This window comes from Rattus rattus, chromosome 4, assembly GCF_011064425.1.
Source record: "Rattus rattus isolate New Zealand chromosome 4, Rrattus_CSIRO_v1, whole genome shotgun sequence".
NCBI lineage: Eukaryota > Metazoa > Chordata > Mammalia > Rodentia > Muridae > Rattus > Rattus rattus.
The window spans coordinates 30,683,370-30,739,978 of NC_046157.1; the positions used below are offsets into that span (position 1 = coordinate 30,683,370).

General features: G+C 43.3%; 1 protein-coding gene across 2 annotated transcripts; it reads right to left on the reverse strand.

Annotated features, from left to right (window-relative positions):
• Nucleotides 1-4,040: 4,040 nt before the first annotated feature.
• Nucleotides 4,041-56,321, reverse strand: Plcxd2 (phosphatidylinositol specific phospholipase C X domain containing 2). 2 transcript variants are annotated; one of them, XM_032900258.1, is made up of 5 exons: nucleotides 55,591-56,321; nucleotides 24,798-25,258; nucleotides 16,788-17,029; nucleotides 10,073-10,272; nucleotides 4,041-4,388 (listed from the first exon to the last, which is right to left on the reverse strand). In XM_032900258.1, exons 1-4 carry the CDS (start codon nucleotides 55,751-55,753, stop codon nucleotides 10,116-10,118), a joined length of 1,023 nt encoding a protein of 340 aa, XP_032756149.1. In that variant the 5' UTR covers nucleotides 55,754-56,321; the 3' UTR covers nucleotides 4,041-4,388; nucleotides 10,073-10,115. The 2 variants fall into 2 exon arrangements, with proteins under 2 accessions (XP_032756149.1, XP_032756148.1); XM_032900257.1 differs by lacking the exon at nucleotides 4,041-4,388 and having other exon boundaries at nucleotides 4,452-10,272.
• Between the last annotated feature and the right edge of the window lie 288 nt (nucleotides 56,322-56,609).

Consider the following 56,609-nt stretch of genomic DNA (forward strand, 5'->3'; position numbering starts at 1 on the left):
GATTTGAGACCTGTAAGATAAAGAATGTGTGTTGTTTTGTGTTATCAAGTTAGGTGCAATTTGTTGTGGCAAGAGGTCGGTGATAACGCATGCCTTGCTTTATAATAGTGGCTGTTTTTAAACCCGTCCACAAGGGAATGCTTTTATTCATCTAGTCTCTATTTTTTTTTTTTGAAATGGTAACCCCTTCCCTGGTTATTCCCCACACCCATGCTGCCAGGGGAGACAGCTGGAAATGGTAGGAAATAGCACCAGGAAGAGACTCAGAGCTTGGACTTTGTTCTTTCATCCTTTCTCTACCTACTGCCTGAGAACTCTGAAAATTTGAAACTTAAATCTGTACCGGAGAGATGACTCAGCAGTTAAGAGAATGGGACTGCCCCTTTCAGAGGACCTGGGTTCGGTTCCCAGCACACAAATGGCCACTAACAACCATCTATAGCTAACATTCCAGCGGATTCACTTCCTTCTTGTGGCATCTGCTGGCACTATGCATGCATGTTGTGTGCAGACATATACAGGCAGAACACCCATACACATAAAATAATAATTTTAAAAGTCCTTAAATCTAAGTCATGTAACAACTTGGAAACATTAAAGCTATCTACATTAAGTTTCCATTTTATAGCTCTACTCCATACTGCTCATGTTACATGACTTCTGGATCCTTCTAGTTATGAGGTGAGGAGCTCTGATTTACCCACTTCCCTCTGAGAGGGAGTGTCCAGACCTCCACCCGTGAGCCTGCTACCTGGTCTCTACAGTTCATCTAACTATTCCATAAGATTCTTCAGACTTAACTTAGTCTTTCTACCTGATTTTTTTTTTCTCACTTTACCTCCCAAAAGAGTGCCTATACTGAACAAATTAGCATGAGTCTTAATTCTGTTTAGCAGGGAGGACCAAACTTTTCTAGTAGTAATCTAAATTAGCCATACTTGTTTGCTTAGCAGAATTTAAGTGATAATTCATTTCATACCTACTGAAATGCAATGGTCTATAGCTTTTTAGAGTCATAGATCATTTCTTCATTTATTTTATTGTTTAAATGGTATATATATATATGTGTGTGTGTGTGCACGCGCGCGTCTGTGTGTGGGTATATACATGTGAGTGTTGGCGCCCATGGAAGCCAGAAGTCAAGTTCCCAGGAGATGGAGTTATAGGTGTCTGAGAGTCACCCAATATGGATGCTGGAAAGCAAATTTGGACCCTCTAGAAGAGCAGTTATAAGCCTTTAACCACTGAGCTGTCTCTAGCCACAAGAATATAGATTGTCTTTTGAGGATCTAACGAAAGCTATAGCCTCTCTGCCATAAAGAAGTATGCATTTGCTAAGATTTGGGGCATTATGTTTTCCTTTTGCAGCATTTTAGCTCTCCGGAACTAATCTCTGATGTGTGTAAGTTCACAAGGCTGGCAAGTTAGCAGATGTCAGTCTAATGGTGTCTTCCTTTTATGCTTTACAGAGGGATAAAATGAGGTCTCCTGGGCCTAGATTGAGTGAACACCCAATTAGGTGAAAGTCTTCAAGCAAGAAAGTCTTCAGCTGAGTTCTCAGGTTAAACAAAGAACAGCTTTCAGTGGCCTCCTTATGCAATAAGAATTAACTGTTCAGGACCTTTGTACAAGATAATTCCTACTCTGTAGATGCTTGGTCCCTCAGACTAAAGGCTACCCAACCACCGAAACCATCTCTATCACATGATGCTCATGGACAGAGGCCAACAGTTCTATTCTCCTCCAAGCTGGATGCTACCCTCAAACACGGGCCAGCTGTGAAAACATCCTGATCTGACATGTGTCCAGGTTGTCCTGGGTGAGGTTTGAGGCACACAGCCACTGTCCCTAGTTTGCAACATCCCACTCTCTGTGAGACTGAAAGGTTTCAATTCTTCAAAATCATAATATACTTTTAGTCACAAGGAACAGATGTATGGGGGGAACAAAAATATGCAGCTAGTTAGAAGAATTCCTTTTGGAAAAAAATGTCACACATACACAAAAACATCCTGGACTTTCAGGCACCTTCACCTCAGGGAATCACAGAAAGGCAATCATTTCCAACATGAAGAAGTGAGTTTTGTTCTCTGCATCGGTATTTATCCAGTGTGGCCATGGGTGGGGTTGACACAAGGGCCTTTCCCCTCTCTGGAATGAATTGTTTTAAATGTGGAAGATGGATGCCTACAAAAAATGTGAAGTTCTGAAAAAAAGAGCTGTTTTTCTGTCTCACATAGTAGCCCCCATATGTTCTTAGTGAGCAAAGCATGTGTAAGAAAAAGTGCAGCAGAGCTCAGTTCTGGGGTAAAATGTGTGGGTGGCAGCATCAGCTGTGTCCCCCACCCAAGGCAGTCTAGAAAGGGTCAGAAATGTCGGTTATTCCTGTAGTTTCTTCCCAACATGTTCTTTAAAAAGCAATCTTGGAAGGAAAGTTTTTATCGCTATTGAAATACCACTTGCTACAAACATCCGGTGACCACAAAATAAGTACAACATGAGCAAACCAACATTAAATGTCAGCTGGATACCATAGCTTCCTTCTTTGTAGATGATCAAAACCTGTCCTCACTCAGCTGAGCCTTCGCTCTTTACTGATTGGAGTTGGCAGCATTCGTTTTACTTAAGGAAATGATAACCTGTAACCATGAATGAGGATCATGAACATCAATGAAATGCACATTGTCAGATACGTCACCAGCGGTATGAGTCCCACTGTCTGAACAGTGTTTGGTACAGGGATTTCACAACCTTTTATACACCAAAAACCATTTTTACTGATTCCTTCTGAGATATACCCTAAGAAATAAAGAGGGCTGGAGAGATGGCTAAGCAGTTAAGAGCACTGACTGCTCTTCCAGAGGTCCTGAGTTCAAATCCCAGCAACCACATGGTGGCTCACAACCATCTGTAATGAGATCTGATGCCCTCTTCATGTGTCTGATGACAGCTACAGTGTACTTATATATAATAAATAAATAAATCTTAAAAAAAAAGAAAGAATCACCATTTCCAGTGGTTGAATGTAGAAATATAGATGACGGTTACCTCTTAGGACATTGTCTCCATTGTCTTCCTTACATGCTACTGATTTCTTTGCCACTGACCTCCCCCACAATTGGGGTATGGAAGAATGAGAGTCATGGAAGTCTAGGCACCCAGCGTCACCCAGACCTTTTGCTGTAAGGCCCTATGTGTGGACCACACTGTCCAAGTTCTCTTTTCTGCTTCTCAGTGATTACTCCCTGTCAAATCATTCAATCAACATTCGGGTGTTATCAGGTAACTGTGATAAAGGCTTGGCGCTAGTTAGAGTGGAGGTGCAAAGCCACACCTCTAGCAGGAGTAGCTGTTACTGCGTGTTGACTGAGCACCACAATCTGTACTTTTCACAGATGCAGACTTTGCCTGTGGTCACACAGAAGGGAGATGATGGATTCATATGTAAATTCTGGCCCATATACATGCTACGCTTATAACCTGGTGGTAGTGTGGAAAATTAATCTGTGGTTAGGAATTATGGAGTCCATACATAACGCAAGAGCTTCATTGTGAGAGAAGCAATGCCTCCACAAAAGGCTTGCTGAGAAGTTGAAGGAGAAAAATATCTTTGCAATATGGGATACAGAGGACACCCACTTTGCTTGTCTTCGGACCTGGTCATAGAATACCACATTCGTGAGGTTACAGTGATGGAATCTGGTATTTCATAGAGTCATACATTATATATGGATACACGTTTTTTAAAGAAGGGATTTCCTGACTGTGATGCACATGGAAGGTGGTCAGAGACAGGTGTGGCAGATTCATAAAAGCAACACCTAGATACAGACAGAAAATTCCCACCGTGGCATCATTCTTAAATCACAGAGGTAGCTTTAACAGACATAATATAATTCCTAATCATTTTTCTAGCACATGGCTTCATGAGATGCATTGTTACTCAAAAGTAATTTGATCTCTGCTAAATTGATTTTTATAACAACTCAATAGTTTGGAAATGTATGAGGGAGAAAATGGGGAGTGCATTTGAGGAAATAAAATAGACCAAATATGACATTAAAAATAATTACAAGAAGATAATATTGTAATCTCCGATGCATCAGACAGGTCAGGTTAGTCTTCTTTATTCATTGTATGCGTGGTCAGGTGACCTCTGAGATTTTTGCATCCAGTAATTGTTCAAACTAGGGTGAGGCAGACAGGGTGATCAAGTGGGACTACGGATGTCACTAAGGTCGGGGCTAACTTTAGCAGGAAGAATTAAAGTACTAAGGATGCAGCTTGGAGAAGCATGGTAGACACGGCAGTGAACGTATTCCACACACTGCCCAACCCGGGGAATGCAGATAGGCTAGCGGAGTCTTCTTGATACCAAATCTTCAGCTCTTAAAAACAAAGTTAGACGTAGGTCAGTGAGCAAATGTTCATTCAAACCAAGGAAACATGGCTATTAAAGATTCATATTTATTACTAGGTTTAAACCTTGTTAACTGGCTCAAATCAAATACAAGGAAACACATCATCCGGTCAGACTTATTAACACTTTTTTTTTTCACAGTTAAAATGAGGTACTGTGGCTTCACAATAATTTAGGATTAACCAAGTGATTTAATCCGGATTTCAAGAGAGAAGAGATGCCATTTAATAATTACTTGATAGAGGGAAAGAAGGCAAGTGAAGTCTATATGACATTGACAATCAGGCCACAAGATACATCGCAGAGTGTCAAGAAGCATATATGCACAATTTGATCCTTAACCTTAAAACTGGTAAAATTGATTATTATTTCTTAAGTTTAGCAAACCACATGCACTGCAGTGTAAGTCAATGGATAGAAGACAAAATATAATCTCCATTACAGCATGTATCAGATACACAAATTATCCAAGACTTGTTTTTTACTGTGACGATTTTTATAATTTTAAGTTACAGATCAGGGAGGCTAAGTATTACAGTGGGTATGTACATAATACAAATACTGCATTTAATACTTATTCATACTGGGGTAATAATAGCAGCAAGGTATTATTATTTCTAGGACATGATCTAAAAGTTATCATCTTGATACTATAGATCTCTAATTGACATATTATTGGTGCTACCAACCGATTACGGGTCTTGCAACTATACAGAGCTGCCAAAGGCCTCTATGACTTTTCAAAGTGCTATGCTTCTTGGTGGGCAAGCCTGTGCTATGTGAATTAAATATTGGTCCCAATTTCAGGGCTCTAATTAAGCATAGTTCTAATGATTGGGCGGGAGCAGGAAGCAGGACAATGTGTTTGAGAAGGCTAAAGAAAAACCACCATGATGGCCAGAGCGTGCTCTCCGTCAGCATCTTGTGACGCAGTCATGGGCGGATGATGGAGATGCTAGATATAAGAGGGGGAAGTAGCATTCTATGTAGGGAATGGGCAAGGGTGACAGAAAAATGCATGGAGATTGTCGATGCAGTTGCCTCAACAGATGTGCTTCTGAATCCTCTCCCCCCCAGAAGAGAAGAGGGAATTGTCTTAATCAAACCACTTTTCTTTAAAGTGGATTTTTATGAGTTTTAAGGACAAGTGTGCTGGATTTGATGCTAAAGCACAGTATCTAAAGCAGGAGATCCTTATCTTAGGATATTTTTACACTGCCTAAGACACCGTGTCATTGTAGGGTTGCTTCAGAGTTAGGCTAGCTCAGACATATGGCCACCAGCATCAGTGTGTGTAGCAGGGAGCTGGGCAATCCAAACGTCGTGGTCGTAGGAGCTCTCTTGGGGCAGTAACAAGCTGATTAGAACCATCTGGAATTGAGGGGGAAGTTTGTATTGACACCACTTGTTATTCAATCATCTCCCTGTGTCCCAAGGTGACACTACTGAGTAATGAAACCATAGTGTCACCTACGAGGAAGCAGCTGCAGAAGAGGGGTAAGATGTGGTGGACAGTTAAGGAAATCTAGAGGGACACCTATGCTTTTCTATGCTGCACCAAATGAGTGTCCTGTTGGCTTGGATGTTTGATTCTCTCAATGTCAACTGTTCACTCTAGAGAAAGCCCACCCAGGGGCCCACATACATTTTGGCGGATTTCAATGAGCCCCACACATTACATAGACCCGGGAAGGTATAACCCATAGTCAAACTCTTTCAGCCTGTTTCACGCTCTTGCATGACTCTAACCATGTTCTCTGCGCATGTGCATAGAAGGAAGTATGATGCTAAGGGTGCCTCCCCGGAGTACAAGGCATTTAGGCCGAGCTCTAGAACCTCACATATTTTATGAACCAAACATCTGAGACTTGTGTCACTATTAGAGATGGAAGAACCAGTGACAGTTTAGCGCAGGACCAATTGCTCAGCTAAGGGAGGAGATCTCGTGACCCATTCATTAGCCTGTTCTGTTTCCCAGAACGTAACAGACAGTTGAGGACATCATCATAAAACCTCTGTAATGATGTCAGCTTGTAGTCCTTCTGCTTCTCAGAGAAAATGGTAGTTTCCTTTCAGCCTGGATTTCTTGTTGGTCTCCACCTTTCACTTTGTGCTTGTGACTGAGCTGTATCATGTCTCTTTGGAAATGCTTCCTACTGGTGAGAACTAGCCCTAACCCTTGACCCCTGACCCCTGACCCCTGACCCCTGACTCTAACCCTAACTCTAACCACTGAAGAAAACACGCAAATATCTAGACACATCAGAAAGCTTCATTTAATCTCAGAAACCTTCGTTCCATTGCCTTCCTGGACAGAAGCATACATTTCCAGATGTGAACATGAGGCTATGAAAAATCTGGGGTTCTTAAGGTCTGTCAGTATCTCTGCATAGATTGTGTGCTTTTCCTTTGCGTGTATATAAAATATTGGATTTGAACTCTAAACTCTAGGTTAACAGTTCTAAAAAATTCAGGATCTGGACCCAGCACTAGAGAAAATAACGACTATCAAATCTTATGCAGCAAATATATGCATTTTTTTGCACGACCTCTAAGATCTGCCATGATCTCAGACCAAATCCTCAAACACTCACCAATCTCTTCCATTACATCCACTCTCTGCTCTCTGTTCACTTCTAAGAAAACTGTCTCCATCCATAGCATACCTGGAACTTCTGATAAACTCAACGTTCAACCCTGAGACACTGTTCTAACCCACAGAGACCTAGGGCATCCAGGTCTGGGCCATCAAGGAAATATGGCTATGTTGGAATGGTGCAGAGAATTCATGAAGAACCCATTAAATTTCCAAACAGAAATGGCCCCAACTAAGTTTAGAGAACGTGTGTTATATTTGGATCGGAACGCTTACTTTTAAGTATGACAGAATGAGTGACAGGCCCATGTTCTACTTTTTTTCTCTGTCCAACTCACTTGAGTTTCTGCTTGGTCTTCAAGGAACAGAATACATGCAGCCTTTCCAACGTTGGAAGCCTTTTCTTGGGGCAGAGATGTGAGTAATTCCTGGGAAGAATTGTGAATAACCCTCCCCCTACCTCTCAGACTTTCAGAATATCAGCAAGTCTGGGACCCCAGAACAGCATGGACAAGTCGGTACAAGCACTTGTACACTCCCTACAGGAGAAGGGGTTCATACACGTGGCCTTGGAAGTGTTCTGTGCTTCTGTGTTCTGTTTGATGGTGCAGCATGCAAACGTTGAGGTGCACTTAAAGGTCAGAAGTGAACTACAACTTTGTATTTGAGAACAAGGGCGAAAAGGAAGTAAACAGCTCACTGAACAGTCTGCAGCCTTAAAGTGAAACTGATATCCAACTGGTGCAGATACCTGCTGACACCCAGGCTCCATAGCACCGAGCACCTGGACAAAGCTGAGGCCCAAATAAAACAGAGCAGAATGACTCTCCTCTTGCCTCCTCGTCTCTTTGCCAAGTAACAAAGGGTTAACAGAAGGGAGGGGTCTAGTCCGTTGTAACCAATTGATAGTTAACCCCCCCCCCAAATAATGCAACAATAAAAGCAAAAATAAAAACCTGGGGGTAGGCTAAGGTTTTGGGACCTCCTCTGTAGAGCTCAGCATCATAACTGAAGGGAAATTATGATGATGGGAGTATGCACTCCTCTACAATGAGGAAGCCCTGTGCAGAGAAGGCTTTGCCAAATTTGACAAGATCATTCCAGAAGCCACCTCTGGGCCAGATTCAAATTCAAGAACAGAAGTTAAATCGGGTTTTCTCAGAGGCATTTGTGCTGTGGCCTGTATGAACTATAGAAGTGAAAAGTCAAGGCCTAAGTTACTTTAGGGAAAAAAAGGTCAGATGATCAGCAATTAGGGGCAGGCATGTTTTCAATAGCTCACCCAAGATAGCCCCATGGCAGTCAGCATGCACAAATGACTAGGCAATCAAAGGGAGAGATGAGAGACGTACGAGAAGAAGGTCCAGAAATCTCTGTAAATGTACATCCCCGCCCAGGACGGCCTGTTTATATTCCTCCTTAGGAATGTGAAAACCGACACCTCCTTAGGGATTCTCAAATAGGGCTGAAGGTTAGCAAAGCGCACTCACAGATGCGCTCAGCTATTATTCCTAGTTCTCGTCTTGCCAGTGCTCTAACAGAAGTGCCTGTGTGGTTTTTCATGACCCTGTCACTTCTGTTCCTGTGCATGCCTTTGGCAGTAGCTTCCTAGAACTGGATCTCAGCCACACTTACACACTGTCCTCAGCGAGATCGGGGTGGGATAGGGGATCTACAGCAAAGTCACGAGGTCACAGCCCCTGAGATGCACCATGCAGCGCATGGGTGGACGACCACAGCAGCATCCTGGGTAGGAAAAGTCCAGTAAACATCTGTGAGTGTTCTCCAGGCAAGGAACACTACAGATCCTTACTCCATGAATAAATAAATCAATAAATACACAAACGAAGCAAATGAAAAAACAAAAGAGGGCTCTTATCAATAAAAAGCACCTCTTATCAATTAAAAAAAATTCCCCTTGTGTTTTCAAGCCCTCATGCAAAGGTAGTTGGCGAACAATCCACAGAAAGCAGACCAAATGGAAAAACAAGCGGAAATGGTCTAGCATTGCTTTTTTTCCCCTTACTTGACGACGTACGAGTCCCGCTAAATGTCCCCGAGGTAGTCTTGTTTGCAAGGAGTTACAGACTGGCTCCGAGCCCACTTGGAACTTTGTCCTTTAATTCCATTGCACGTTCCCACATATTCTGTGTCAGCCTCCACGGTGTCATGGGCAAGCCTTGTGTCCTCCGGCAGTCCCAGACAACCATAAGACATGATTCTGCTATCTGGCTTGAAGACCTTGCTCCAAAGAGGACTTTGCCGAAACGATGCAGGTACTTGCCTGATAGTCGTTTGGGGAGAAGGCTACAGAATTAAAGACTTCTGGCATGCATGCGACAAACATGCATGAGTAGTTCATGTCGGGCCCTCACACAAAAGACTTCCCACTACTGTTCCTTTCACTTTAAAGATAGGGCCCAAAACACATTAAAATGAGGAAATACATTTCTGATGCCAAGGGTAGTGTGCACTAGTTATATGAAGAACAAAGGTGCCCACTTTCAGCCCAAGCAAGATATGCAGAGCTGGCCTGTGGCTGAGCACTGTGATAAGAAACGTTTTTCCTCCTGTGGAAAAGCAGTGATGCTGTACAGTTTATGAGAGACCTGGTTCTTGGCTCCCTAGGAGCTCCTTAGAGCTCTAGGTTGATAACAGAGACCTCTCAGGGTGGTCCACACTTGCATGTACCATTCTTCTGACCAGGAATGCCTTTCTGATTTAGTCTTCACAGAGGCTCAAGTGGCCCCAGAAGTCAACCGGAGGCTGGACCAATTAAGATGCTGCATAGCCCGTGGGACCTGAAAAGGATGCTTCCATCTTCCTTTTGCCACCCCAAGCCACTGGGGAGATCCCGATGTTAACCATAGGAAATGTGCATTCTTCTCTTAGACTTAAGTGTGTAAAAGTCTCATTTGGGGGAAATGCAAACCCTTAGATTTGTTTTCTAATCCAAATAGCTATGTGAGGAAAAGGAGAGGGCCTCTTTTTCTTCCTCACTTCCCCGTGACTGCCTAGGAGGGAGCCATCTTTACTAGAACCCTCTAGAATCCTACCTTGGATCAAGAACCTCAACGTCAAATTACACAAAGCACAGATTCAACACTTAGTCAGAGCTCGATCCTCTAGAAGGTCGTTCAACTCAATCACAGTCGTGGCAAAGTCTATCAGGTCCACGAAGTCAGAGGTGATGATGTTGACGCCCATGGCTCCAGGCTTTTGAGTCTTCACCCAGTCAAGGATGGCAGGGAGATTCCTACATGGAGAAAGTGTTGGGTGAAAAGAGGACAAACAGGTAGTCGGGGTTAGAATGGCAACTCCAGAAAAAGGAAATTCTGTTACGATAAAATGTGTGTCAGAAACATATAAGCCCTTGGGGCTACTCGAACGTACGTCTTAGGTCTCCATGGAGAGGGATCAGCCTTCCACCAGAACTAACCTTTCCAGGGTTTCTCCTATGCAAATGACTATTCCCTACCAGCATCAAACAGACAGCCACATCAACAGGGCCTCTTATTGTCCAATGGCCCTCTTATTGTTAGGTTCTTAGGGTTCCTCATGAAAAATTCCAAACATATGGCAAGTGGAAAGAAGTTTTACAGTAAGTGGATCCACCCCGATCTCTTGCCACTGATATGTTACTTACTGTTTGGCTTGCCACGTATCTATTCGTCCATCACTCTCTTTCTCCATGAATGCAACGTAGCCTATCCGTTTTCCTATTGATAGATTCACCAACTGTTTTTAATTTGCAGTCATTATGAATAAACTATTATAGGCATTCTTCTATGAGTCTTTTTATGGGAATTATCTTGTATTTAACTTGGATAAAAATCAAGGGACAAACTGCTCTATGAGAGGGTTTATTTATATTTAGTTTTATAAGAAATTGCCAGAGCTTTCCTCAAGGGGGGCACTCGACTTTACAGTCCCAGCAACAGAACAGAAAAGCTCTGGACAGCTAACATTCTCCCTACAAATTGGTCCCACTAGTGTTTTGAAGTCTAGCCATTCTAAATCAAGTGTGGTGACTGATGCCTGTGATCCTAGCCCATGGAAGGTTGAAGCAGGAGGATTGCTGGGAATGCAGACTGGACTTGTGTGCCTTTTTCTTGCAAGTCTCCATCTACTCATCACTTTACTAATTTTCCACTTAACTTTTAATCATTTTTATCCTTTTGTATTTTTGTATTTGTTCTTTGAGAGTTTCACACAATATGCTTTGATAGTATTCACTCTTTCTTCTTTTAAATGTTAAATTTTAGAAATCATTTTTTTTTTTTTACATCCTGGATACTAGCCTTCTGACCGATATATTTGGCAAACATTTCTTCCACCCTACAGCTTGCCTTGTTTTTCTCAATAAGATATTTTGTGGAGCCTGGATTCCTTAATTTTGATGGATTGCAATTTGTTATCTTTTTTCTTTAGAAAGATTTACTTATGTGGATGTGTCCTTGTGAGGGTATGCACATGTGTGTGCGGAGGTGTTCACAGAGAAGACGGAGTTGGATCCCTGGAAGCTGAAGTTACAGGCTGAGAGCTGAACTTGTGTTTTTGGTTTATGCACCTCTTCAGTGAGTGCTCTTAACTCCCAGCCATCCTTCCAATCCCTCATCATTTTTTTTCTTTTAATTTCTGTGATTTGCTTAAGAAACACACTCACTTACAATTCACAAAGATTTCCTTCCCCATTTCCTCCTGAAAGCTTCAGGCAATTCACCTTTATTTTACTTTTTAAAAAACTACCAGCAGTTAATTTTGACAAAAGGCATAGAGTAAGGGTCAGGATTCACTTTCCACAGGGCTAGTTATCCTAGTACTGTTCGTGGCTCCTAAATAGAGTGATATTTAATCAGCTGTCCCTTGAGTACAGTTGCTGGGGCTATTTTATAAACAGAAGACTTCCGGTGTGACAGAGGCTCAGAGCTCGTGATGTAAATAACACTTTCAAGCTAATGTGGCCTAAGTGTGAGGAACCACAGAGGAAGAGAAGAGCAGGTAAAGCAACCGGCTGTCTTGCATCACGGTAAACAGCTCACTGAATACCCAGCAAAGGGAGGTAGAAACTGCCTTACAGTTGATTGCATGACTGGGAATCCTTTGGGTGGGATTCGCTCTAGCTAACATCCAAGGCCCCCCTCTTCTCTTACTCATGCTATCTCTGTCTATCTCCCCATCTTCCCATTTCTATCCTCCGTTGAAGCTACCCTTGCTCTACCATGAGGTAGCCTCATTTCTTGGTCTTCCAGAATGATGGTAAGACCTCAGCTCTTCTCTCAGTTAGCAGAGACTACACAGTCATAGGCTGAAACAGTATCATTGACCAATTCACTTTCTTTTTTTAATTAGCTGGTTGTGACTGATGAAAGTTCTTCTATTTTTAGCTGGGACTCTCTCTCTCGAAGATCTGAATTTACTAAAATTCCTTGTCCCTCGGCTGCTCTTCCCTGTGAAACAGGATGAGTCAGGAAGATAGTACATGGAAAGTGTTCAGAGCCATGGTTGCTTATAGCCATGTCATGTATTTGGCCAAGAAAAGGGATCATAAACAAAAGAGTAAAAAGGTAGAGAGAGAAACATTTGGGGGAGTAGGGATAGGAAATTCCTTATATAGCCACATAACAAGATGTTGGGAATAGGGTCTGAAAAGCATAGAACTCTCAGAGACAAAAGACCAAAATTTCACTGCAGTCCACAGGAAGGATGCAGTGGTAGCAAACCTGGTACACTTAGGGATCCCTGGTCAGAGCCTATGTTTGGAGAGCCTGCGCCATCTGCTGGTCAGTCTGGGGAAATGATACTTGACACCTGGAGGCAACCCCAACCCTTTGCAGACTATAAATCCATACTTTCCAATTCACATGGTGAAGAAAAACTCGTCTCAGAGACCTCAAGAACTTGTGCAGGGACATCCCATTGTCCAGGGGACTGTGTTAGCTCAGGTGCGCTGTCATAACAACACATACACTGCTGACTTCAAAGAACTGGAGTTATTTCCCTCTGTTCTAGAGGCTGGAAACTCAAGGTTAAGATACTACTGGGCAGGATTCTTTCTGAACCCTTATTCTTGACTTGCAGGTGATTTCCTCCTCCCTGCGCCCCTCCCCCAGCACCCCATGTGTCATTTTCTCTGTGTGGGCACACATATTCCTGTAGTCTCTTGCTTTTTGTTTGCTTTGGGAGATCGTATTACATATTCAAAGATGACCTTGAATGTCCCCTGGCCTATCTGAGTGCTGGGATTACAGGTTTACGGTGCTGCCATACTTAGCTTCTATTGTCTTTGGGTTTAAATGTTGTTTCGACATCAGTGTGTGTAGATTAGAACCCACTGTAATGGCCTTTCAACTTAATTCCCTCTTCAACATGCAATTTCTCCAAATTTACTCACCTTCAGATTAAGGTTTTATTTTATTTGAAGCAGGGGCTGAAGCAGGTCTGGGTGGCCTTGAACTCACAAAGATCTGTCTGCCTCTGCCTCTGGAGTGCTAGGTCTAAAGTATGCACCACCACACCTAGTTAGGTTATTATTTTAATAGAAGGATTTGAAGAGAGAGAACATAATTCAGTGACATTAATAGGGACAGCTTCAACTCCAGGCCTCCTGACTGCGTCCTGACTCACTGTGGTACTATGGATCAGGTGTCTTCCAGTCTGAGGAAAACTACAACAGAAATTCAGTCTGAATTGTCTATTTGTGTTTGTGGCTTTCTTCCAGGATGATGAAACAAAGTGAAAAACATTCTCATGTTCAAAGCTCATCCGAAAATTGGGCATTACCTTCCCAACAAGAAAACTACCTGGTCACCATCAGGAAGACACACTAGGTCTTCAGCTACATAGCATCTCTGTACAACCATTCAGGGTTCAGCCAGTCCAGACAGCTTTCAGGGTGCTGAGGGGGAGAGCCCGAGATGACTCAGTGATGAAATGAGAGTCATGTTATTTGCTGGTACTTTGGAACAAAGTCCTAACCAGAGCCATGGTCCTCTTCCACTGATGTGTAGGCACAGGAATGTAGGAGTGCACCCCTAACACTCCCATGACCTGAAGGGCTAGGATGCCAAGAGAGTTACTCATCCAAGGGGCACATTCTCACTGCCAGCTGGGAGACCTTGCCTTTGTGCTCATGGTGTCTTCATTACCACTAAACAGAGAGGCTGGGATTCAGCAGCAGCAAGACTGAGGAAGCACGATAGGAGAAGAATAGTAATGTTGTGGGTTACCAACTGTAACCAGTGTGAACTGACCAGATCCAGGCACTACTAACTCAATCACGGCTCTGGGAACACTGACAAACTAAACTCAGACATCGTCTCTGCTCACATCAGTGCCCAGGACTCCACAGACAGAAGCCCGGCAGTTCTGACAGGCTCTCAGCTCTCACAGGAGCTCTGTGTAACCGTAGCTGTAATCTGCTGTGCTGGATCACTTGGCTTCCCTGAGTATTGTCTTACATGAGGGATGGTGCGTCCCTTCTCCACTTCAAGACACTGGCCTGGATTTAAGAATCAAATAAAATCATTTGCAAAGAAGTCACGTTTTATTCAGAATAAAAGACCTATCCTTCGTGTGAAATAGTCTCTCTTAGCTGCCCAGAGAGATTTGCAGTAGATTGGTTTTCCCTCAGGTCTATAGAAATGTTCATGTTAGATTTTGCTGAAGGACTGTGTTTCTGGAGCAACGGCTACAGGATTCCTCGGTGTCTCTCCACCTGCCTCTTCCCTGGTACTCATTCTGTTTTGCTTGACCTACAGAAAACTTGACTTTATTGAATGAGTAAATAATGTTAAGCTACAAGTTTATTAAAAGAAAGAGGAAAATGGAATAGGAACTTGAATATGTATAATTATAGGTTCTTTTAAGAGGTATCACACTGGATTAAGGTTTTTGTTTGTTTTGATTTTTCGTCTGGTTGCCAGACATGGTCGCTCACACTTATAATCCCAACACTCCTGGAGACTGAGTCAGGAGGATTGCAGTCAGTCAGGGTTTCACTCTACCATACCCTTGTCCCCAGAGTGTTACCAACTAGCCTTGCCATAGCTTCTCCTGGCTTTGAGGTCATAATTCCCCTGCCTCAGCCTTCCAAATGCTTGGATTGCAGGTGTGCAGCACCATGGCCAGCCCATGGGTTGCTTTGTTTCCAGCCGAATACGGTTAATTCTGTTGAGACTTAGAAGGGCTACGTGGAAAGGAGCCCGGGGTTCTGCCCATGGTTGACATTATCAGGAGTTCTCAGTATGAAGGAAGAGTACAGTTGATTGCCTTTTAAACTCCTGACCAGGCACATGGCTATTATCTGAAATGCTCTCAAACTCAGAACCAAATGACTGTGACTGGGCATGTGACTGTCTGGGCATGTGACTGTCTGGGCATGTGACTGGGCATATGATGTGACTGAACACAGCTTTCACTATCCAAATTCCAGTTAGCACCCAGTACTCAAGAATTAAACAGATTCTTGTAAATACCATTTTTAGAAAACATTATCATTTTTAGAAATACATTAGTTTCTTCAACTTGTATTTCAAAGGATAGCCTACTGAAAACTATATTTATAATATCCCTCTATATATCATATACATATATGCATTATACACATACATTATACACATATGTACAAATACATATATACACATACATACAAATACACATATACAATCTACATATATACCCAAATGTTCATATACATGTATGTAATATGCTTTCTTGACAGCCTTTATCCATCATTCACTGGTGCCCAGGACAAAGACTATCATCTCATACAAAATGACTAGGTTGTCCTTGTTTATCTGTATATCAGGCCTAATTCTATCTCAAGGAAGTCTTTGGAGCCGTGGCATGGTACTCAAGAAGAACAACTCATGGAGGACCATCTCACAGTCCCTACCATGGAGCATAGCAGCCTGCATTTAATGCTTCTTAAACAGTGAGTATCCCAGGCCAGCTGTGTGGGCAGTAAGAGGATCACCAAACCAAACAAACAAGCAAAAAACCACTCAGTGACATCGGCTCAGAGTGCTTGTCATAGTATCAAAATATAGTGAGTATTTATGGAATAATGTAAACATTTTAGCAAAGTGTTGAAAGATTCTTAGAGCACTATTCATATACTATGCCTAGAGTCCACAGCTTTTTTTATGGGTTTATGTTTTATGGGTTTTTTTCATCCTCAAAGCTTTACTATTGTTATGAGAAGAAAATCAAGATAAATGTTGTGTGCACGTGTATTGATATGTATGTAGATATGTGTGTAGGTACATGTGTATGTGCTTGTACGGCTCTCATTCTTACTGGCCTGGAACTTGCCCATTAAGTTAGGTTTGCCAGTGTTGGATTCTGGGATCGTGTGGGCTCACTGTGCTCAGGATTGTTTTTGCAGGGGTTCTGGAAATCAGATCTTCATGCTTGCAAGACAAGAATTGTGCTAGCTGAACTATCTCCACAGTTTAAGGTGTATGGGGGGAGGGGGAGGGGAGGGAGGGGGAAGGGGAGAGGGGAGGGAAGGGGAGTCTGTGTGTGTGTGCAAACTTCTTCTGGAGCATGAGGCTAAATATGTAAACCTATAATTCCAGTATCAGGGAAGCAAAGATGGGAAGATTGTGAGTTCGAGGCCAGCCTGAACTGTCTCAAGATACCAACTAATCAACCAATCGACCCAACCGCCCAACCAATCTACCAAACCAAACCAATCAACCAACCAGCTACCACCACCAATGAATCAGTAACATAGACCCTACCTGTGGGGTAGGCGTCAGCTCTTACCTGTGAACTAGTGTGTTCTTAAGGCCCCCCACCAGGCCTCGGGCGATAGTCTTCACTCTTGGGGTGAGGATGGCCTGGGAGACATGGAAGGCTCCACGTGGGGCTCGCTCACTCAAGGTGGTCTCCAAGAAGAGAATCAGCTTTTGCACACTCGTGGTGTTTGCCCAGGGTGCCGGGATCTTCTTCCCTGGCCACAGGAATGGGTATTGCTTGTAGAAGGGACAGTGGTAGAAAATGAGAACCTGAAATGTTCAAAGCAGAAAAAGGACAGAAACATTTAAAAGCTGAGTATGGGGAGAGAAAAGTGGACAAACATTCTCAGAAGTAGCAGAATTGTTCACATAAACTGAGTGGGGGAAAAGCCACGTCTCTGTGCAAGGTTATACAGGGCAAAACGACAGATTCGAACTTTGTGTTGTAAAAACATAAGAGTGTTGGAGTCTACAATCAAATTCTCTTGGGCTAGCCTTGCTCCTCTCAGTAACCATTCGTTGTTCACATTGGTGCCTTTTGGCTTCAGGTTAAAGCCTTTGGCATATACTCACAGCAGATCACCAGCTTCCAAGAACACACGTGTCCACAGTCCGCATCCTAAACCTGTGATTATGATTTCTCTTGTTATTCCCTGCCGCCTGGTGGTCCCTACCAATATGGATAAATGCCTTGTCTTATGGCTTACTTAGTTCCTTGGCTAATCGAATCTCATGTGACCCTTTCCACAGTGGATAGGTTGTTCTAGACAACCTGAGTCTGTGCTCCAAGCCCTTTCCTATTTGGCTCAATAGCAAACCATTTCTTAGTCTCTGTGAGGTGAGAGCTGTGTTTTGCATAGATAATGTTTTTATTACAGGCATGTATTTGTACACGGCAGAGAGATGTAGTGGTCCACGAATTGTTGCAGAACATGCGTAGTATTCAGAATACACCTCAGTTCTCACCTTCAAGCAAATGGGATGTAGGTCATCAGTCTTGGTGGCATGCCCCACCCACCACGTCACCATATATATTGGCCTTATATATTACTTTTTACAAGTAAAGAAACAAGAACTTGCTTACTCAAAAATGTTTACACATGAATGCACAGAGCACCTTCTGACAGATGTGTTTTTAACAGACGCGCAAAGTGAACAAGATCATAAAGGAAAATAATAAGACATAAAGGACATATACTTATTCATATAACATATTCATAAGAAACTAATGTAGAAGCCTTATGAAAAATGCATAGAATTCCTTTGATAGGGTCTAATGAGCTCCATTAGCTGTGATTAGTGAGGTATTTTAAGACAATCTGCAGGGAATGGGACAAGGCTCTCTCCCTGAGGAAAACTGAGAGGCAGGGCCAACCCCGCAGAAACAAGGTTCTACTGCCAGCATATACGACAGGCAGGCGGTTATTCAAGGTGAGTAAAAGTGAAGATGTAGTTTCTTGTGATTTTTTTTTAACCAACCAGACACTGCCTTATTACATTCCATGCACACACCATCCCTGGGAAGTCTCTGCATATCAGGCTGAAACCAGTCTGGCCCAGAAATCATGTTTCCAGTGCTCATGGCATTGACACTTGGCATAAGCATAGCTCTTGGAGTTTACATAAACAGTGAGAACTCATTTGTGAGTGAATAGATTTTCAGTTGGATGCACTGGCTCTGATGAAATTACCATCCCAGGAGAGGAAAGCAATGTGCCACCAGGTTCAGGGAAGACCTTGTAGAGGCCATGGGCCTCCAGTGGGGGCCACTGGAGATGGCAGTCATTTCGAAAATAATTAGCAAGCTATATCCACAGCATTAATTAGTAGTTTCTGGGAGGCAGCTGGGGGACAGAGGATTGCTATTCTGATTGCCCCAATTCCAAACTCTGCTGTGTGGTTTTCTAGAAATGTTGTATTTTCCCCTTAGGGGCACAGGTGAGCTCTTCCCAGAGGAATCCTCATGTTTACCCTGTGAACTGTAATCCTCTGAGCAATCTCTCAGGCACTCAGGAGGAAGGGATTCTATATGTTCATCTCATTTCCAGTGTGTTCAGGCGCCAGACGTTTTGAATGCCCAGAGGCCATGGGGCTGTCAGTGCGGTAATGTCTACCCTCCTGGTTCTTAATGCTTCTGAGTAATGCTGAGCACTGATGACCATAGTAAACACATGTATGTGCTAATGAGGTTAATCACAGGCTCACCGTAAGCAGATTGCTGGGGAGACCCAAACTGGTTAGGTTGGAAGGGTGAAGCCTGAAGGAGAGGTGCCCTGGGCAGCAGGGATGGGGGGTGGACAGGAAGCCCTGCAGCCCTGGGACAGACCTAGCAGGTGGTGCCCAAGACACCTGCCCCCAGGCTATGCATCCGCACACTAGAGGACAGTACTCAATTGTACTGTGCCTCAGAAAATGTGTCCTTAGTACAAACTGCACAAGAGGGGTTTTCTGTCCTTTCCTCTTAGTCCTTGTGGATAGTCTGATCTGGAAGTTGCTGGGGGATCTCTGCTTATAAAACACAGGTATAGAGACTCTCTCTCATCGAGCCTGTTCACAGCATCTTCCTCCCTATCTCCTTGTGCCACTTTTTCTCTGAAATACCTCCTGTCCAGCTCAGCAGTTCATGTTCAGTTTTGTCTTGACACTAAGGCGGAAAAATCTCATTTGTTTTAAGAACAGTCCCTCAGGTGATCTCTTCTTACTGTGAAGGTTCCTTTACTGGGGCTCCTGGGGTGCCAGCTCATGGGGTGCTCTACTTCCTCAATCCATTAGAAAATCCCTTTCTTCATACCATGTAGGTCACCAGGCTTGATCTTATCTTACAGTTGCAGTCTATCTTAGGTAGATAGATTATTCCTATTAATTATTCTTCTTCTTCTTCCTTCTTCTTCTTCCTTCTTCTTCTTCCTTCCTTCTTCCTTCCTTCTTCTCCTCCCTCCTTTCCTCCTCCTCCTCCTCCTCCTCCTCCTCCTCCTCCTCCTCTTCTTCTTCTTCCTCCTTCCTCCTCCTCCTCCTCCTCCTCCTTCTCCTCCTCCTCCTTCTTCTTCTTCTTCTTCTTCTTGTCTGCAGGAGTATGCATACCATGGCATTCAAGTGGACATAAGAAGAGAACTTTCAGGAGTTGGCTCTCTCCTTCTACTATGGGTTCAGTTCAAGGGGTTGAATGGAGATGACCTCAAACTCAGAGATCCAACTGCTCCTTCCTCCTGAGTTCTGAGATTAAAGATGTGTATGTGAGGGTCCTGCCCCTCTAACTGGGCTGTCTTGGTGGCCTCAGTGGAAGAGAATGGACCTAGTCCTGTAGTAACTTGAGATGTCAGGTTGGGTTGGTAACCAAGGGGAACCTCACCCTTTTCAGAGATGAAGGGGAGTGAGGGATAGAGGAAGGGTTGCGTGAGGGAGGGACTGGGAGGTAAGGGGAGCTGTGATAGGGAAGTAAAGGGAATGAATGGATGAATGAATGAATGAATAAATAAATAAGGGGGTGGGAGTACCACCATGGCCTGGCAACTTACAGATTTCCTACTTTTTCATTTTGATTTCAAATACTTCCAAACTGTAGACTAAATCCTTCAATTTACTGTACCCTTAAAACCTTATGTACCAGGGCATGCATCTCTAATCTGTGAGCTGTGATATAATTACACGTTGAGTAAATGAAATGTGACTGGTGGTACAGTACTTCCTGATATTAAATTCCAGTAATAAAACACTGGGGGGTAGGGGATGGACAGGTTGGGGAGGTTGCAAGGCAGCTCATTACATAATGAATATTTAAAGCCTGATCACAGTGTGACACTGCCCAGCATGGGGCCAATGACTGGTGGCTCTCCTTGAGTGCTCCTGTTTCAGCCATTAAAGAGACATTAAGCTGGGGATACTTTCCCTTTTTCTAATAGATCAGCCCAGTTCTTTCCTCTATAACCATGGATTTAGCAGTGGATAACGCTGCTAAATTAGCCTGTGCATGTGCAAGTGTGTGTGTGTGTGTGAGTGTGCGTGAGTGTGTGTGTCCTGTATAGTATGTGTACTTGTTAGTGTGGGTTTGTTCACATGTGCAGGCAGGTGCACATGCATGCCTATGCACGTGTGTGGAGGTTACCTAGAGGTTGAACTGTTGGCTCTCTTCCCTTGATAGCTTCCCACTCTTTTTAAGTAGAGGTCAGAGGATAACATCTGGGTTCAGGTCTCTATTTCCACCTATGGGTCCTGAGGCTCGAATTCAGGGTTGGCAACAAGTTCCTTTACTTGCTGAATCTTCTTCTGTTTCCTGAACCATTATTTTTTGAGACAGAATCTCTTGGTGAATCTAAAGTTCTATTTAGCCAGACTGGCTGGCCAGTGACCTCCAGGATCTGCCTGTTTTTATGTGCAATCTGTCAACCACCCAGAATATCATCTGTGTGCCAAATTATAAAATGTTACCCAATCTCATATTTAACTTTATCTTACTACTTCATTCAAATGCCATCTCCCTTTCTCAATGGGAACAATCCGAGGCCCTTTGAGACTAGGTTCTTAAGGAAAAGAAAGTGTTTTTATTTCACAACACAAGAAAGCAGTTGTGAGAGTCATCAAGGCCTAGGGGAATACTAGAGAGAAACCAGCTAGTGAGGGAACTCTGACCCACACTCTCATTCATAGTGCATCCTGGGCAAGTTGCTGTAGTGTCTCCATTCCTCAATTTTCCCATCTGTAAAATGGGGATAATATCGGATGTCTATTTTCTAGTGTTGAGAAGACCAAAACAGTTCATCTAGTTCTTAGTGAAACTGAGTTGGCATTTCAAGAGTTCCAGGCAAGCCTGGACTACAACATAGCATGATCCCATAACAAATAAATAAGTAGATTGGATTAAATTAGATCTGTGAGTCTGAACAGTATTAAACCTAAATGTGAGAGAAGAGATGTGATACATACTTGAAAAAAATATCACCTACACTTGGTGCTCAACAAATGTTTTTAAACAAATAACTGAGAGCTCATTTTCTCCTTGAGTTAGTTTGTTTTTACGATTTTTCTTACTTATTTGATTGTGTGTGTGAGATTAAGTACCTATGAGTTTAAGTACATGTGAGCCTTGAATGCACACTGAGTCCAGATGAGAACAGCAGCATCCTCTAGTGCTCTTCACCTATTCCCTTGAAGCAGAGTCTCTCCCTGAACCCAAGGCTTACATTTTCTTAAGCTGTACGTGCCAGAGACCCACCTGTCTACACCCTTCATGAAGCTGGAGTTATAGTCACTTGTGGGGACATTTGGCTTGTTTTATTGTTGCTGGGACCAGAACACTTGCCCTTATGATTGTAAAGCAAGTGCTTTTAACTGCCACGACATCTCTCTGGTCCCCGAAAATACTATTTTAATATGTTTTTCTTAAGGCCAGGCATGTGGAACAGTGGTAGTGCTGTTTGCCTGGCATGTATAAGGACCTGAGGTCTTTATTCAATACTTTTTAAAAGACATTTTTCTCAGTGTACTTAATGGGATGGCAACAATGCTAAATGAATGTATCTTTTTTGCTTTTCTTGGATAAAGTTTAAGGCAGAGGCTGTCCTTTCCCAAAGCTCTTGCTTACTGCTACCACACCATAGCATCAGAATAGAATGATCTGAGGCCTATCTTTCCTGAGCGTGTTTCTCAGGGGTATAGGTTTGGAGGCTTATCTTTATTGGGGGAGGGGCATGGATAGAGGGTAGTAAGCAGAGTTTAGATAAGACAGGATAGAGTTTTACTGACCAATTGGCTGATTTCACAACTTTGCCTTGGGAAGATATTAGCCAAGCCGTTAAAAGTCAATTTAGATGTCACATAGACTGCAGGCAAATTAAATATTTGGTAGTGTGGAAGTTTGGATGAGAATGTTCCCTATAGCTCATATATTTGACTATTTGGTCCCCCAGTTGGTGGAAATGTTTGAAAAGGATTAGGAAGTGTAGTCTTGTTAGAGAAGGTGTATCACGGAGGGTAGGATTTGAGGTTTCAAAAGGTGTGTGTGATCCACAGTGTTTTCTCTCTGCCTCGCTGTTGTGGATCAGGATGTGAGCCGTCTGCTAACTCTTGCTACTCTGGCTTTGCTCAGTCATCATGGTCTCTCTGAAACCCTAAGCCAAATCAAACACTTTCTTTTATAAGTTGCCTTGGTCATGGTGTTTTTTCACAGCAATAGAAATGTAGCAAAGACAGAAGTTGGCACCAGAATTGAGGTTGCTGTGGTGGGCCTGACAGTGCTGGTTTTTGGAGGAAAGAGGAAGAATTTGGGATTTCAGACTAGGGAAAATGTAGAACACTATAAACAGGGCTTGATGGGCAATCCTAGTAGATGTTGAGATCAATGTAGACTATAGAGGTTCAGCTCATGAGGTTTTTGGGGGGGATAATATTAACAATAAGGCTAGAGACCATATTTTGGCAAGGAATGTGGCTGCTTTTTGCCCTTGTTCTATGCATTTTCCTAAGGCTAAATCACAGAGTTTCAGACTAATTTCTTTGGCAGAAGAGATTTCAAGACAGCTTCATATTGACTCTATCCTGTGGTAATCACATAGATCTACAATTAAAACGAGCAACTGGAGCAAAAAGAAATAGAAAATATACATTTTAAAGAGGAAAAGGGGCACCAAATTTAATGTTGGTGCCAAGACTTGTTCTGAAAGACAGGAGATTAAGGAGAGGCCTGTTCTTAAATAGAATAAAGGGAAGGGTGCCCTCAGGGCAGGACCTCACCCAGATAAGCTTTCAATGTCTAAAAAGAAATTTTCTGCTTGAAAAAAGCAACAACAGATCAAAGCTTCTACAAATATGATTTTAGGGTGCCAAGTTGGTAGTCAAACTCTGCAATGTCACTCATGTTGTTTGGACTTCATAATTCATGAAGGAGCCAATGGACTCTGCCTTCATAGTGAAGGAGAGCCACTGAAGCCAGGTATGAGGCAAGGGAATCCATTGCACAAAGCTGTGAAAGTAAACCCTAGATTGTATTGGAAGAGTCAGAGGCGCCAGAGTCCTGGAATTTCTGACAAAGTGAGCTGCATATAAGGAATGGAACCAGCCCAAGAAAGAGAAGAAAGCTACCAACAGCAAAGTTATAAGGACAGGACCATGTAAGGCCTTTGACGCTGGGCGTGAAGGTGGAGGGTCTGGAGTTTGCTCTGCTGGGGTTTAGTCTAGCTTTGGTCTGGTATTTCCTCACCAGGTCCTCTTTCTTCCCTGTGAAAATGGTAATGTATACTGTGCCATTGCATGCTGAAGGTATACAATTTGCTTCTTTGCTTTTGCTTTCGTAGGGGTTACAGCTAAGAGACTGCCCTGAGTCTCAGGTGACACTTCAGACTTTTAAATAGGTTTGAGACTGTGGAAAACTGTGGGACCTTCTGAATTTGGATCAAATGCATTTTGCCTTATGATGTGTCTATAAGTCTATGAAGGCCAGGGGGTTGAATGTGGCCCATGGAGGCTTATATATTGGAATTCTAGGTCTCAAGATGCTAAAAATGTTTGATGAATTAGGAGGTGTGGCCTTGTTACTGGTGTTCACTAAAAGTGGATTTTGAGGTTTCAAAAGACTTGTAACATTCTCAGTGCTCTCTCTCTCTGTCTTTCTGTCTCTGTCTCTCTGTCTCTGTCTCTCTCTGTCTCTCTCTGTCTCTCTCTGTCTCTGTCTCTCTCTCTCTGTCTCTGTCTCTGTCTCTCTCTCTCTCTCTCTCTCTCTCTCTCTCATGAATGTGCATCAAAATGGAAGCCCTCAGCTATTCCCTTGTTTTGACTCTAATCCTTTGAAAACCATTAGCCAAATTAAATGCTTCCTTTCATCAGTTGCCTTAGTCATGATGTTTTATCACGGCAATAGAAAAGTAACTAAGACATAGAACATAATCCCATTTCCACCGAGTTAATCTCAGAGTCTAGGTACTCTTCTGCACATGCTCAGTACAATCTGCTCGACCAGCTTATATGCCTTGGGTCATCTCACAGCTGCCAACCTAGGAAAGCAGAGTTGAGTTCTTGCTCTCAGCGGTGCACCGCCCCTTCCTCTTACCTGGTACTTCTTCTCCCACAGACTCCGCAGTGTCATGCTTTCCACACTGCAGGCTGGGCACAGCTTGTTCCCAAAGGCCTCCTGGATCCGCAGAACCAGGCATTTGTGGTGGGCCTCATCCATGGCGTAGAAGTGGTTGAAATCCAGGAAGATGATCTCTTGAGGATGCTGAGTGAGGAATGCATCAATCTCCATCAACCCATCCCACACCTTGATGCCAAAGAGCCCATGGATGAAGTAGATCTCCTGGTCAGTGTCTCCGGGCTTAGAAGACACACGTAGGTCAAAGTAGCGGATCCCAGCCTCTAGCTGCTCCCGGAAGGTCAGGTTCTGAGTTACAGACCATTTCTTCATTAATTTCTTTACCAAGGAGATCCGGGCAAGGCGTTTGACAGCTTGGGTTTGGTCGGGCCCCACTGGGGACTTTTCGTCTACCCAGTAGCTGAATGAATCATGGGAGCCTGGATAAAGCAATAAAGGGAGAGGACCAGAGATGAGACAATCCAACTGATATGATAACGACGATGAGAAACCAGAGCCCAAATGCATTATAAGTAAGTACTTGCAAAAACTTTCTAGCCTGCTGGGAATGAAATAAACACAAATAAAAGTAATGTGGTCTTATTAGCAGCTCTTTAAGCCTAGGGTAATACTATAATTCTCACATATTGCTAGTGTAAGGTAAATTACTAACTTTTTGGAAAGCTATTTAGAAATATGCTTAGAAATCAGAGCTTTAAAATATTCATAGTGCAATGATCTAGTAATTTCATTTCAGGGAAGCTATTCTGGAGGAAATAAACTCAAACCTTGGGAAAGAACCAAGATGGCTGCCAGAGGCTCTCACAGTGGATGCAAACAGGAGGAGGCTTAAGCCCCTCTCACAGGACATTTATCTGTTTTACTCATTCCAGTAAAATGTGAAAGGGTATAACGACACCTGTGCTGACCTCAGAAATGCTAGGCAGGCATATCAGTAAAGAGTAAATGACATATCTGATTGGTTCGTAGGAAAAGTCTAGGAAGACTAGGCCTAGAAGGAACCCAGTAAAGACTGCATAAATCAACCCACAGCCATCATTATGTCAAATGGGGAACAGTTGTTACCCAATGGAACGTCTTTAGTCTTAGCAAAGACACTATAAACAGGAAGAACATGAAACGGACTAGACAAGACAACCTTATCTGCAGATGATGTAATTTTGTTCATAAGATACCCTGAAGGTTCCACACAAAAAACTTCTTAGACTAACGGTGTTTTAGTTAGGAATTCTATTGCTGCAATGAAATACCATGACCCAAAAGCAAGTTGAAGAAGAAAGGGTTTATTTAACTTATACTTTCACATTGCTGTTTATCACCAAGGGAACTCACACAGGGCAGGAACCTAGAGGCAGGAGCTGATGCAGAGGCCATGGAGGGGTGCTGCTTACTGGTTTGCTCCCCCTGGCTTGCTCAGTCTCCTTTCTTGTAGAACTCAGGACCACCACACTAGCCAGGGATGGCACCACCCACAATGGTCTGGGTCCTCCCCTTTCGATCATCAATTATGAAAATGCCTTACAGCCAGATCTTATGGACGCATTTTCTCAATGAGGGCTCTTTCCTTTCAGATAACTCTAGTTTATATGCCAAGTTGAAATAAGACTAGCCAGCACACACAGTGATTTTTTTTTCCAGCAGTGTGGCAGGATACAATGTTAACAGGTGATATTAATACTAATAACGAACACTCTGGGAAAGGAACTGGGAGACAATACTATTTACAGTAGCCTTAAAGCAAGCAAACAAACACTCTTGAAATAAACCCGAAGAAGGAAGTAAAGGATCTGAAAATGAAAATTTTCCAACACCGAGAAATTGAGGAAAGTACTGGCATATAGAATGACCCGTATATTCGCAGATTGTCAGAATAATGAAAGGACGAACAGTTCTCAAAAGGTGAATGCAAATGGCCCGTAACCATAAAATATGTATAAGCTCACATCAGAAAAATGCAAATTAAAAATACATCGCAATTCCTTCTCATTCTAGTCTGAGTGACAGCCATTAAGACAACAACAACAAATGCTGGTAATGTAGACATAATGGCACCTTTATGCGCCAGTGACAGGAATGTATGGTACAGTCTCTATGCAAATCAGCAAGAAGCTTCTTAAAAAAACAAAATGCAAAACCAGTACAACATTCTGGGTATTTACCAAAAGTCCCTAAGTCAACATGTCACAGAAACACTTATACATGTCCATCGCAGCACTCTGCACAACAACCGTCATGGAGCCAGTCTAGGTACCCAACAGTGGACCGATGGTTAAAGAACATGTGGTATATACACACAATGGAACTCTTTCAGACATAAAGAAGAATGAATTTATGTCAGCTGCAGGGAAACAAGTCCAACTAGAGAAAGTCACATTAAGGGAATTGAACCAGCCTCTAAAACACCAACAGCATATTCTCTCTCATTTGTGGTTCCTAGATTTTGATTCAACACATAAAATCACATATGCTCACAAGACATTGAAACAGAAGCAAAATTGAGTCAGGGGACAGGAAAGACTAATGCAGGGGAGGGATAAAGGGGGGAATAAGGAGGCCTGGTATGTGCTCAATGTACAGTACGCACTCATATGAAAATGGCTGTATGTCAGAGTACCACATGCAATGAGCACACAATGTACCCTTCTCAGATATACAGTGCATTGTTGTTTCCTGCAGTCATCTCAAAAATTTTGCTGGATCTAGTAAAATAGGCTTTTCCTTCCTATTTGTTCAAAATATAATGTAAAGGAATATATCTATAACTAATAAATGTATATGTTTGACTATACAGTGATATATAAAAGGAAGGTTATTGAATCTCATGCTAACTTGTGAATAACTGGAAACATAATTTTGATCTTCTACAATCTGGGTTTGCTTAAACACTGAGTTTATCTTAATTTTTCTTAATTTCAAAATAAAATGACCTGTAACAATTGTACTCACCTGCCCTGTGTCTAACCAGAAGGCGCCAGGACTAGGCATAGAAACAGAGCAAAGCATCCACAATGACACAGCAAACTCACTTTTCTACTTTCTGTTATCCATAAAAAATAGCAACACAGATAAAAAAGTAAATATATACACTACTTTACTATTAGACAAATCTGAGGCAGGAGGAATGACTTCTTGATCAGATAAACACTTTGGTGGGCTTGACCCACATTAGCAATGACATCCTGTGTGAACTCATGTCTCCCTGTGCTGGAGCTGTCATTCCCACCCTGTGTCTTACAGCAGAAAGGGGCAAGTGCTCTCCTAGACACTGAGATGATTGGTGTGTGTGTGTGTGTGTGTGTGTGTGTGTGTGTGTGTGTGTGATGTCTATTTGTACACAGAGGCCAGAACCTTGATACAGGTTCTCACTAAACCCAAAGCCTAGCAAGGCCCAGCAGTTCTCTTGCCTCTGGCCCCAGACCCTATATGTATATGTATACATATACATAAAGGTATACATATAATATACACACATATGTACATACAAAATATATCTAACAAAATTATATGAAATAGTTTGTCATATCATTTCCTTCTCAGAATAAATCATCCTATATTGACTTTGCTGTCCCGTCATCTCAGAAAAGTGAACAAAAGACTTGTAACTGCATCACTAGGTGACAGAGAACATCTAATGCAGTGTTACCTTGGCCACAGAACTACACCATGTATAGTACAAGATGCTCACAGCAGTATGGCTTCTGTGTTTCTTCAAAGCCTATGCACAACCAACACCTTCCTTCTTAGAGCTGATTCTGGCCTGAGATTTGGTACAGCCATGAGAAAAATAACCAGGGCACGGGGTGTAGCACAGAACCTGAGGAAAAACACTGTCAGTTCTGACAAGTCATCATTGGTTGGTTGGTTGAGATGTCATAACAAGAAGGAATAATGAAGAATGCTAGCAACAAGTCAATATCAGGCACTGCCTGCAGATTCCTCCTCTCCTGGTATCCTGGAGTAGCTCCTGATGCCTACAGAGCAGTTGGACTTAAAATTCATCCTGATGGATTGGAATCTCCAATCTACTGAGTTTGTTGTTCAGTTTGTTGGTTTTTGTTTCCAGGAGTTTAAATATGGTATTCCATGTTTCTAATTTATATTATTGGGTTTTGTCTGAGTTTTGATTTATCAATGTCTTATCTCTTACTTCATGAATTATAAGGCAAATTCTGATTTGAAAACTCAAAAAAAAAAAGGACTTGTAACGAATGATGCTTTATTCTTATGCAGCTTCTAATGCTCGGAAGAGATTCAGTTAAATATTAAGAAACTGTATGCTTATTCATCTTTAGGTGAACTGAATTTCACAAGTGAGAAAATTACCAGCATATTTCAGGTAAAAGAAAAGCTATTACTAATAGAAATGTGGGCCGAGTCCCCCTGGACCTTCTGCCTTGGATCCTGTCGCTAATGAGGCTCACTGGGTTCTGCCTAATGTTCTGCTTCTTTTGGCTACCCAGAAGCAGGGAATTTTTATACCTCCTTATTGAGAGATTTATTACGAATACCTTACATATAATGGTGAACAGCCAGTTCTCTCTTCCTTCTAAATTGCATTAATGAGCCAGCTGTTGGGGACACCGTATAAAACAGAGTGCAAGGCACACACTCAACTTAATTCCTGCCTGGGCACCAGGGAATAGCTGTTAGCCAAGCATGGCAGAGACACAAATCTCTGGAGTGTGTTTGCTGGTATCGAGCCCAGTTTCAGATCCACTGGGGAAATGTGCTAACAACCTCAGATGCTCTGCTCAGTCTGAGAACTGTGCAGAAATGTGACATCCATGGGACCCCAGGGGTCATTTCTGATTGCCCAGGACACACACCATTCCCAGCCCACTGCACCAAAGAAAGGCGAGCCCACCTCACAGGAACAAGCGCGCACTGAGTTCTTGCGGACTAGTCTCACCATTAGCCTTCCTTTCAATCTCCTAGCTATGTCACCCTTCCCAAAACCCTCTGTGTCAATGTTGCCTGCAGGATAGGATATTGATGGAGGCTGTTGAATGCATCACAGGGTTGTCCTAACCAGGTCCACAGAACTCAAAAATAACCACCCCCGAATAATATTTTTTTCAATACTTTGCCCTCTCTGCTTATTTTTCCCCCTAGAAAAGTTTTGTTAACAGAATCCATAAAATAACAGTCAAGCAAATATAAGGTTTTGGTAACTGGTTGCGTAAAGGAAACGGGATGGGAGGGAGAGAAGGCTTTAAATCCAGTTTCTTTCAAGTCCCAGTGAGTGGATTAATTATTGACAGAAGTTCAAGGGTTCTTTGTGAAGGGTAATAAATACTAGCTGGGGCGACATCAACAGTAGGCTTTGGAAATAAGCAATTCACCGTGTGTTCAGACTATGAGGTGGAGTCTTCCCCAGGAGGCTGGAAATGTAGAACTCTTGTCTGTGATCCCAGTACTCAGGAAGCAGAGGCAGAGGCAGAGGCAGGAGGGTTGCCGTGAGTTTCAGGTCACCTGCACTACATAACGAACAGCAAGAAATTTGAACATCTGAGTCCCTCCTTCATGGTCTATTACTCCCAGGGCTAATTGTAGCCCTTAGGAGGGTGAGAGTGGGGATGGAGAGATGACTCAGCTATGAAAGCTCTTTCTGCTCTTGCAGACAATCAGAGTTCAGTTCATAGCACCCATATGGTGGCTCACAACCACCTGTAACCCCAGTTCCAAGAGATCCAATATCTTCTCCTGACTGTGTGTTCCTGTACACACACAGTGTACATACTCAAGCATGTTCACAGACATATATCCAAATAACATTAAATAAGACATTTTTAAAAGGTAAAAAAAAAATTATCCAAGTACTAGAAACTTAGTTGTTGACAAATTTCTTTATTTTTATAGTTATTATTATATTTGTTTCTTCCTGTTTTTCATGCCGTCAATAGCCACTTACCTTTCTTTTCCTCCGTATGTATGCAAAGCCCTAGAACAATGTCTATAACAATACTTTATAATAGAAAGTAGTGATTCTCAGCTTTGGACACACATCAGGATCTCAGGGGTAGGGGGGAATCTTTAAAGAACGCCAGTGCCAGGATCCCACCTCAGACACACCAAGATAGGATCTCTTTGATGTCAGGGTTGAAATCCTGTCTCCCCACTCCCACACACACATAAAATGATTCTGCTGAAATTTCAGGTTTGGCACTCACTGTCACAAATGTGAGCTTAACCTTGCGTTTTATCGTCAGCTGGCAGGCATAGCCTCTTCAGCTTGCTCTGAGAATGCTTTCAACATCTGAAGTACTACTATGATGGCTAGACTTTCAAGTATCTAGGGACAGCTCCCTAACCCACAGAGCCCCCTTTGACCAACTAAGTAGGTTCAGCTTGTTAGTGGAGAAGCTATCAGGCCTTGCTTTCCTTAGTGTGTCTTCTAGGGGTGACTGGATAGGTTGCCTCAGATTAATTAGGGCCTTTTGGATGTGCTCTCAGTTATGTTAGAGTTCGGAACAAAGACACCAGAGCAGCTGAGTCACAGGGGAAGAGAGTCTGGGATGGGGGAAGATTAACAGTGTCTTGATTTAGAGTTGTGGTTACTCCTTCTTGGACAGCATTGCTGGTCAGAATCATATAAAAGGCCAGGGGCAAAAATTAAAAAAAAAAAAAAAAAGCAAACCAGAAAACAAAAAACAAGATGACCTTGTGAGTTCCAGGAACAACCAGTTTGTTCTTTTCCTGGAACACAAATTGCCCAACATGGGTGCTTCTTCTGATTGTTTCTTGGGGATTTGGGAGCTCCAGTGAGCATGCTTGGTTATCACCCTGATTTTAGTTAGTACCACACTGTCTTACCCAGATCTCATAGCTTGGAGTAGTAGCCATTTTCTGAGCTCAATGAAGAAGAATTGAAAGCAAATTCCCTAGGAACCTGGCTTCTAAATAACACAAGAAGGATTGCAATAACACAGTCTGCCAGGGTAGATAACGTTATATACGCTGACATTTCAGAATGAAGTGGCATTCCTTGTAGCCACAGAAGTAGGACCGGAGGAAGAGGAAACTGAAAACTATGAGGATGGTGAACTTCATCACTCCTGGGTCACAACCAGGGAGCTTGGGATGGTGAGCAACATAAGGAGCCCCTGAAGTCACATGTTTATGTCCCCACCTCCCTGTCGGTACAACTCTGTCTTTGGGGAACTTCAACTCTGAAGCTAACAGCCCCTCCAGGTGGCTCACTGCTCCTACTTTCCCTGACCTGATTTCTTCATTGTTCTTGGGGATGGTCTGTAGAGACAACTATAATAAAATTGGTTCTTAGAGGGCGTACGAACCTCCACAAAATCAAAAACAAAAACACTCGTACTCTACGTCTAAACACAGCTATGTACATGGCACACAAACAGATATAAAGTGATCTTAACTTTTTTTTATTTCAAAAAGTGTTTCCCTGTAACTTATTTGTATTTATGGGAAGGTGTGCCATGCGTGGGCAGTGTTCAGTCAGACCGGAACAGCAGAGCATCATTGGAGTCCCTGGGGCTGGAGCTGTAGGAGGTTGTGAGCCGCCCAACATGGAGGCTAGGAAGTGAACTCTGGTACTCTGCAAGAGCACAGTATAAGCCCTTCACTACTGAACCATCTCTCTAGATCTTTACTACTGAAATGCATTGGTTTAGAGCCACGCGGAAATGTTTAGAAAGACTCATGGTGGGAAGGTTATTGTGAACAAATTGCTAAGGAATGCTATTCTAGACTGAACCTCTGGCTTGTCTGGATGCCACTTTGACAGCTTTGTTCCTCATGAGCACGCTCCTTACTCTCTTCAGAAACTTTTGCTTACCCGTCATCCATCAGATAACCCTCTAGAGAAAAGTTTGTTCCCATCTCCTAGAACAATCCTAGAGGACTATTCAACTCTCTCATCTCCAGTTTTTTTTTTCAAGTATTCACAGACATCTTTCCTAGGAACAAGTCACTTATTTCTATGTCTATTCAACCCCAAAAGACCCAAATTAGCAATTTTCAAAAATGTCAATTGAGGACATGTTTACAAGTGATGAATGATCAGACTGATTTGGAAAACAGCCACAGCACCAAGTGAAAGGGAGAGCTCCCACGTGGTTGAGAGGACAAGATTTGGTACCACGTTCCCTGCTTCCCTGCCTTGTGACAGAAATACTAACCCTTAGTTTCCCCATCTGTGAAATGGGAATGACATTGGTAACACATTAGTTCGTTGTAAAGACGAAGTGAGCATTTGGAGGGGTCCCTGGAAACAAAATAAGCTGAGACTCATTATTTTTCATTATTTATTGTTTTCCATCTGCCAAGGATATCTGAAAACTAAAGAATTGAAATCTCAGCAAATGTTTATAGTTGGGGAACTACAAAGCCTCTAAGTGGTTAGCATTTAAAACATTTAAAGTCGAGTTTAAGTGATACATTTTCTATTACCTATAAAATTCAGCATCAAATATAATCACTTTGGATGACAGCCAACTTTCTCTTGGGGATGGTGGTGCATAAAATTACACTGAGTGTCAAGGTTTTTTTTTCTTTTCTAAATTAATGTAGAATATACAAATTATATGTCCTGAGAAAATTAATAGGATTTGAGCCACAGGGATCTTATCCTGTCCCAAACCAACAAAAATTAAGAAAATATTGGAAAGGCCCAAACACAGAAAACCGAGACCCTTACTCCTACTTTCTCTTCGTTAAGCTATGTTAGCCACATGCCGTTGATGTCAGTGGCTTCTGGATAGCAATAAAGGCCAAGCGGGGATGATGATGCTCTGTGGGACCAGCAGGAGACCCAGCAGTGCTTACTGTGCAGAGACTAGCCAATAGGGTCTAAGCCCAAGAATGACTAGTGACTCGCACCCATTTCTTAAAGAAGAGATAGAAGATAGACCCTAAATAAACACCAAGTTTCAGGGTTGGTGGCCTGGTTGCTTGGAGTTCATGCTTGATTTAAAGAGAGACTGAAAGAGAGTATCCACATAGAATTAAAGAAATCTCAGCAGAAGGACCGAAGGAATATCCCTGTGATTGCAGCATCCCGGAGCCTGGAGAAGAAGGTTTTAGAGTTCGAGGCTAGTCCGGGCTATCAGTAAGAACCACTTTCTAATCTAAGTGTGGCTCAGCGGTAAAGCACTTCTAAGGAGCACAAGGTTGGGAGTCTGACTCGGAATTCCAAGAAGTAAGGTGGGATTCAGGTACACAGACACATTATCTCACTCAAAGTGGCCTATGGTTCTTAGGGAATGCCTCCAAAATTCAGATGTATTAATGTTGAAGTGCTAAAAATATGCTCCCCCATGCTCAGGGTTGGGGATGTAGCTGGTCAGTCCATCTGAGAGATTTGGTACAGTACCACTCCTCCATGTCTGACAAAGCGAGGACTGTTTTGGAAGTGATGATGTGAATGGGTTGCTGATCTCTAACTTGTCTGAACGCACTCATGGATCTCAGTCTGACTGTTTGGAGGTCCCGGTCTCTCAGAAGCTGTGCTCTCTGGTACTGTACCTCTAAGCTGGTTGTATTTGAACCGGAGTCCTCAGGCAGCTGCAGATCTACCCTTAGGTAGAATGTGGTGCCGTAGGAAGGGGAGATACGGGAGGTTAGGTGCAAGAAGAAAGGCTCTGTGATGAAGATGGTCTGTTTGAAGACTCATAAACGAAGTTTTCTTCTTGGTATGCCAGAGTTAAAGCCTTATTACGGAGTATCATAATCAGCTTATATAGATTGGGGAGGCATTCTAAGAACAGAAGTAATGGGTATCATACAGTTACAAGGACAAAATGGGGAGGGACGGGCAACTGCAAGATGCGGCGTTTGACCAATAGCACTGAAATGAACACCACATCGTGAAAAAGTGTTGTACGGTTAACTTCTCCAGCATGTGGTAGGGGGTATCACTGTAGCAGCTGAAAACAGATTTCTGACCACAGAGAAGGTCCATCTGAGGCTTCTCCCTGCCCTGAAGAACACTGAGGTGGTGTAGATACATCAGGCTGTTTGTGGCCGCGGCTAGAGGCTCCACAACCGCGGATAGAGCTGATGAGGAACCTCGATAATAATAACTGCCTCAGCCTGGTTCACGGGCTGCCTTGGCTGTATTGAAAGGTAACACATTACCAGGAATGGTGGGCGAGGCACTGGGGTGAAGGGCGAAGTTGACCAACTCTGAGAAGCTTTCTACCTGCTCTCACCAAACAAGTCTCTAAACATACCCTCCCTGTGCCGATGCTACCCAGAGTAAGAATTTTGAAGATGGAAGCCAGGTCATGGAGGCGCTACTGATGTGTTCCTTTAACGCCCCTCCCCGATGTAGAACCATTGAACCTCTTCCCTCAGTTCTCTGATAAGCAGGAAGAAGATACTGAGGGATGGTCACACCCTGCATTCGTGCTGACATTTAAAGGTCAGGTCTTCTTGTATCATAAATAACAATATTTCCCATCCACGCATATGAAAAGGAGAGCTGGGAGGATTACTGGCAGAGAAGGGAACCTTTGAAAGTTCAATGGGCAAAAAAAAAAAAAAAAAAAAAGAAAAAAAAAAGGCCTTCATTTACTGCAATTCTGCTGAATGCTGTGGCTGAGAAAGCTTATGTCACGAACTGAGAAGGAAAAGGATAGAGCCACCCAACTATTCTTTTCCCCTGACCTTATTGATTTTAATATGGTTAGCCCCTTAATCAACAGAGATTGCTCAAAGAACTTAAGGACTGACCAATGACAGACATTTGATTGAGTTTTGAAATATCGTATTTGACAACAGGTCCCCCTTTTCTTTTTGAGGCGATATGAAACTCGGGTGTTGGAATACGAGGCAAGGTCTACCACTGGGATATACAACCATTCCTTCAGAGTCTCCCTGACTGCTTTACTGCCAGAGATTAGTTAGATACAACTTCCGGAAGCTGGTATTTATGGAAAGGGCATGTGGCCAACCTCACTGACATCTCCCTATTTAGAGTAATTTACCTCTAAAAAAACAATCACATATTCGGCCACATAGCGTTTAAAAGCATCTCTTACTCTTATCCACAGTTCTTGTTGAAGACTTTTATTCAAGAATAGAAAGGCCTTCCTTCCCTCCCCAGTGCTTGAACCTCAGGCTTTGTTACTAACATGTCCCTAGCCCAGGTTCTGGTCTGAAAATAGCTGTTTCGGTTTCTAGAGTTCTTCCTACCAATGTCAGGCTTGGCATTTTGCTCATGTCATTTGCTCTTTGCCACCGTCCTGAAGGCAGCAGTGACACGCACGTACTTATTACAGATGAAGAAACTGAGGCTCGGACTGGTTTTGCTTCAGAGTTGCAAAGTTTGCAAATGGCTACCTAGAAGAGAAATTCAGGTCTTGAGAAGCAGTGCTAAATGTCGCTTGCTTCTGGTAACACCCCTTGGCTTACCTCTACTGCTAAATGTCTGTTCGTCACTCTAACTCAGGAAGATCGGTGAAGAGATGAAAGTTTTTAAAAAAATCTTATAAAGAACTGAAAAAAAAAAACCCACAAAAAAACCCCCCCAAAAAAAAACAAAAAAAAAAAAAACAAAACTTCTGTGTAGGAACACACGAGGGCACTCTAACCTTCTCTTAGTTAAGGAAACATTTTCTTTGAATTCTGCTGCTCACAGCTTTGACACAAGCACCTTTCCTGGACCTTAGCCTTCCCCCTGTCCCTAATCTCTGGAGGTTAAGGAATGATCCTTAGCCACTCTTCTCCCTCAGGAGTTGGCCACTTCCACTTTCTAGCTGCTCATTTAAAAAATCTCTGGTTCTCTTCACTGTTACAAAGAGACACGCTTTTGAGGCTGGAGAGATGGCTCTGTGGCTGCACATTTCTACTGCTCTTGAGGAAGACTTCTGTTCACAGCACCTACACCCAGCAGCCCACAAACCCTGTAACTCAGGTTCCAAGGGATCTGATGCCTTCCTCTGGTTTCTACGGACCCCTGCATACATGTGGTTTGCATACAGATAACTAAGTGTTTTAAGATCTATAACTTATTTCTAACTACACTTACACAGAAAACATGCTTACTGACCTGACCATATTTGCAAAACCACCAAGCACACCCCCAAACTGAGAACTCCGTTTCCCTCCCGCAGATCAACAGTGAGAGCATCTTCATGTCGGTTGACGACAGCTAGGCAGCACGTTGACTCCTTCGGTGGCTTATTCCATTTTTAACATTTGTGAGAGTTCCCCTTCACTCCAAGAGCTGTTGTTTCACAGTTTTCTGGGGGGCATTAATACTCCGGGGGGAATCCAAACCCCCAAACCACCTTCCTAGTCGTCGAGTTGGCTGACTTTCTCACAGGGTAGGAAGGGTAAGAGTCATGTGATGGGGCTGGTGAGCTGGCTCCATGACTAAATTACGAATGCGTTTCTGCTGCTCTGGGGACCTGAGTTGGGTTCCTCACCCACACTGGGTGTCTCACAACTACCTGTCACTCTAGCTCCTGTGAATCCATAACCTCATATAAAGTCTGGGGGCACCAATATTCATACACCCACATACCATCTTCTCCATATAAAAGTTAAAATAAAATCCTTTAAAAAAATCATGTGACAAAGTGAAGAGTAGCCAGTTGAGGGAGGTAAGTGTCTCAGATCTCTTCCAAGACAAGCCAGGGTCTTCTTCCTGTTCTGCGAATGAGAGAGTAAGCCACATGCTCTGACAGATGAGAGAAGGAGGGAAAAGCCGATAAGTAGCATCTAGATTACACCACATGATGGGATTAAAGAGAGCCTGGACTCCCACCACAGCAGGGAAAGCTAGAGTGAACACATCTCACCCTTGAAGACCAGCTCTCTGAAGAGCTGCCCCTGCTAATGCTTCGCTACGTTCTTTCTGTCTAGTGCAGGAGGAGTTTCCTCTGCAGACGCCTCGCTGGGTGGTTCCTATACAGACCACTTAAACCACTGTGCTGCTTTTGTTCTGAGTCAATAAAACGCCTCTTGGATGTCTGGTCTCAGAAAGAAAAAAATGCAACTTGTTCAGTGGAACGGGTCAGTGGGTGGTCCTTCGTACATAAACATCCTCACAGTACCATGCATTAGAGACCTGGCATGGAATCAGACGGTCTCGGATGAAAAGGAAATTAGCTTTATTACAACCAACAAAAAAGAGCTGAAGGTTTGGTGTAACAACTGGCTCAGACACCAGCTTCATAAGTACCTTTGATTAAGATGTGATAAAACGAATTCAACGAGAGCTAGTTTTTACACGTCTAGCACTGACACCAAGATACTTCCTTTTGGCAACCTGTTTAGTTTCTTTGTGCCTCAATTTCTTCATCTGAAAATTGGGGAGCAGTGTACTTATATCTCTGACTTTTGGTAAGGATTTCATTAGACTTATGTAAAACAGAGAAACCAATGCAGGAAGCCTAGTTAATCTTAGTATTACTAAGTAGGCTAGCCCTCTGCTTCTGTTAGTATTTTCATACTCCTCTATGAAGTGATGGGCATCTTAAGACTTTGCAATGCAGTTACAAGCACTTGTCTTATCTTGGGCATCAATACTTGCTTTCTGCATGTCCTAGTTCCTCCTTAAGACAACGAGGAAGACCCATCCTTCATGCCTAAATTCTCCGTCGGCATTTCACAGTCTCATGTCTCTCCCCTCCTCCATCCCTCCCTGCCACTTTTCCTACAGACTCCCATTTAGAACCAGACACCAAGTGTATACGGAGGTGCTGAGACATGGCTTGGAACGGTAGAGAAAGAACCAGGAACCAGTCCCCAGTGTGTGCACAGGTAATGGGGATACATAAAGAAGTTACTCCTGAGCTGCTTCCTGTTGGATGAACTATAACTGGCCAACTGAAGCAGGGTGTTGGCAGGGCCTTAGGGCAGAGAAAAGAACAATTCGCAGACTGGGGTCAGAAAATGAGCATATTTACTTCAGGGGTTGGCTTTAGGCCCTCTCTATATTGTTGCAGACTCCGTTTAGGACACAAAACAAAGCTCAATGCTGGACACTGCTTTAGGTGGGTTGGACTCGATTTTTACTGGAACACTCCCCCACCCCCCACTCTCGCCCCACATTTCTTAAACTGTCACTTCCCCAGTTCTCTGTGGCAGCCCTTCTTGGTCCCCTGAAGGTTCCCTGTGTCCTGATTTCTAGTCATTCTCATTTACTTCCTTCTGTGCTCTTTTTGGCGCACCCTTCCCCCACCCTTTCGAATGCTGCTCTTGAGTCTTCTTCCTCAGAGCTACTCTTTAACCAATTCCACCAGGAAGCAACCTAGCTGGCTGTTCATTCAGGAGGCCACTGGCCACGTTCTGACTTTGTTGGCTTCCTTCCAACTGCCGGATATTGCCTACAAAGTACATGAACTGTGTAGCTCACTCACTCAAAATTTGCTACAGTGTCTACAAAGGTGTTAGAATAAAATCAAGTAATCAGGAAGGATGGTCACTAATTGCTATATAAAATTTAGGTTTGTTTCTTACTAGATAGTATTCTAATTACACTGTGATTAATTTATTTTACCTTTTGTTTCTGTTTTGCTTTGTTTTGTTTCTTTTGAAGCATCTTCCAGCTATATAGCCCTAACTGACCTGCTCCTCATTCTACAGCTCAAGAGGGCCTCAAATGTATGGTACCAGTTCTGCCTCGGCCTCTTGAATGTTGAGATTATAGATATGCACCATGATGGTCTATTTATCCGTTTAATTCTTAAGTTTTCCAACTTAAAGAGTTTAGCCAGTTTTTAAGAAGGTTTCACAATATCCAACAAGACATGGTGTTACTTATTCTCTTAGGACTTGGGACGTAGAGGTGGACGTGGAGTGGGGGTGTCAGGAGGAAACCTCAAGGCCCATCTCAAACACACAAACAAATAAACCAAAAACCCCACCAGGTTTAGTGATGCACAACCGTAATCCCAACTTTTAGGAGGTAGAGGCAGGAGGATTATTGTTACAAGTTTAAGGCAGCATGATGTGTCTAAAAAGTTTTAGATAAGCCAAGGTTATATAATAAGACCCCATCCCCCAACCAATAAACACAAGAATTTGAATGTACTAGATGTCTAGTCTTCACCCTGGCTTTCTAGAGGTTCTGTGGCCTTATGGGAAACTCTAAGAGAATGACTTAAGGTAAGATCTTGGAAAGGGTTTTATATTGAGGTCAGTTACATGTGGACCCTGGAATTTCTGTACCCAGAAATGCTTTGTAAATTGTCACATATCAATCCCAGGGAAGTAGTGCTGTTGAAAACCCAATGGCAGGTGAGCAACTAGAAACAACATATCTGTAGTTTCCTGAGTTGATGATAAGTCATAGCCTTGCATGGAAATAAACAATAATTGTGAGCACACAGTAGTCAGTGAGTTCTACGACTTTTAACAGATTATCAGACGTGATACATGATACAGGAAATCTTGTTTATCAGAGTCAGGTAAGCTTCTAGATTGTGCTTCCTCAATTTGGCACTTGTGGTGCAAATACTATAATTAGCTTCATTTCACAGACAGGGAAACTAAGGGCTGGAAAGGTGAAGCTTTTTACTTGAAGTCAAGTAACTGCTAAGTTAATCCTACAGGCACTAGGAACAGGAGTTCTAACCTGAATGATAGACATCTCTGTACTTCTTTCTAAGTAAATAAAAATGAAAAATAGGCCTCTGATTAGCCTTGGGTAAAGGGTCTTGTTAAGCAAGTAGGTAACCTAGAATCGATCCTTGGGACCCGTATAAAGGTGGAAGAAGAAAGTCAACTCCACAGACCTCTAAGCCAGTAGAAGCATGTATGACCCCAGACACAAATCATACACGTATAGATACACAAAGACACAGGCACACAAAGAGAAATAAAATTGAAACAAAGTAACTTCAAACCCCCTAAAGATGGATACAATGTATACATGTATCCTAATATATACAGCATCACAGTGTGCCTGATAAATATGAGTAATTGCTTTATATCAACTAAAACAATGAGAAAATAGAATAAGACACAAAAATGGAGCAGATACAAAAATGACCATGTGTTCTTAAATAGTGGTGTTTAGGGTAAAGTGTTCCTAATGAGAAAAAGATCAAGATATGGTGTCATAGCATAGTACAGACTGACCTCAAACTTGGGAACCTCTTGCCTTTACTTTGCTGAAATTCTGGGTTTAGAATATGTTAGAGCAGTTTTGTTTTGTTCTATGTTTGGACTTTTTGGAACCAAGTCTTACTCTGTAGGTTGGCCGTCCTGGAATTTGTTATGTAGGCCTGAATGACCTCAAACTTGTGTCAGTGGTTCTTCTGGTTTATAGCCTTAACCCACCATGCCTAGCAAGGACAGTACAGATAGAAAAGTATTTTGTCTCACAACCCAAGCATTTAATCTCTACAACTCTGATATGAATAAAACATAATTCGCATGCTAAACTATTTCAGTGGCCCGAGTTGAAAATATAGTAATTTACAAAGTTATAAGTGAGAAATGAGCCTTATGGTTAGGGAATACAGCAGAAGACTCACTTTGAAAATTCCTTACCATTCCTGGGCGTTATTTAATTGGACTTGCCCTTTCCGTCCTAGTTACTTCTATGTGACCCAGTTGAAAACCATGGGCCAGAGTCATCTGACTCCGGTCTGCCCCATTAAGTGCCCTCTCTTCCCTCGATGCTCTGCAGGGAGTGAGTGATCCTTGAGGAACTGAGGTCACTGTGTGGGAGGAGCTCCATATCTGTCTCCAGCCCTGTGAGGCAGTTGGGACAGGGTCCTATGTCACGCACGCCCATCTCTCCATATTCTCCACAGTACTGAGTACAGGTGTACAGAGGCCCACACGCACAGCTCCCTGAAGGAACAGATGCCCAAAGAGCTAGCTAAATGCCAACAAGCTTGGGGCCTTTGATCGTTTTGCAGCCATCTTAGGTCCATCCATCTTCTTACAGGTGGAGCTCCTTCTAGCTACCTTTTTACTCTTGCACGTCTGTTTATCCCCAGTTCCATTTATTGCAATTGGTCCTCCTGGGTTGAGTTATCTAGGGCAATGAAGAGAAATGTGCCAGGAGACATGGAGGCCAAAAATAAACCAGTTAGGATGACTAAAACAACAGCTATAATAAAAATCTGCACTGAACAATTTAAATAGAAAAGTTCTGGAGACTGGATTTCCTGAGTTGTTTTCTAATAACATCTCCTGGGGCCTCCCACATCATCCACCTGTTAGGTCCTTGGAGAAATGCAGCATTCGTAAAGAACAGGACTTCCTATTAACAAGGGAGTGAAGGCTAAGCATCTTTAGGATGGTCAGAGCTAGCCAACAGAGCCAAGATTTAGGATCAGGGGAACCACTAAGTTGTCTTCCAAAGCAAAAGACATCGTAATACCTTATTGCCAATCCAATAAACTTCAACTCTCAGGCTTGATTATTTTTCATGAGCCCTATGGGGGAGTATTAATAATAACCATCAAACTGCCAGCAAAATCCAAGAGAGCCATGTGGCCAATTTAATTTTTAATCAGTTGCCTATTGAATTTATAATTATTCACAATACACCAAAGTAATGTGTAAAGCCAAAACCTGGAAGCAGAGGGCCTTAATCAACACATTCCTTTTATGTATAGAGAAGCCAAGAGACCTCCCATTGTCTGAGGAGAGACAGGGCCCAGGGTCCTAGTCTACCAATGTCTGGCTGGAAGGAAGCTCCAAGGAATGGTTTCCAGGACGCTTTTGAGATCTAAGTGATTGTCAAATGAAATATCTATGTATGAAACACATATGAGACGAGCTTCTCTGGCTATAAGCACTTCTCCACAGGACACAGGCCTTCCCTGAGCTGTCCAAAGAAAGAGAAAGATTGAACGAACGGAACCCTTCTTTCCCCATGCCTCGTGCATGAGTATGCCTTTACCACAGTCTCCAGTCCAGTCCCTATATCCTAGAAGTAAAATTTAAGGGGTTTCAATGACATGCCTGAGAGGCACTATAAAGCTCTCTGTGTACTCATGGGTATCTATAGTTTTTCGAAAGGGTTTCCTGGTCTTTAAATGTCCAGAACTTAAAAGAAATTCTTCCTCTGTTCTGATCACATATACCCTATTCTGTCTTCAAGCAGAGGATACCGCCTTCTGGAGTCTTTTGGAGGATCTTTTGTTCTTCCTCTGGCTAGCCTTCTCAACTCTGAGGTAATCCTGTTTCCCTTAACATTTTGACATGAAAGAAAAAAAATAGTAGTGTGGGAAACCAGGCAAATGTTCAAGGGAGGAGCAGAGTTACGTCATGTTAAATATTCTGCTGCAAAATTTCCCCTCTTTCATGGTACCCCTTGGTGCAACCTCAGATGTCAATGTGTGGGAAAAAGTGGTCTTTGATGGCTGTGGTAAATCGAGTCCAGTTTCTACTTCACGGAGGCCTTGTGTAATGCGCCCCACACCCCCAGTGCTGCAAACAAACCAAACCAAACCAAACCAAACCAAACCAAACCAAACCAAACCAAACCAAACCAAGCCAAGCCAAACCAAGCCAAGCCAAGCCAAGCCAAACCAAACCAAACCAAACCAAACCAAACCAAACCAAACCAAACCAAACCAAGCCAAGCCAAGCCAAGCCAAGCCAAACCAAACGAAACCAAACCAAATAACAACAACAAACCATGGCTGGGGAAACAGTTCACCAGAAATAACGGGACTCGATCGGTACATTAAAGGACCATCTCTGCGAGCCTTGATGTTGTAAGAAATCTTAGATGAAAGCTAGACAAAGTTATATATACATTAAAGGACCCCGTTAAAGGGCCCTGAGAGTGTGGCCCAGTGATGACATTTGCGGAACATTCCTGGAGTTCTGGGTTTGCTCCCTTGCACTGCATAAACTAAGCTTGATGGTACAGGATCTCAAGAGCTAGAGGTCAGCCTGGGATGCACAGGAATCTGGTTTTGTTTTGTTTTGTTTTGTTTTGTTTTGTTTTTTTAAATAAAACAACCGGAGTGCCAGCTTAAAACTTGAACCACGTGATACTGGATATAATAGCATGGGTGGGTATAGGGAGATGGGCCAACTGTGCAGTAAGATTTAGCTCTGACATCATCTCCACTGTGCCACCTCCCAATTCGGAGATGTTCCCCACATATCTGAAGCCCGGCAGGCCCAGACTAAACAGAGCTGCTCATGCGGTCTGTCTGCTTTACCAGTACAGGTATTCTGGGAATGTTGCCTCCTCCTCCCTACCAGAGTCACTTTCCCACCTGTTTCTCCTGGTTAGTCACTAAGTCCAGTTGACACTTCCTCCCAGACGCCTCCAGCATCTGCCCGCTTTCTGTGGTCCACACTGTTACTTACTGCTTCCGGGTCAGGTGGCTTCCTACTTGGATGGCCTGAGTGACATGTTCCTTGGTTTCAGCTCTTACCTGTCCCCATACATTTTGTTCTGCAGACTGAGGGACCTTTTCAAATCACAAGACTGACATTTTCATTTACCTGCTTAAAACCCTTTACACTCTTCACGCCACTAGGTCGTTTGTTTGTTTGTTTTGAGACAGAGTCTCATGTGGCCTTAGCTGGTCTCATTCTCACTCTAGAGACTAGGATGACCTTTTCCCATGGGCTGGGATTTAGAGCTTTGTACCACCACGATGCCCTTTTGTACAGTTATGCTAGAACACTGTGTGTGCTTAACCAGAGCTCCCACCACTAAGCTCCACCCCCTTTATACTCTTCATACTCTTCTTAAGGGGAAGCTAAGCCCCTGACACAGGTTTTTGGACCTCTAAGAGCTTTATGACCTTGGCTCCTCTCCTTTCCCTTCTGTCAAACGTGACACATCTATAATGAATCATTTCAATGTGTTAATGGGCCTCTCTACGCTCCCAGATCTTGTTAGGATGCCCCGGCCATATGGTCTTCCAGATCCAGCCCGAACTTCCCCTATTATCTTACACAGGTTATTATGTTGTAACGGGTTCATTAAATGTGCATTTCTCCAACTAGCTCTTTGAAGGCAGGGGCCATGTCTTTATTGGCAGTCTTTGAATGACTAGTGTTTGGGAGAGAACCTGCCGTACAGAAGGTAATGGGCACATGGGTTCAGCATGGTAAAGGAAACAATGCCAAAGTTGCCCCCACCCCCAAGCTAACTGTGAAGGCCGACAGGTTTTAATTCATTTTGCTCTGAGGCAGCTAGCGGCCGCCCTCCACCCACTCCTGAACAAAGCTTCCAGTGGCTGACTTAGGCACAACACTCCATTTTGGCATGACATATGAGGCTCTTTAGGATCCTACTCCTGCCTGCTTTTCCAGCCTCAGCTCCACCGCTTTATTCAAATGAACTCTATTCTGATCACACCAGATTGTCTGGGTTTCTTCAAGGTCACCACACTTTTCTATACCTCAGTTCCTTCCACTTGCACATGACTCTCCTCTCCCTCTCTAACACCTTCTTCTCGTTTGTTATGATTCCACTCAGAGGTCACCTTGAAGTAGGGTAATAAGAAAAAAAGATTGGGGAGGGTAGGGTGGGCAATACAGAAGAGAAAGGAGCCTTCCAAGCCCAGAGTCTGCCTGAAGTTTCCTAGTAGCTGAGAGTTAATAGTCGCAGCATAATTAATATTTGCTGTAAAAGTTGCCTACACCATGCTCCTTTTATACAGAGATTGTTACAGATGGGAATGTTAAAATGGCCCTGAACGATACTTAAGGCTGAGCCTATATGACTTTCACATGAGGCCTTTCTCCTTACCCAGATGTAACCATTTAATTTCCGATCGTTTTCACCAACAAGATTTATAAACTAAACTTTCTTTCTAACAAAAACACATCTTAATTGCTTTATGAAACCCTTTTGACCTATGGTTTTGCCTTGTCCGTTGTAATCTTAGCCAGTCCAGCACAGGAACGGTGTTATGATTCCATTTAACTTCCTTAGCAATTTTGAGCTATACCCTTCAGGAGCCTCCAAATCACGTGGATATCTCTAGCGAAGACGTTCAAGTGCCACTCTTTCTTGAGATGCCCGCAATCAAGAACACAGTCACTCCTTTCCTACGTATTCCTCTATTAGTCTATGTATAAAAATCTATAACCTCCAGGTGGGCATGCTGGCACAGCGCTGGCTCATTTCTTTAAGAACAACACTCAGAATATAGAAGCAGGAAAATCAGGATTCAAGACTAGCATCAGCTATATATCCATTTCATAGACTTTCTCAATGACCACCCCAAATAAGAAAGTAAAATAAAGGCAAACAGAAAAACACAACCCTATTTCATACTGACTGGGCCTGACGTTCTGCAGCCAAGCCAAGGATCCTGGCTTTAAGTGAGTAGAGTTCCTAGAAGAACTCTCAGCAGCGTGTTAATGGTTTCTGACTTCTGGTCCGTTGCCAGGGACAATTTCTTGTCTTGCTTTCCTTCTAAATCAGAACTGGGAGCAGGTTTCCTGGGTATCACAGATGCTGTGAACCCTTCTCCATCATTTTTGAATTTTAGTTTTTTTGTAAGATAACCATTTCATGAAGAGTAGGGAGAATGTTCCACCTGATCTGATATAGCACGTGACACAAAAAATACGCATCTTTTGAATCCTGATCTTCCTTTACAAGGGTTTATTTTTTCCTACCTAGGCGATGAAAAAGAGAAGAGGCAAAAGGGATTAAACACCAACAACTAAAGCCAAATTAATAAGCATGCTCACTGATTCCCAGGAGGCTCTACACGGACTCCTTGCTCTTGATCTAAACTCAACATTGATTGAAACACTTTTTTTCAGTTTCACCTGTTTCTGTTGGGTATTTCCCCCCTCCCTTTGGTTTTCAGTTGCTCCTTAAGAATACTGTTTTTAGAACATAAGACTTCAAATAATACATGTTCATAAAATATTCATCTTGGTCTGACAGAGTCTTGAATATTTGAGTTTGTCCATTACTGCAGACTATAGCTGTTCTCTGAAACACTTATGAGGTACAAATGGCTTCTTCTCTCTCTTTTTCATCCTTGGAACTCACTCTGTAGCCCAGGCTACCTAACAATTTGCAGCCGTTCACCTGTGTTAGATTTCCAAGTGCTGTGAACCACATTTGTCTCTTTTTTTTTTTTTAAGTTAATATTGTTGGATCTGTTCAGAAAAAAAATACATATAGAATACAGAGTGTACACACACACACACACACACACACACACACACACACACACACACACACGACAACCCAAGAAATAGCAAATGGTTACTCTTGTAGAAATTTTTCAGTTCCTGGTAGACAATGTATGCACAGAGGAGGGACGCCATTTGAGAGTTGGCATGACTTAGGTGTCAGGCTTAGAGAATCCTGCTGGCCTCTTTAACCCAAAACCTTTTCTCTCAGAATCACTTGGAGATGTATTCCTCCTCCTCGGTTTGCTTCTCAGGGCTGTTCAGCAATATAATCTAAAAGCTTGCAGCTTCAAACGTCACAAGTGGGGCATGGAAGGCCTCCTCCTCAGCCATATGCGTAAACGCGCAGATCTAGTGACGGCTTCCCACCACCTAAATTTGTTCCCTGATGCATGTTCAAATTCTTTTCACACAAACACACCCACTTATTGTAATGCCTATAAATAATCTCTGCTCTGGAGGCCTGGTTTGAAACTGTAATTGGGGCTAGTCAGAAGCTGTAGAGTGGTTTGAGAGCTTTCCTAAAGGCAACGCTACCGGAAGCTTCGCTCACATTATCTTTAGCGTTGCCTGTGCTCAGAAGCTCCTAGGGCAGTGGCTCTCAATCTTCCTAATTCTGCCACCCTTTAATATAGTTCCTCATGTGGTGCTGACACTCCAACCACAAAATTATGTCGGTGCTACTTCGTAACTGTACTTTTGCTATTGTTAAGTATCAAAATATAAATATCTGACATACAAACCCAAGGAGTTCAGACCCACAGAGAATCACTGTGCTAGGTGTGTGTGTGTGTGTGTGTGTGTGTGAGAGAGAGAGAGAGAGAGAGAGAGAGAGAGAGAGAGAGGTGGGGGAAGAAGGTAGGTGATCTGTCATACCTGCTGTAGATCAGGTCAGACCACGTGTTAGAACCCAAATCTCTGGTTTCAGAAGGATGTCTGGAAAAGCATGCAGGAAAGAACCCTCAAATGGTCAGTGGGAAAGGTTGCAGGATCTTTATGAAGGGTGAACAGTAAGAGACATTAGAATTTGGACTCTCTTCTGGGGAGGTCAAGAGCATAGCAAGTGTTTGTGTGTGGGGTGCATATGTGTTGATGTGTGGAGTTTGAAGCATCTGTTTGCAAATATGGTGTTGTAATTATATATACATATATATACATACATATATATATACACACACATGTGTGTGTGCATGTGTGTATCATACACACATACAGACACAAATTTACAGAAAAGCTTTCATAATGCTTCATTCTAGAACAAGAAGCACAATGCTTCGTTTAGGTGAGTGATCTATAGGGAAATGAGAATAGAAGCACCACTAACACATGGCCTGTCATGTTGCAGAAAGCTGAGTCTTTCCCGGAAGTTTTGGAAGTCTGCAGTTGACAAGATCTGGCAGATGAATTTGGGGTAGGTAGACAAGACATAGTCAAGAACTAAAGGAGGTTTTTTTTCCAGCTCTCTTGATCAGGTGCCTTATTGCATTTTACACTTCCTTGGTGCTCACACCTAGGGAACCAGAGGCTCCTATAGTGAGTGTCTCTAACTCTAACCCTCCTAGGGGTGTGCCTGGTCAAGTTATGGTAATCTGATCAGAGCGACTCTCAGGGCTTAATTGGATACTGGGCTCCTTAACTAGACTATAAATTACCAGAGGTATAGATTGAATCTCAGGCTTCTAGTTCCATCTAGGCTCAAGCTTTGGATTATGTGATTAGTTTTAAAAAGACATGCAACAATAAATAATAATAATAATAATAATAATAATAATAATAATTTTATAGAGCTTATTTTATATTGGAAAGCATACTGTAAGAATTAGTTCTCACTTGAAGCCCGGGGCTTTAATACTTGGGAGGAAGAAATCCAGGCAGTGAGACAGAGTGGTTACACTCTTAACTAATTCACGATCCTGAATTTATTTATTTAGTTAGTTATTATTTATTTATTCATTTATTTATATCTTGTGGCGCTATTGGAAACGGAACTGAAGGCCTTGTGCATGGTAAGCAAGTGCTCGACCAGAGTTACATCCTTTCAGCCTTTGGTGCTTTGAGTCAGTGTCTTGCTACGTAGCCCAGGCTAGCCTTGAACTTGAAATCTTTTTGTCTCAGCCTCTCTAACACTGAGATCATAGGCCTTCATCCCTGCAGACAGTCCTTGATCTCACTTCTAACAGAAACAGATCGCTCCTGGGTCTTGCTCTCTTGGTGTGGTGGTGAGGAGTGCAGGACGTGAGGAGAGGAAAGCGTCTGTGGGAATGCCAGTGCTGTGGCTCTCTGTTCCACGCCAGGACCATCCAGAGTGAAACAAAGCTGGGCTGGCAGCATAGGTTCCTGTCACTAGCTATTCAAGGGGCCGAGCAGCAAGACAGCCATCTAAAAAAACTCATTCTCAAAATAAAACATGAAAAAATGGCTAGGAATAGAGCATGGGTGAGGCCCTGGGTTCATTCCCCAGCACTGCAGAAACAAACAAACAAACAAAAACAAAGCATCCCCGCTTGAGAGATCGCTTGGTATCTTGTGCCAAGTTTTAATGATTATGGAGTTAGCACTATTTGGTTGCTTTGCTCTTGCTTTTCTATAGCCTCAAGTCCACCAGAAGAATGGCTTGGTTGCAGGTCCTCGGAACTATGATCTAACCCAACACTGTTATATACTCTACTTTGAAATGACCCGTGATCTCTTTTAGCACACTTGGTCTCCCTCTCCAGTCTGAGCAATTCTCATCCCTCTCACCCTTATTTGATTTTGTCTCCATGTCACCCAGGTGAGGAGAAAGTGAATACCCACCAGGGAGAGAGTTACAGAAATCACCAAGTGGTCATGAGTTCAACTTCAGAGAAAAGCACAGGGTGCCAGAAGGGTAGGGAGGAGGAGATGGGAGTAAATGGCCACAGCCTGAGAAGACCGAGTCACTTGGGAACTGGAGAAGTGCCAGTCACCCAAGACAGGATGGCCCTGAAGAAGGTGAGTAAGGCAGGGGCAGGCCAGGTCAGTAGGAGAAAGGTGAAACTTGGAAGAAGAAACCAGGGCAGGGATAGACAGCAGCAGGAAAGATGAGATGCTCCAAGCAGCTAGGGAAGAGAGAGGCCAGGAAGGATGCTAGACCAAAAGCCTGTTTCTTTTCTAACTCTCCCACCCATCTCTTAGGCCTAGACTTCTCATTTCCTAAGGTGCTTGCGATGAGCTGTGTGTTTAGTACTTCAGTAGTACAGTGTATACAAGGAATGGGTTGAAAGCTGTCACGTGGCTTCCTATGGCTTTTTAACCTTAGGGGAACTAAGCTTATTCAGTTTAGCTTTGAGAATGTCCTGGGCTCAGGAGACTGAGGCAGGAGGATAACTTCGAACGGAAGCTAGACGTGGCTATTTGGTAACTTCAAGGCCAGCATGGGCGACAGTGTGAGTCCCTGTGTCAGAACACTGAAAGTAAAGATAAATAATGTAAGCTAACGGACGATGATGAGTTTAGGGCATGAACATTCCTGCTCTGTTGCCTTCTGTGTTGTTCACGTGACAGTGGCCAGAGTCTGAGCTGCTACCACCTACTCAGTAGGATCTGGGTCATGAGAGATATGCAGATACGTTCAGCAACTAAGTGACTGAAAGCAGTATGTTGAGAAATGCCACAAGGGAAGGACTGAGGGGGTCGTAACAGGGTAGGATGAAGGGCTGTCCATCCACATCCCTCATCACTGAGCTCAAATGGACTCTACTTTTGGAAAGGCTCCCTCCCAACCTACCGTCTCTCTCTGTCTCTGTCTCTCTCTCGCTCCTCTCTTTCTCCTTCCTCCCTCCCTCCCCTCCTTGTACCGTCTCGTGCAGCCCAGACTTACTTAGAATTCTTCCTTTCCTCCCTTCTTCCCTTCCTCTCCCTTCTAGGGTCTCGTGTAGCCCAGACTTACTTAGAATTCACTCCATACCTCACACCCATGGAGATCTCCTTGGCGCCTCAGCCTCTCAAGAGCTGCCGTTGGAGGCTGGAGATGCACCACCTCCACTCTAAACTAGGTCGAGTGCCATTTTCTCAACAAAGTTGAGAATAAAAAGCCGGAATTGCTCTTCCTATTCTGTGCACCTCTGTGACACATTATCTATATCCGTTTTGACGTTTGTCACAGATTCCTCTTAACTGTATATGGTGGGGAGGTTTGCAGAGGTGGCTACACATTAACAGGTTATAAGCTACTTTAACTGCGGGGATTGATTTCCTATAGACCCAAGTCTGGAGTTTTCTTAAAATGCACTCAGGAGACAGTGAGGTGAAAATTAGAAGACAGAAGAGGATTTTACTTTATTTTACAGAACTGTATCCTTGTTGGAAGCAAAATTCATGCCTTGTTTTAAAAGAACATTAAAAAATGAAACAAACAAAATAACCCATGTCCTTTAGACCTAAAAGGACTCAGTCATCATTCCCAATACTTCTGTATTTTAATAAAGAAGAGGTTTCTTTACACTCTAAATTAGCCAAATGATTTTTAATCTGAGAAGGGTTATGGATTTCTTTGAACTCAGCATATTTTTAATCTGTTCACTTTTTGAGATAAGTCCCGCTGTGTAGCCTAGGCTGGCCTCAAACTTACTTATGTATAGCCCAGACTTGCTTAGAGCTCACAGCCATCCTCCTGTTTCAATATTCCAGGTGCTAGGATTATAAACATGGCATACCATGCCCAGCCATGGGTATGCCCAACCATACTCAGAATCTTAATCACAAGTAGAAATACTGCTACTTCCACACCACACTGTCAGAAACAACAGTGTGATATGAGATCCTTAAACTCAAGGAGGCTTTTTCTTATAAGCCAAATATCTTACCTTTAATAAAGGAAAAAAATTACAAAAAAAAAAACAAAAAAGAAAGGAAGAAAATGGCAGAGGCATAGCATATACATAGAAAAAGAATTCACCCAAAAGCAGTATCACACAGCCAAGTAGTGTGGTTTACACTGAAGTCTCAGACCACTACTTGGGTGGCAGAGGATTTTTGGTGAATTCCTGGCCAGCCTGGGCTACAGAGTAAGAGCCTGTTTAAAAAAAGAGAGAGAAAGAAAGAAAATGAAGAAAAACAGTGTAGACCACACACACACACACACACACACACACACACACACACACACACACACACGAACAAAGAAAACCTCTTCTCTCTGAGAAAAATGTCAATATTATCAATACTTTAACTTTAAAAAGTGGCATACATGAGGTCAGGATGTTTTACCTTTAGAGATCAAATGCTTAGATAGATATAGTTGGGAATGAGAATAGCTCTGAGATTCTCCTCCAAGACATTTCAATGTGTTTCGAGTGACGGTGGAGCTTAACAGGTGGTGGTAACAGTTACGGAAGTAAAGTAATCCACCAGGGCCCTGTGGAGGGCACACATCCACACGTGTTGTCTCCCATCAACGCCTAGGCACACACAGCAGGTGCACCCCCATCTGACATAATTAGCTTCGTCCAGATCTATGATTGCTAGATTCCTCCCTCACCCTCTCTCTGACCTTTCCCCTTGTCACTGCTGCCATACCCCCCTCCTGTTGAAGCTGGCTCAGCATACAAACACACAGTGTCAAAGCGCTAATGCTGAATTTCAGTCTTCCTGGGCTCCAATTCATAACAAATCTATCTCTACTTCTATCTATCTATATCTGTCTGTCTGTCTATCTATCTATATCTATCTGTCTATCTATCTATCTATCTATCTATCATCTATTTACCTATCATATATCTAGTTATCTAGTATCTTTGTACCTAATATCATTCAAATGTATAAAATGTATACATCTATCTAGAGACAGCATTCCCTCTGTAGCTATCGAATGTACACACTGATCTATAGTTGCCCAGATGAAACCACTGAGTTCAGGCTAGGTGTGCTGGAAATGGCCTGCCATCCTGGGCACTTAAGTGATAGACGCAAAAGAATCAGGACTCCCAGGTTAGCCAAGACTACAGGAGAGCCTGTCACAAATAAAACAACAACAACAAAAACCCATCCAGTTTTTACAACTTCTTTCACAGGCTGCAGAATATGGTCTCTGAAACCTGGTTCTCATCCAGGAACTGTCTCTACTCCTCTGTATTGCCTAAGGCCCCTCAAGGGCACCGAGGCAGTGAGCGAGTGTTTTCATTACGTAAGGGTTTAAACACTAGCTCTGCCACTCAGCGTATATGTAATCTTGAGAAAACAATGTAAATTTTCTGCGTGATGATTTCCGTATTTCTTTTGAGGGGAGAGATTTCGAGTTTACTATGCAGTAGAGGGTGACCTTGAACTCCTAATCTTCTTGCTTCTATGTCTCATTTATGGGATCAGAGTGAGGACCACATCCAAGTATTAGCCAAGTACTCTACCAAGAAAGCTATATCCCAAACCCCTAACTTCCATTTCAAAAATGAGGGTATTACTATCTATCGAGTTCATGGGAAGGTAACGTCTGCCAAGCGAGTACGTCAGGGTGGAGATTAGCAATGAATATTTTGCTACCAGGCATGGCGGCCTATGGCTACCATTTGGAAAGGATGAGCAGGAGGCTCTCGAGGTTGAAGTCGGGCTAGAATAGATAGTAGAGATGTGTCTCGAAGAAACTAGAACAATAAAGTGTGTGTGTGTGTGTGTGTGTGTGTGTGTGTGTGTGTGTGTGTCCAAGCGCATGTGCACAATAATGCAGAGGAAGGGACAGAGGATGGACCCCACTTTCTGAACTCATCCCATAAATTGTGATCTCTCATCAAGGCTAGGCTGAACCTCACTGTAAGCCTTTCTCTGGGAAGTATTAAAAGCCGGATTGCAGTAACAATGGGGGATGGAAGCATGTAAATGGATAGTTGAATGTGTGTTTCCTGTTCTGACCTGACATAGCTACATACACCTCTCTCTTTCCTGGGAAACAGACATTTCGTAATAGTAAATACAGCATGTATTGGGGAGATGGGGCCACCATTTTCTCTTTCTGCTCCTTAGGAATATTTTGCTTGACAAAGCAGGGTCAATGAACCCAAGTGCCTCGTAGAACTAATACTGAGTTCCTAGTATGCCAATGAATCTCAAGAATTTTGCTTCCTCTAGCAACCTTTGTACCTGAAATATACTGGAGGTAAAAAACAAACACCCGGATCCTTCACAGAGTGCAAGTTAGAATTCACAGCCCAGTCGAGCTACAGTTCGAACTGTCCAAAGTACAAGGAAGGAGGAAGCCCAGCCTACCCGGACATGCCATGAATGAGAGGGTCATTTAGGACCTGCCTGAGATGCCATTCTGTTTGCAAACACGAACTACCTGCCATATCAGTCAGCAAAATAATTTCATCGAAGAGCCCGAAGGCAAATGACTCATGTTAGAAGTGTCCCATGCATCGTTTGGCAATGACTCCATAGGCATCAATTAAGCATGGCAAAGACATGTTCTAAAGCATAGCCATCTGGCCTTTCCCGGGGAACTGTTGTTAAGGGCCAGTAAAACAGAAGGGAGTTGTGGCTGTAACAAGATTTTGCAACCTTTCCCTTGTTCAACAGCAGTTAGGGCCCATGAGGACAGTGAACCTGGAAGAGCTCCAGAAGAGGTGAGCAAAAAAAAAAAAAAAAAACACAAAACAAAAAAAAAACAAAAAACAAAAACAAAATACCGACTCTCTTTCCCAGGCAAACAGAGGTGACTCGAGGTCATCTTTTAAGACAGAAGAATTAAAAGAAGAAGAAGAAAAAAAAAGCAGGTAGGTCCAGGGAATGCTTGTGAGTTCATCTGATAGTCTAAACTTTAATTGCTACATTTCCAAGCAAGAGAAAGAACTGGTCCACCGCTTGCTCCCTGAGTGCTTCAAGTACCAGCATCATAGGACTTCGTCCACCTCACCAACCTGAGCTCGGGGTGGTCTAAACATCCTTCCCAAGATAACTATGTTTTTAGCAACCCTTTCAGTGGAAAGATTAACAATCGCCTGAGAGCACTGTCAACCTTTGAAGCCTTTGGCAGGGGAATGCAGCAGGAGCAGAGGCAGGCGCTCCTCAAGGCTACAGATCTGGATCAGCCAGGCAGACACCTGTGTATATATAGACAAAGCTTCATACACAGTCACTTCATCACACCTAATGACTGCCTGTGAGGACAGATTGCTTCCTCTATTTCTGGCTTTTCCAACAGCAAAACTCTGTCTCTTTGTACCCAGCCCAGAATCTGAACCTATTTTTCTAACATTTATCCGATTTTTGTTTTTAAACAAGGTCAGATAAATGAGGGAAGGAATATTTTTGTCAGCTTTAATTTTGATGGAGAGCGAAGATCGTTAATGACTTTCTACCCATTATCCTTGTTCTCTCCCTCCTTTCCTTAAATGATTCAAGTCAGTGAGCCCTTCATATACCCAGGCCGCAATAACAAGACGGTTAGCATTCTTAGATTGAGGTTGTATGGTGTAAACAAAATCGAAACAACAACAGTGCAGTGATCCCATTCTTCCGACTGTCCCTTTTGCCAGCGATGCAGTCCGCTTGGTTCTCTTTAAAGCAGCTACCTTCCTGTTAAGTTTTTATTTATTTTTTTTTAATTTAGAAATAAAAGAGATCACTGGCAATATTTTTTTTTCAACACAACAGAAAACAACCCACCCATTAGCAACCACTAAAATAGCAGAATTAAACACAGTGCGAACAAGTAGTTATAGACGAATACCTGGGATTGCCAGATTGGAAAGGGGGACGTTGTGGAGGTGAGGGGGGAGCGAGGCCATCCAGTCAGCATTGCAGACCTCCGAGGCTGTCTTTGTCCCGCTGGGATTGGGAGAGCAGATGGTGCCCATCCTGAGTTTCCTCCTGGCCTTTCTAAATGCAAGCATCCCTGTTGTCCACGAATTAGACAGGCTCAGCCTAGTGCCACTCACTCTGTGGTCATCACCGCTCGGGGCTCTCTAAACATTTCAGAGCACATGGGTCATGCCAGTCTTTTCAGGATTCTTTTCTAGCTCCGAGATGGGTCAAATGGGTGCTTCCCCGCCCGCTGCGCCCGCTGCGCCCGCAGTCCCCACCCTCTCCGCCTTGCCTCTGAGATCCACTCCTTTAATCTCCTCAGTCCCTGCTCAGTTAAACTTCTTAGTTCCTCTCTGGAGACCGGGGAGGCAGGCCCGAAGATACAAACCTTACTGAAACCCACAGCATCCAGGAACAGCCACACCCGGAGCTACTCACACGACAGGTGCCTACGGGGCATAGAGACGTGCCAGCGGGCTGCACACACGTGCGCGCCCGGGTTGCACCATATCTTATTCATGGGTGCTTCCGTGGGTGTCCCCGGGCTGGTACACAAGCTGGGCCTGCCTGCACCCCCGCCCCCTGGCTTCTCTGCCCACTGCCCTGTGCTTTTCTGAAGGGCTCTCCGAAGAGTAACCGGCGGCCCTGGGACTCTGACGGCCCCGCCCCGCACTGCCGGGCAGATTTGCCAGGCTAGGCGAGCTGTGATTGGTCACTGGCGGGGCTGGCTCTGATTGGACGACGCTCTGGGGGCCCGCCCCTACCTCTCGCTCCCACGCCTCCCCTGCTTCTTAGCTCCTCCCCCCTCCACTCCTACCTGGTAACGTGTGGACAGATCGCGCTGCGGCCTGCGGCTCCGCGATGGGGAAATGTGCACGATGGCCAGCTGTCTTCAGACTGATCTTTTCACATAGATCTTTGATGCGACCACAAATATTTTTCCTC

Coding starts and splice junctions, on each gene's coding strand:
- Plcxd2 (XM_032900258.1), bottom strand. CDS start 55,753: ATGCTTGCATTTAGAAAGGCCAGGAGGAAACTCAGGATGGGCACCATC. Junction 17,030..24,797: donor TGTGGGAGAAGAAGTACCAG/GTAAGAGGAAGG, acceptor TGAACATTTCAG/GTTCTCATTTTCTACCACTG. Junction 10,273..16,787: donor AAGAACACACTAGTTCACAG/GTAAGAGCTGAC, acceptor TTCTCCATGTAG/GAATCTCCCTGCCATCCTTG.